Below are 72,089 nucleotides of genomic sequence, written 5' to 3' on the forward strand. Positions count from 1 at the left end.
CTCCCCCCCCCCTAAATGTTTTTTTTGTAAATCAATAAAAAAACATGAATATTCAATACCAGTTGTCAGAAGTCATGACATTTAAAGTTTCGTACGGTTTACAGAGATAATTACGTAGCTGTCGAGAGTAACACCGCTTGACGTGGTGACTCGGGCAATGTTTATGTTTATATTTTGAAAAAGTTACCATAATTATACAAACAAATGTACATTTACCGTATTATTTAATTAATACTAAATATTAAAATGGAAATACATACAATTGCTTACTCCGTTTTAAATCCAATGAATCAACCTAGACTTCACTGTTAATCCCATATTTTAGGTTCTATAAATATGGAACATTATGGAACATCAAGTGATCGCTCAAAACGTTTTTGCAAACTAGGCATGATATGCCAAAAATCGCTCGAGTGGTTAAGGTACAAAATTATTAATGAAATATTTTTAAGGTTTTTCTCTCTGCCAGTTTACCAAAGATTTAAAAAAATCATTTAAAATATCCGGATTCGCCTCATTCTTCATTATCTGGTGATTCTGTGGTTTTTTAAAGTCAATAAGATTGGTGTGAATTTTTCGTTTACTTAAAACTTATTCAAACGAAACTCAAAGATTTATTTAATTAGCAGTTCGTATGGTCGGTGTCGGTGGGAAAGCTAAGACCACAAGGAAGAGGTTATCATAACCATTTACATCAATGAGATTTTGGTGACAGCTTAGCTTTTGTTTGAATTCCAACCACCCTGTTTGAAGAGTCCCACGTGACCATTATCTGACGTGATTTGGTTTTAGTATGAATTACCGATTACTGAATGACTAATATGACCACGAACAACTATTTAAGTTGTGTTGAAGGAATCAAACTAACACTTAATCCTTTGGCAAAAAGCATTAATTTTTTTTAAATATGATATTATAATATTTAGTGCCTACCAATACCCACACTCGTAATGATATATTCAAACAAATTTAAAACATTTTCTTACTTATTTTATTTTTTGAGCCGGTTGAACCGGTTTCAGCTTATTATAACCATCTTCAGATTGGTACAATTATTCCTTAAGCTGTGGTTTATATACTGAAAATTTGGGGGAAGGAGCGAGAATTAACAGAAATGGTGTACAATAATTTTATTATAATTATGTTTGAGCTAAACGGAACTGGTCGGTCAGTAAATTAATAAATAACGTGATTTTAAACTAAATAAATGTTTTGTTTTTTTACATATTTTTTTTTAAATAACCCATTAGAGTCCTAGGAAGGCGGAATAAAAACCACCCACGTCCCCTATGCAAACCTCCCGTGCATCGTGTGTTTAAGCAGGAAAAATATAATTATTTAATACGGTCTATGCTGTGAGACTAAAAAGAGGTGAGAGGTAGTTTTTCATTAGGGCGATACTTATAGCATCTACCAACAATTTAAAATATTATTGTCGGGATAGATTTTATTCGTATGAAATCCAGACAATTTTGTTTAGTATATTATTAACTCGGCATTTGTTCATATCAGAATCATCATCTTTATGAAGTAAAAAAATGGGTTTGATAAAAAACATATTATATACATATAAAAATTTACTAACTGTTTTTAGAAGGAGTCTAGTTGAGACGTTTTTGAACATAATGACTTTTTTTTTTATATATTTACTCCACACAGGAGGCCCTGAAGAAAATAATTTCCCTCAGGGCCTATGTCATCTTTGGGGATGCTGTGTGGAGGGTCTTTTTGTGGAGAGGAAGGAGTGAACATGGGTCTTGAAGAGTCCCATGTTGTAGGAGGGAGGAAACACAGAGGCCGGCAGTTCGTTCCACAGCCGAGCTGTTGAACTTAAGAACGAATCGTAGAAGCGACCCGTTCTCATGTGACAAGTGTCAACTGTGTACAAATGTTGGGCGCGCGTTTGGCGTGTATCCCGACTACGCACCGGTGCCGAAGGGATCAATGACGCTAGTTCCTCAGAGCATCTTCCATTGTAATACCAATAGAACAAGGACAGCATACCTACCTGACGCCTGTGCTCTAAAGATTGCAGTCCGTTTGTTAAGATTGGGGAATCTATCAAACGGACATAAATACGAAAAGGCATAAAAATTTTAAAATATATATTTAAATATCAACCTTTTTATAAATAAATTTGACAATAAAATGGTCTAGTTTTATGAAGACTAATATGGTATCATGTTTGCATGTGTGGCAGAGAGTCACACAGTGGTGCTGTACATTTTCAATGTAACTGCAGCAGTGATACCAGTGTTGGGAATTCGCATTCTTTGCCATAGTGTTCCCTGCGGTGGCACAGGACGCTCAGCCTTCCAGGAACATTTCCGCAGCGCTGCAGTCTGCACTGTCTGCAGCACCAACCTCAAAAACCAAAATAACGGGTGTTATACGTTATTATAAATATCCTCCAACTTGCATCATCATAATCTTAGAATCATGTAAAAGCCCAGATGGGCCTAAAACCACATAAAATAAATAAAACAAAACTTAAATTGTTTGTATGGTGAAAATAATATTCCTGAATGGAAAAATATATTTGTATGGGAAAACGACGGAATATATAAAAAATAATTCTATAGGGTCCGAGTTACAGAGATATTTAATTATTGTTGTTATAGTTGTTATATTGGCTATGCCACTGTTTTATCAACTGTTACGGGATTATTGACATAAAATACTGAGTTTAGAATACTTCAGTTTATTGTTTAACTGAGTACAGAGTACAGAGATTACGTATTCGCGCTTTCTAGTTGCGATCTGAGATGTATGAAAGAGAGATTAAGCTAATACATGGGCCTTTATACTACTGTAATATATACGTCTCGCTCTACACCGATCTTTAGGAATCAAACAGTAATTTTTGAGATAATTACATTGGATAATATACTACTATACATACTAAGTGTACACAAAAACAAAAAACAAAAAGCAGTAGAACACAATTAAAAACAGTAATAATAAGTATCAAATTCGAACAGATTCAGCAAGTTTGATTTTATAAGTTTTCAAGGTACAGTTGAAAATGTCTACACCTCGCAGAGTGCTGAATGTTTTGCCATACATCCCACAATAAATTTTGCCCATAGTTTGACATATAATGTGGTTGGTACACGGAATAAATCGTTCGTTCTGGTTTGGCGTTCAGGTCAACGAAATGCAATCGTTTCTAATACATAGATATAATTAATCAATCATAACACAGCTCAGAATTTTACATAAGAATAATGCATCAGCGATTTTTTACAAATAGCACTGGGATTAAATTGATGATTACTAAAACGATATGAATAATGTTTATACAAACGATCAATATAAGTTTGATAACGGGGATTCCAATTTTCAAATTCAAATTTGTGCCACAATCATGCTGTGATATTACATATAATATGTACGTCATATATTTTAAAATAAGTGTGTGCGGTGAGTAGTAATAATGGCCGTTGTTCCCAATCCTACTGATCAACTGTTGAACTGAAATTTTGGCTCATCATTGATCAAACGTAAAACTGCGCTCTTTCCAACGGAAAGGTGACGACTGAGCAATTGACCAATTTAAGAAAGCCAAACTACTGGATTAAGTTGGCCTCAGTAAATGAATAGTTACAAAAAATGACGACACAGTGGAAAATATTTGCAACGCCAAGACACGGTGGCATGGAAGTCAAGGTAACACTTTGTTTTAAACATATTACGTACTTTTGTTTAAAAACATTTAAAATATCGGTTTATGTATTACAGTATTTAAAAAAAGATATGCGTTAATAGTAAATACAATAATTAATTCATCAATACTAATTAAAAATTTAAAGTTTTTACTTTGATGTCATTTTATTGTTTATGAAAGTGGGCGAGGCTATTTAAGATAATGAACGGTAAAAATGTTTGGAAACAGGCAAATGGAACGGTTGAACAAATCATTTGGCTGATCGGAACCTGAGATTGATGGTTCGAAAAGTTGGGAACAATGGCCGTAAGATGTGCATAATAATGATTTGCGCTATGTATGTTATTTTGCGATTTTCGTTTAAGAGATGAAAATGTCTTTATCATACTTAATACGAAACAATACCCTAAATTAACGTCGGAATGTTTCTCCGGAATCGATGTAGGCAAAGAAACCATGCGCAGAAATATGCAATGTGTATTGGACAGACTGACGGTTTAATTTGCACTACCTAACCTCTAAAATAAAGTGGTAATCTTAACGACAAAAGTGATGAAGTCGTGTAAAAACAATACTTGGTGCGTGGCCTCCAAACTGTGGCCGACGGACCTCTGCTCGAATTTGTCCTAGCAGGCCTAGAAAAGTGGTCTTTCCGTGAGGTTTATTTGAATTATTTCTGATAAACGTATCTTTAGTTAAAATCTCAGATGTTTGTATAGGAATCCCTAGAAAAGTTATTAATTCATAATCAATTTTAGAGTTTTTATTAATATTAAATATTAATAACCTACATCCGTATGGATTTGGCTAAAACATAATACATTATTGTTACGAATTCGTTGGAATCATAGAGGAAAGAAGCGAGAGGACATGGCACTAGGGCAACTGGGCACATCACTTCGAACTAACTCAACCGAGCTCAATTGGGCGTGCCTCAAATGTTCCTTCACAATTTATAAAGTGCTATTGTAATCTTTAAACGATGAAATTCAGTACGAAATTTTGTAAAAACCATAAGGAAGAAAGTTAAAAACTAGGGATGGCATTACTTTTCACATCAAAGTATTTTTATTGTTGTTTTTTGTAATAAATTGCTCGCGATTCTTCCACGTGATTTTGACGCGTTTTGTCGTAGCAGCCACCTTTGTACAGCAATGTTAAGCGATATATGGTTTTGAAGAAAGTTATTTTAGAGGTCACAATCGCATAGCTTTGTCTTATCAGATGGAGCATTGTTATTCCAATGGGTCGGTACGCGATGTTGATTTCGTTGTTTCTTTTATGAGATCACATTTACCTTTCGCCACATTTACATAAATACATCAAATAAATACTAAAACGCATTTTATTATCAAGTATACGTCGACTTGGATTGAAAATATTATTTTATAAATTAGATATTCGTGTATTTGGTTTAATGCATTTCACAACCAGTTTTATTCAAAGATCAAATAATATTCATATTTTAATAAGCGCCACCTATTGCTAATTTGACTAACACTTGGCAGGTGTACCGCGATGAATGGGCGTGTCAATTTGAAATTCCCCTCCTGCACCCCTGGCTTCTGTCTTAGAAGTTAGCGACAAAAATGTCGTAGAAAATGATCATATTACTACCTCTTCTCCCTTCTTTCTTCCGTGGTAAGAATAAATTAAAATACGAGCCTCGGGCAAATCCTCTTTGTTGGAGTCTTGTGTCATCTTAAAGCTTTATTATTTACATTATTAGAAACTATGTGACGAATAAATTTTTCGGGAAAGGGATTAAAACGGGAACCACTGTGAGTATTGACGCCTATCCGTTTGACTGGTACTTACCCGATTATCATCACCTTTTTGTCTCCTAAAACTATGCAAGTACCTAATTATATAGTTAACCGCAGTTTTTACAAGAATAAGAATAGTTTTCGCATAAAATTTAGTAATCAAATTTACTAATTTCGGTAAGCTATTCCTGCTTGAATTTATACTTTAAATCTGCTTTGAATTTAAGAGTTTTTCAAAATTGGAACTCATTGTTTTTTAAGGAGAAAATTATTTTATGGCCATTTTCGAAATTGGAACCGATTTCTTGAGAGTTTATACTACTTCTCATTTACACAATATAAAGGTGACCTATGCCTGTGTAAGAGTATACGTCTCAATAGGCTACGGTTCCATAATTAGTCATACTAGTTTATTTTTAGATTTAGTTATATTTCTTAAAAATGGTTACTATTATTTTTTTCAATATTTATACTAACTATATGGGACGTGTGGGATCGCACTAACTTCTCCACATTCTGGAATAAAGATGATTGTAATTTTTATTAATGATAAATTATTATGAGCGATATAAAATCCCTAATGAATATTATTCCCCGTAAGAACTAGTAAACTTAACAACTCAATTAAATAAAAATTTGTCTTATCTTCATAAATTCACAACACAAGTAAAAGAAATTAACACTTATATTAGAAACACTAGATCTCAGTGTCAAAAACATATCCAACAAGCAACTACAAATACAAAATTTGGCAAATAAGCTTTCTGCACCATGTTACTAATCTCAAATAGAAAGTTGGATACAAAACGGAGGGAGACCACAAATGTCAAATATGCTGACACTAAATACAGAATGAAACGAAAAAAAAAATATTCATATTATTTGTACTACAAAACTAAATAATATGTACATGAAATACTCAGCTTGGGAGAACCCAATGAGGATATCATTTTCTCTATTTGTTGCTAAAAAATAATATAATAAAACATTTATTTTGTTTTAATCATTATTTTATTATTATTTTTTATCTTAAAAATGCTTTGACTCTTTATTTTTTAATACATGAACGTATTCCCAGCCGATCTTAATTTCAGAGATGTTTTTTATTCCAAGAGCTTTCCTAAGACCCCGTGACGTAATGTTTTATTGCTGCGATATTAATAATTCAACGAGTAATTAACATGTTCCTTCAGACTGTTGGGTCCCTTTCGCGGAATATTTAAAACACGGTTAAAGTTTTTTTACATTTTTACACGAACGTAGCGTGAAAATTTGAGTGTGGAGAACGAAATTATGGCATAAATAAAATAACAAATGCCCAAATGCTTCCAAGAATTATTTTGTAATTGTAATTTGTTTTATTTATATAAACTTTAATATTTTTGTTATAATTATACTTTTATTATACTGACCAGAAAACCAAATTAATTTAATAGTTGGAAAACTTAACTAAGAATACCTACTTAAATGCTGTAATTCAAAGCACAGATAGGTACTTGATTATCTTCCCTGGACTAAACTCATTATGGTTTAACAGTTCCCGTTGTTTCGAAAACAACACTACAAGTTTAACTAAAAATATTAAAATTTCCTATTAATAAGGATAAGTTCTTTAAAGGAAACTTCTTACTCTCCTAACAGCGAGATATTACACTAGTCCCAGTTGGTAGTTTTTAAGCTTGGTAATTCTTAAACTAGGTAATTAACTTTCCATGAATGGGAGCCTGCGGACCGTTAACATGGAAGGAAATGGACCAAGTCTGCAAACTTATGCAGTTTTCCATACAATTTGGCGCAAAGAATATCGCCTTATGGTCCACTTTAGCCCTTTCAGATCGCGGAGCCGAGAAGGTATCGCCCGCTCACGTGGCCGAATAGCCAAATAGCCGAGTGGTGGCGTGGTCATGTCGTGTGGCTACGAGGCACAGTTCACCTTAACTGGTCAACTGTTTCAAAGACCATTCAGTAGCAGTAACAGTAGTTCCTGCGGTGTTTTGCAATTTCTCAGAGTTCCATCGGTATCAGTTCAAACAAAACAGACGATAGAATCAAAGGAAAATACGTTCGACATTTTGGAAGTTGGTTTACGAGTTTCATGATGTAAAGGCAATATTACTAGAATCTCTCAAGAGCAAAATTTGCATAAACCACATTGAATTCAAAATGCATAAATAATTTTCTACCAATGTTTTCAATCAATTACCTCCATGGGGCATTAAGTACATATGGTTATAATTTTCACATAAGAGTTATAAATAAAAAAATGATTTCATAGTATGGTTAACAATTGAATAAAATTTATTTATAAGAGTAGGTACTGATTCCACTGACTTTCTGTCTTTGTTTTGTTTTTATGTCTTCACTGGTTTTGTTCCCTAGATTCTAGATTCTTGAATTTATATTCTAAATTCTAGGCTGATATGGTCCATATAACGGAGTTAAGTTTTTGTAATTTTAAGTACTTAGTATAAATTTATATTTTCGATAGGGTTCATTGTATTGCGGTGCTGAATGGGTTTAAAATATAAAATAATAATTAACTAGATTGACGGTTAATTTCCATTGTGTCATCGTAATGATAAAATTGTAAGTAGCTTGGATTTGCAGGGTCATTTTGTATCTAAGATACAAACTAAACAAAATACAAACAAACAAAAAAACACTCAGAAAAGAACAGTGAAATCCTGCAATACCAAGAAAACGAATTTGTCTTTGCATTTTAAGATGTGAATAAGTAATACATTTAATGAAATTTAATATCCTCCACAAGCAGAACAGAAACCGCTGCGCTATTCAAAGTTCTTTAACCTAAAAGCTATACCGTGTTAAAGGAATTGTAGAAAGCGTCATCGAGGGTACCTACGGTCAACCTAAACACGAAGCAACCCTCTCATCTCTTACATCTCTATACTTTACTTTACAATCCGGCATTTGGAGAAGTTCCTAGTAGTTGTAAACATTAAATCCGTATTCCGTCGGGAAGTCTTGTTAAAGAGAACTCAGCAGGGATATTCATTAAGACCTGGAAAGGAGACAACTTCCTTTCAGGACGTCAATTTTCTTTTCAGGAAACGGGCAGTCAGAGAGGCTGGGACCAGATAGGTCGAAACTTTAACACTGAAATAAGACGTCTGCGCTTTTTATGGCGGAGAGAAAATTATTTTTAAAGGGATAAATGCAAGTGAGCTTCTAAATTAATTAATTTTACCCAAGGATCTACGTGAAAGAGGCTGTTGTTCTTTTTTCATATCCCCGGACCTTCCTCCTGGGAATGTTTCGTGGAACTTATTCATTAAAAATAATTTCTTTTACGATTAACTTAGGTAATTTTTATTTGTTAATTTAATTTTGCTTACGCGCAGACACATAATAAAAAAAAATGTTTATTTAGCCAGATTTTCAAGAAATCTCGATTGTTTTTAAATCAGAAAATTTTAATAAAATAAAATATTTTTTTGTTTTAAAACCACGATATTTATTAATTTAAGAACCGACCGGTTTCGCTTTACTTAAGCATCATCAGGGTACAAATTAATACGTATTAATTTGTACCCTGATGATGCTTAAGTAAAGCGAAACCGGTCGGTTCTTAAATTAATAAATATCGTGGTTTTAAAACAAAAAAGTATTTTATTTTATTAAATTTGTCAAACCACAAAGTGATTGCTTTCTACAATAATAGAAAATTTTAAGTTTATTAATCATTAGTTTAAAAAAAAAGTTAAAATTTTAAATGGAATTTGAAAAAAACGGACAAAGTTTTTCGTACCATCAGCGGATTTTTAAATAAATTGTTAAATTAAAAAAACGTCATGTTACAAACATAATCTAACGAAGAAAAAAGAAAACAACTTGCAGCAGGTAACAAATTTGACTCATTCGCATTACAAATGACAAGCGATAAAATATAAGCTCTGCGCATTTGTGTATAAATACTTTTGTGTTATTATTTATTGTCGAGTGTGGTGAACCATGTAAAAAAACCTGTCGTAAAATAATTATAGAAATGTTCTTTGATAACTCCTGTTTTATCCATCGCTATTTTTGTTTCGATCGAGGTGTCCAAAAAGTGTACCCCTTCAAGTAAGCTCATAAAAAGCGTTTATTTCCTTTTGTCCGTAAAGAAATGAGTTTCCGAGATCTAACACAAAGATCAACACCGTCCCACTGAGACGTTCCCGGCGATTGGAAAACTTATACGGGCTACAGTTTTATTGACGCGGTCAATGGAACTAAGTTTCTATTGAGTTTTATACATCCAAATACAACCACCACCAGCAGATATATACAGGCTGCAGGCTACAGAATACATGCTACAGGCTACAAGCAAGACCTCCCCGGAACTAACTTGCCCTACTTTACTTACTCGTATTTGTGATGCGGTACATATTTCTATTTAGGTGCTCTTTTCTTGGCACTTTCAATATTAACTTTCTCAAGCTTGGTTACTAAATGAACATTATAAAAATGTGCCTGAAGGCGAGACTTAGTACTAAATCATCATTTTCGATTGATTTCACCCCAATTCGGCTTGTTTTATGAATACCAAAAAATTAGCTTGGTTTAAATTGAACTTTCTCGGATTTTTTCTCTTAGGTAGAATTCAAATAAAATTGTTAATTACCTTATTAAAATATAAACCTTAACTACCCCAATACGATTTTATCCATTAGAAGTGTATGAAAGCATAAAAGAAAAATATATAATGTTATGGCTTAGATCATCTGCAACAGTTTCACTTGATTATTTTTTTTCTTTTTTATGAAATTATTCACAAAATAATAAAAAAACTACTTATGTCCTTGAGCGTTCATAAACTCCGTTTGCCGTGATTTTTATGCCGATCTCCTATATTCGTGGCGATATAAGGCAAACTGAGAATACCCACATTTTGGCTTGTGGCTTTACTTAAGAGAAAGAGGCTGCGCGGCCTTATTTATACAAAAACTCACTTAACTTAAGGACACGAGGCCAAAATACTCAACCAATCTAAATATTCTAAAAAAATTAAAATAGAAATAAAAAAGGTATGGCTGTGAACTTCTTGATTTATTTTTAGTTTAAATTACAATATAACACAAAGACCATCAAAGAATTTGATTTTTCATGATTTAAGAGTTACATTAGAAAATAATTGGTCAGTTATTGACAGTCATTTTGCCCTTTCTGCTATATAAATATGTTAAAATATACATAATTATAAAAAGGACTGAAAAAAGCACTTGGATAGGCTTAGATTTAAAATACAAAACAAACAATTATGATGGATCACAAATTTGCCGTAGATAAATTAAAATTTCTACCCGAAAAACGCTTTACTTACGATATTTTTATTTTACATATTAAAAAAAAAATTGTTTTCTAATAATAAGCACAAGATTGTGGCCAAGGACACCCTCCGTGGTCGGGAAGTAAGGTTTTCGACTAGCAAACTGAAGGTCGCGGTTTGTGAAAGTAATGAACGTACGCCTTAATCCATAAAAGAGGCGTTACACCTGATGACGATATTCGTGTATGAAAGAGATGGCACGATTAAGCCGATTAGTATAAATGGATAGGTCTTCTTTTGTTTCATGTCATTTGACCAGTAGCTTCCTTTAAAGTGTACCGGTAAAAATGTACCAGTTGTGCGACAATATAGGGTAAATAGAATACCAGTACTCCGTATTATCAAATCTATCCATGATTATATATAGCATGAGATCATCCAGTTTCAGGAATCAGTTCACCACAGTTTGGTGCACCAAGATCACTTCAAATTGGCGCTCAAAGAGTAAAATTTGGTTTTACGATTTTTTATTTTGAAATTTATTAATTTAAAATAATTTTATTTTATTAATACGTCACAAGAAGCCCAATTGCTCCCAACTGTCTGGAGCTAGTGAGAGCATCCCCAACTGGAGTATTTAGTGAGGCTGAAGGTTAAGGGAGGGGAATGAGAGTGGGAAGAGAAGGTGGCTATTACTATAAAAAAGTACCTGAATATTCAGATCTGGTCACCAAACACGGCAAAAGCCATTGCAAACAACGTTTCAATAAGGAAGTTGAGTCCATTTTTTTTATTTTTGTTTATCAATGTTCGCATTCAAACTTAAATACGAGTATTTTTTTTTTTAAGTTTGTTTTCACGGTTAAATTAATTCTCAAAGTTTGAATTTTATTAAGCCCGCCAAAACGAGCGGAATCCGAGCGGTAAGAGGCGGGGTGTGGGTGTGACGTCATTCGAACTGTGAAAACCACGTCGCTTAAGCATTTTGTATGGAAAAAAATTTAATTCTTCAACAAGGAATTCCAGTAATTTTTTTACCAATGTTAACCGTCTATTAGAATTGATGTTATTAAAAAAAAAAGAAAATTGATTAAGATTTCATAGTTAAATTAATATTTTAAGTTAGAATATTTGCTTTTCCCGCCCGGTACGGTACTTGTACGGTATTGCCGTCGCTATTTGTTGAGGTGTCCCGCGCGAATTCAGGACCACCGCGCAGAAAAGTAAAGACCAAAAGTAAAATAACGGTTTACAGCCCAGTTCACTGTGAGACTTTTCTGGGCGGCCGGCGGCCTGAAGTGTATCACATGTTATGTGACATGTATAATAATAAAAACTTCTAAGTTATGCAATAAACAACATATTATTATAAAGCACTATACGAATATGTATCTTTAGAAATCCATTTCATATAATAATAACTATAAATACGTACATATATTTGACAAACCCAAATAAACATTTGGTCTATACACCTCTCTCATCTAAACCGACCATCTCTCATGTAATAGAAAGAGATGCACCATAGGTGATCCGTTGTACGTACAAGTCACGACACATGTGACGTCAGAATTCTTTCGACCAATCGTGGAGCGTATACAGTCTATTGCTATAGAATGCTTTTTCAAGAACGTTTAACTAATTCTAAGAATAATAATATAGAAATATATTTATATATTTAGAATCGATATTTTTTGATCTATATGAACATATTTTTTATAAGTCAAAATATTTTTCACTCAACTTCCTTATTCTGAATGGTGGTCTTATACCAGGGGGATTCTGAGACCATCTTTCACTCTGGAATGTTCCGCAAGTATAATATATATTATTTTAAAGGAAATGGTAATGTAACAAAAATTAATCAATTTTTCTTGCGCCCGCCGGGATTTGAACCCGCGGCCTTCGGCTTGCTAGTCGAGAGCTTTACTCATCGACCACGGAGGCCGTCTAATAATACACTTTTTACGTAATAATAGTACACTTAATATACGGTACACTTATATAAGTAACAATTATTACATTTTAATTTAACCAGTTGCAGAGTGGAAGATACTCTCAGTATTGTCTTGGTGTAAGACCACCATTCAGAAATAAAACGTTTCTTGAAATGGCTTTAGCAGTGTTTGATAACCATATCTGAAAAGTCAAAATCTGCCCCACCTTCCTCTTAACCATTTCCTTCTCCTCTCAGCCATCTTCACCATCACAACATACCCCAATGGGGGATTCCATTGTCTCATTGGGAGCAGTTGGGACCCTTGTGCGTTATTCATATGAAAAGTAATAATAATAACAATTTTATTCCAGAATGTGGGGAGGTTAGTGCAATCCCACCCGTCCCATATAGATATACATTTTTTTTTGTATTAAAGATAATAATAAATTAACAAACATGGAAAAAAAATTAAATTAAAACTATTCAGGGTGTGGTCTTGAGTGCACTTGGGCCCAGCGCTCACCCGTGGGGCTCGGTGCTGGTAGGCTGCGGTCACCAACATGTTGGCGGAGGCCATTAGCCGCATCCTGGCTCCAGTGACCCGGTGTCTCATCAGGCCGGCAAATCCATTCAAATCTAGTTCCGTGAACATTGTCGATGCGCTGCTGTATCTTCGATATCCAAATATGATTCTACAGGCGTCATATTATTGAATTCGGAGTCGTACAATCGAGCAAGTTCGGTAGTGAGTGTCTCACACGTATACAGGCCAGTACAGAATGCGTTGAACAGTATTTTTTAACGTTATTGCTGCATTTGCAAAATCTGACACTATGCTTAGGCTTCTCCTTTGTCGTTCGATATCGCCATCGTCCGATAGGTCTTGATTAATAATGTTCCCCAAGAATTTCACGTTCGAACATGTATTTATTTATATAATAACATAATAATTTATATAATTATAACTGAAAATGTAGGTACTCCTAAAGTATCAATACGTTAGCACCCCCCATCCACGAAACGTAATAATTAAAGGGCACAGCGGTTTCCGTAATCCATCTCACGGAAAGGGTCTTAGGGGACAATTCTCTCTTACGATTAGAATAAATGATCCCTGGAAAGGCGCATAACAAATTTATATCATCTCGTGTGTTCTCGCCATGCGGTGAAAATTCCGCTGAAGCATTTACAGACAAGTTAATTGTTTTATAAACTATTCCAACTAACTACCATGTCATTTATTTGCAAGACGAAGGACGTGTTGTTCAATATTTCACAGTTTGTTTTTCACAGAAGCCGAAAATGAACGTTGAAATTTGATGAATTGTTCAAATTCTCCGATACAACACGTCCTAAGTAAAAAGGATCTGAGAACCTAACCTCACCTCGCCTCATATAACCAAACCTAATCTAATCACCTAATTTGACCACTCCACTATCCCGTAAGGTCAAGCGGAGAAGATAGACCTCCACATCACTACGTCTTAGAATACACACCTACCTTCATTGCCAATCTGTAATCGTCACAAATAAACTGAATTCTGTTATCATCAACAGGAGGACTAGCACGGACGATCGACAAAGCCCTATGTCAAAACAATATTGACTAAATCTGTCATCCATGGTCAGTTAGCGATATTTGGTTGACAAAAATTGCTACTTTTAGCGCGGCCTCCAATCGGATAAGCTATCAATATGTAGAACTGTTTGGATAAACCGTTCGTTATCCAAAATAACTCGCTTATTAATGAATGGCATGAACTAACGAAGCTCTATGAATAGAAAAAAATTGAATACACTATCCATCAACTAAGATGCGATCAATTGATTCCGTTCCAAAGAAGAGAAACAAAATTTGTGAGCTTGACTAATGATCGCATGAAATAATTAACTACCTTTTTTAGTATAAAAAAGTTCCTGAGGATTGCCAATGTACATTAAAGTTAATATTATAATTCAACATTGTCAATTTAAAAATTTTACTTGATTGTCCGACGTTTAGGAATGTCGATTCATAATAGAGATGTGCCAGTATTGCCAGAATATATATAATGTATAACAGAGTATTGCATTATCAAGATCTGTCATCAAAAGTGCGACCGTACTCGGGAAATAAGTATAAAATCATTGGTGCTAGACCCTCTGACTAAAGTATTTAGTTCACTTAATAGTGCCTTGCCTTTCTGGGGCACTCACGACTTGTTAGTTGATTAACTTTCCGATTTTTTTTGGTTTCACTTTTATGTATACTTTTTTTGAAATTTTGAGTCCCAACTGCTCCTAACCGTCTGAAGCCAGTGAGGCTATGGCATCCCCAATCGGGATATGCTATGAGTCTGAATATAGTGGGAAGAGGAAGGGGGAAAGTACCTGGCTATTCAGATCTGGTCACCAAACACGGCTAAAGCCATTTCAAGAATGTTTCAATTCTGAATGGTGATCTTTCACCAAGGCGATACTGAGAGTATCTTCCACTCTGAAACATGCCACGGATATACTGTATATATTTTTAAATGAGGAATATGTGAACTTACACAAATTAATCAAATAAAATTTACCACTTAGGCCGTGAAAACCGTCAAACTCAAAATTGTTTTTTGTAAATTTTAATAATATTTTAATATTTTAGAATAATATTTTAATATTTTATAGTCTGTAAGTGGCTTTAACCAATCTTTGATAATGCCTCCGGAGGGCGAAATAGCTGTCACTGTGTATCAACTCTTTTTTTTTTGTTAATTTAATAACAATATTATTGAACATTTAAAAGAAAAACCAAAAATTAAAATGGAGTTAATGTTCCAAATTAATGTTGAAAAAAAGTAATTTTCCTTAGTAATATTTGCTTTAAATGTGATTATCTATAAACCAAAAAAATGTGTATTTTGCCGACGAGAAATCGAGTTAATGATGTGTTACACTTCTTTCAAAATTTACAAAAATATTACATATTTCAACCTGCGGTGAGAGCTCATACCAAATTCATAAAACGTTTATGCGACGCGACGTTGCTTGCAGCTCGGCAGTGCTTTAAAATAGCGCGGTTGACAAAGCACATAAAGCCCTCGAGCAAAATACTCACCAATATACTAGAAATTTTCACGTGGTCTTGGAGAGTCTTTTGTACATTTTGAGGACCGCCTTACGTACGCAAATTCCCATTTTATTTTTTTATGAATAAAAGTGAGAACGCAATAATGGAGACCCGAAATAAAAGAGAGGAAAAAAAGAAGTATAAAAACAGAAGTTATGTAAGTGTGAAGTAAAGAATAAAGTGCTTCTTACACCGGATCATTTCCCTTTGGGTATGCCAAAAAAAGTGTTTCTCGCAGGTTAAACTTTTCGCTTTCGCCCAGGCTAGGGGCTGGTGGCTCACGCTCGCCCTTTGTACGGTGGAGATTGTTATTTTTCCCACCTCGTAAATAATAAATATTTGAAGGTTGTATTACCGTAAGCAATATTTCTCGGCAACGTAGACGTTAAATTCTTTTTCACGTTGCCTGGAAAGATTTAACACTATTTATTTTTATTCATGGGAGGGAGATATTCAAGATGTGCGCCCTGGAGCACAGGTGAGAGCCTGCACACTATCAACTAACTTTCTCTCGGACAATCACCTCTTCTTTTTTGATATCTTCAGTAAGTGCTTATATAATATTTGCTTAATTCATATCAGTGAGAATGCATAGGGAGGTGAATATCGGTCATCATTATGTTCTGTTAACATAATAGTTCAGTGGGTCATTAAATAAATTAAATTAATTAACCAATAAATTCACCAAGAAACATGTATTATATGTTTACCGTTAATTTAAAAATAATAAAATTATAAAAAAAAATTATTTGATAAATTAATAAAAATAAATGTTTAAATTTATTTTTATTAATCCCTACCTACAGCTCCGAAAATTGACAATAATTTCGAGGAATTTTTATAATAGTGTAATTAGATAGTCTAACCAAGTTAAACGTTTCAAATTTTCCAGAGTAAACCATTAAACGTCAGTTTGGTGACTGTTTTCCGATGAATTCGCTATTGAATTATTTTTCAAGTCTTGTATCTCGGAATGGCAATTCCAAATATTGTGGATATTCCAGCGATGAAGTGGAAGAGTGCTCTCGGCGGTGGCTGAGAGCGGAAAAACATCGGCGGAGAAAAGGACGAAGACAGATCAGGACAAATGCGAGGGAGACGGAACGGAATAACGATAAGACGAATTTATTGACTCTCAAGTGGCTTAAGATAATTGAAACATAAAGCATGCAGCGATGCAATTCAAAAAGTTTATGTTATTATTTTAGTAACGAGTTAACATACTCGTACACCAGGAGCTTGTAAAGTACCTATTTTCGTTTATATTCTATACTAACTAGACTCCCAAAACAATTTTTCCCAACTGTCCTTGAGCTAGTGGCATCCCCATAATGGGGTATGCTGATAAGAAAAGACATGGAAATGGATAAGCAGAAGGTTAGAGGTAGGTACCTGACTAAAGTCAAATGTATTATAAACATTTATTGACTAATTAACCATCATGCTATTAATTTTCTAGGGTAAGTTGATGGGATCTGAGAATCTAACCTCACCTAACATTATTAAATCAAACCCAATCTAACTTCACCTCACCACTTACCATTTTGTTTGTGTAAAGAGGGTGGAAAGCTACAAACTCTGTCTTGGCAAACACCCCTTCCTTGTTCCCACTCACCGATCACCTTAAACGTACCCACTCTTTAGTTATCCAGATTCTTGACACGACAAGAGTTTAGTGTTTTTATTCAAGTATTTTGTTTTTATTTTAGTTGACTAGATGGTGTCATGTCGTTGATTCATTTGCCATACCTAATAATATTCTCTTGGGTAAGTTATTCTGTTACTATAACATGTATATATTAAAATATGTTTTAAAACTTAAGTTCATGTTTAGAAGCAATTAACAAGAACAATAACAACAGCAAGAACACAAAACGAAAGAAAAAGATCGTTTTTTTCGTGATAACACAATTACGGGCACTCATCAAAAAAATGATTTCGTATGATTAAAATGATTCTTTTACCCAGAGTATCTACCACTCCGGGGAAAGGTTTAGAAATAACTTACCAATCGGTTATGATTATAGATTCAAAATTTGGCCATTTTCCGCAACTTTTCAATTTCGAATTGTGCCCTTTAAGTTAATTTTGTTCATGTGATCTTTGGGTCATTATATTTAATACTTGTCATTTTTAACTAGTTTATTTAGACTTGATATACAGGAGACATTTTAGAGATGCGAGCTTGCTGGCTGACAATACACACACCGGTATACAATATACGTCAATAATAATAGTGATGGCGTTAACATCATTAACATAGTGATATGAAAAATTCAATAATGGAAGTCATATTTGGATAGGGACTGAACAACAAACCATCAGTTGAAATATTTAATTTACGAGTACTAGCCATAATTTTTTATGCAGTACTTGGTTTAGGGGGAATAGAGACTGCATGGTAAATAGAGATGTTTTCGATAACTTTTGTTCAAAGTGGTATAGTTATAGCTAACACTGACCAACAACAAAACAGGACTTTGAAATACATGTCAATAAATATTGTCTTGTTTGATTTATGATTATTGGCTCTGCGAAAACTGAAAAAATCAAAAAAGTTAATAAAATATACAAGTATGGTTCAATTTAATTTTGGTTGTAAAGTTCATTTCTACCATCATAAGCATATTTTATGCTTTTTTGGCGCTTTGGTTGCATTTTTCGATGTTTCCGTTTTAGTCTCAATTTCTAAATATTTCGGGGTTAATGGAGACGGAAAGGAAGTGAATAGAGACGACAAGGGGGTCAATAGAGATAAGCAGCAGCGAATAGAGACAGTGATTATGCTACAATTAGATATAAATTTACTTACATAACGGTGATTGTTTATTAATTATTTGTATTGTTTTCTAGAACCTTTCACCTAATTGTACTTTTATAAAATACCTCATGCGTATAGGCCAGATCGTCGAGGCAAGACACACAAAGTACACAATGAAAAAATACGCAGCATAATAAATAAAGAAATTCCCTATTCACTCACCTTTTATTTCTTATGACCCCTTTCTCGTCTCCAATCATCCCCCCCCCCCCCACCTCTCCTCTTTAATTAACCACTCTCGCCTTTATGTACCCTAAATTTGGGTATTTAGGGACAAGATACAGACTTACCATATATTATATACCTTCCGTTAGATACATTTTTTCACAGAATCTAGTAGTAGAATATAAGAAACAAATATTCAAATGCTTCAAGTCTCAAACCAGTGTTTATTCCCTCCAAAACACGTGTACGGGACGTGTTTGCCTGCACAAGAAAAGACTGTAAATAATAAGCACCGGCACACATCAGTCCTCAACCTGGGTAATGATTTAAGTAAAACACCGTGAGGTGTTGTATCCAAAACATCATAAAAGAAAGACGATTCGAATCAAAATTCACATTTTAATTACAAGTATTGTTTTGGTATACAGAACGTACAAAGGGGTGTAGCTTATAGGTACTTCCTATTTTTTACAGCCAGCCCAATTCACAATAAATAGTTATATGTATTTCAATACAACTGGGATTTAAAACACAGATAGAAAACTGATACAACCGGAATCCTTTCAGCAATAATTTCAGATTGGAGCACATTGTGCATCATCGCGCGATACGATACAGTAAATGGCGTGGGCGACTGCTGCAGCAGTGGCCAGTTCAATAGGTAGCCAGCAGGAATCGGCCAGCTTCTAGGTTGTCAGCATCATTGGCTAATTTAGTCGGTAGCTAGGAAGAATTGGCCGGCTTCTAGGTTTTCAACATCAATGACCGATCTATTTGGTAGCCAGGAAGAATTGGTAAGCCTCTAGGTTATCAGCATCAATGGCTAATTCAGTTGGTAGCCAGGAAGAATTGGCCGGCTTCTAGGGTTTCAGCATCAATGGCTTATTCAGTTGGTAACCAGGAAGAATCGGCCGGCTTCTAGGTTTTCAGCATCAATGGCTAATTTAGTTGGTAGCCAGGAAGAATTGGCCGGCTTCTAGATTTTCAGCATCAATGGCTAATTTAGTTGGTAGCCAGGAAGAATTGGCCGGCTTCTAGGTTTTCAGCATCAATGGCTAATTTAGTTGGTAGCCAGGAAGAATTGGCCGGCTTCTAGGGTTTCAGCATCAATGGCTAATTCAGTTCAGTTCCAGGGGAAATTCATCAGAATCTAGGTTGTCAGCATCAATGCAGCGAGATTGGCCAGCCTCAAGGTGATCACCGGCAGTGGGCAGTTCAGTCGTTTGATTATAAGAGCCGGCACACGGAGACGCCCCATTCTTGTAATGATGAGTGATGCGTCTGACTCAGCTGATAAAGTGCCGGCCGTAAACAGCTTGTTAGAAATAGTTGTAATCTTTAAAATGATTGTGCCGTGATGGAGGAACAGAAGCGACTATAGATTTCAGTTAACACTCAGGAATTTATAATTATAATTAACAGATCGCGTTTTAAATGTTAAAGGTGTTCCGTCCACTCGTGTTAATTTTTGAAATTTGACTGCCGAATATTGTAGTGTTTTTAGCTATTTATAATTTCTCTAATAAGCCCTCTTGTGACGTCAATATCTTTACCACAACTTGTTTTCATTTCCGACGCAGGTGTTTTTAGGTGAGAATAATAATTTCGCACAGCGACTGGTTTGTCAATATTTTGATTTTTCTCCGGCCCGATTCGCTTAGTAACCGATGATTGTGGTGCATTTTTCAACTCGTAAACATTATTTCTTGGAAAAAGGGGTCATCAAACTTGCCAGGTGTTCAACCTTAGTCGCAATAGAGTCAAATGCAGTTAATCTTGTTTTCACGTTCAATACAACACGTGTTATATAAATTGCGCACTACACAATAAGTTCACTTGTAAAGTTGAGACGATGCTTAAGGTGGGATGTTTTCCACTCAAATATACAACCTATTGGTTTTATTCAATTGTCCATGTTCACTATCCATTAGATTGTAATGATTGTATTATTTGTATTCAACAAGTTTATTCTGGTATCAACTGTAAATTCGATAACAGAATAAATTAAAATCACTGAAAAACATTTTGACAGCCGCCATAGCAGCATTCATAAACACAGAGAAACTAATAGTAAATACTACGCTTATGGGATTCGCGAAAGGATTTAGTTTGACAGAGAGCTCCACAATTTATGTATCGTAAAATGAAAATTTCCAAAGCTACCTTTTACTTTGTGTACTGTGTGAAATCTCTAAAATATTTAGGCTCTTTCGAATGTAAAAATCATCTTTAGTTATTGCATCATTTTGAAGAAAGGCCCGCGCCGATGGCTTAAGCTTATTTGACACAATGGAAGGGTACAGGAGCAATGTAATTGGAAGGGAATTTGAATATTTTTTTTATCATTTAAATCTAAAAGAAAATAGAATCAAGTAGAAAAGAGTATCTTCGATTGAAAACTCAAACACAGAATTGGAGACATTTTTCTAACACTTGACTAGAAATAAGCGTAGGCTATTTCAATGGTAAGAAATACTTAAATTATCTAAAATCCAGTAGTCGTTATTCTTTTTGTCTTTTAAACAATTCCGTTTTCCGGAAAATAAAATATATTTTTTATATTCTATCCACACAGGAGGCCTTCATAAAAATAATTTCCCACAGAGCCTTTGTCATCTTTTGGGTAGCTGTGTGTAGGGTAAGGTCTTTTAAGGAAAGGAAGGCGAGGAAGTTCTGGAAAGGTAAAAGTATAAGGACTGGGTAGGAATCTAGGGATCAGAGTGTCAGGAGTGATGGTCATATGAACATATTATACAAAATCAGCATCTCCCGATACAGCCATGCAGCCAGTGAGCGCGCATTCTGAACACACCTTACCTGTTAAACCCGGGAACCCGTGCTAAATCACTAAACTTATCGAACCACTTAGGTGTTAACTATCCAATAAATGTTCAAACCCGCCTCCCAAATTGAAATTATTATCATTTATCATTATTCAATAAATTTATTCATGAAAATGTTTTTTAATGTCTTCTTGAGACAGTGCGTACATAAGTCGTAGCATCTCGCATCCGTCGGTAATGATAATTTTTTAAATGTCTTTTTTATACAGTGCATGTGTTTAAAGGGTGCATGGGTTTGCTGCCTTGATGCTCCACAGAGTAGCCGGGATGAGTCAGCGCTACCGGAGATCGGAAAACACTCTTGTCCAGGCCGTCGCCCAGTGGCACGGCGCGTCCGCATACCATAGATAGAGAATTTCCCTCAAACCGCCTAAGTATAGTGCTAAATATGTTTATTTTATTTTATTTTCAACTTAATATTTTGTGTTTTATTTAGATTTACGCTTTAATATTACAGACGGAGTATTGTACTCACCACTTTGTTCGGCTGAAATAAACAAACCAACAATTTTATAACTATGTTAGATTATGCGTTTCCACGGAATCGAACCGCGTATAGAAATGTTATATATATTTAAGGATACCTGGCTAGCTCAAGGAGGGTTCCGTGTTTTCAGTTCGTTGGTTTTAAGAGAGAACATACGCCTTCTAGAAGTGGGTAAAACAAAGGGATATCTTGGAAATAAAACACTATAATTGTGGTGCTTTTAAATGCCTTCAAAAAGACCTATATTAAAGCACTGGAATCTACGCGTAGGAAAAGCTTAAATCTCTTTGTGGACGGTTAAAAGAATGAAAGAATGATGTTAAATTAGTGGGAAGAAAGCAGAGACAGAAATTAATAAAAAATAAAGCAGGGAACGATACCGCAGGTAGATTTGTAGACGTCCAGGGGGCAGGCAGTAGAAAAAATGAATCGAAATATACTAGTAATTAATTGACAAACACTTTCAACACACTGTGTAACGGACGTAGTTGACCACATTATTTAATTTCATAAAAATTGTTTTACTTTTATAAAATGTGCCTACCCCACGCCACTAGCAAAATCACCACTCCCCGCCACTGGCCATTTTGTTCCCGGCCGCTTGAAAACTTTGTCTACGAACGGCATCGATACCGCGTCGCCGGCTTACCTGCCGCGTGGATCGATGTCCAGCATTTTTTTCTATGTAAAATTTACTAGGAAAAATCAATTTTTAAATATTGCAAATGTGTATATTTTACTTGTTCATCCCCTCGGCGGTAGTCAAATAAACACTATTTTCGATATACTACCGCTGAGGAGATATTAAAAAAGCTGTTTTTCACACATATGTACAACCAATTTTGAACAATATTTTTCACCTTTTTTGCGTGTACAAAAATCCAGGAACCTCGTAGCATAGTGAATCTTATCTCTTTCTGAGTGCTATGTTACGGAGGACCTGGGAAAAATGCTAACTTAACATGTTTTACAAATTTGATCGCTTTGAGATCATATTTACACATTTATTTACAAACATTTCTTATTTTTTGTCGTATCTTGGCAAACAAAAAATCTAGTTGTCAAGATACACATTCTCATAACTACTATGCATTTAAACTATGTAATTTTCATTCATGTAAGCGTTCAAAATCTTTTCTAACTCGCAAATTTAAGCGACTACTATCACCAGTGCTGCCGACAAAATGAATATGCAACATTTTGTCGGAGCCTATAAACTCATTGTTGGCGCGGGTACAACCCCCCACCACTTTTAGGCTCCTAGCCCAATGTCGGGCGCGAGTCAGGCTAATTAAATATAAGCAGCCACATAATTGAAAATAAATTAGTTCATCTTTACCACCGAAACCAAGCGTTTTATTTATCTACAAGTGACTCCTGCCCAACATCTGCCTCACCTCGCCGAGTCTTCTGCTCCAAGATCTTCTGGTGTTACCTCTTCAAGACCAGCCGGCCCTCCTCTGGAAAACCGCCAACACCAGAAGCGAGCAGAGACGACAGCACACCCAGTGCCCACTATTCACCAAGCCTGGGTGCGGGAGGCAGATTTCATCATAAATACTGCTACTATCATCAGCATCGGCCGTAAAGGAGCATTCTCATCGGTTGAAGACACGGTTTGGACCCGGCGCCTAAATCTACAGTCTTGTGCGGACTCCCGTCCAGTATACACTGTGTAGCAAAGAAAGTCTCGAATTCAAAGCGGGGAGCGTAACACCCTCTCGTTACAAGAGCTAAAGCCAAAGAGACCTGGTCTCTCTTCTGCTGGACTGAGGACCCCTTCGCTCCGCCCCCCCGATAATGGTCAACGCCCCCAAGGGGTTACCATATGAAAATATTTAAAAATACAAAGTACCTGATTTTAATAATATATTGCGGGGTTGAATGTTTTAATTTTAAGAAAGTTCATTTCATAACAACTAAATGAAACAATTTAACGTGGTTTGAACCATTATGTATATATTTATAGTGGTTCAAACCATGTTAAATTGATTAATTTATTCATAATGGATAACCATAAAGTTATAACTACTTTCAAAAGTATACAATAATATATATATATATATTTATATATTTTCCGACTCTATGTCCGGGTTAAATCTTCCCCACAGGAAAAACTAAACCCTTCTACACACTTTTCCACAAATTATCATCTAGTCAATCCACACTATGTAAGTGCATTATTAAGCATAATAAATACAAAATAATACAAAAACAACACGTCAAATCACCAGAGATCAAATGGGAAAATAATTCACCAACTCCAAATATTTTCATATCAGAGGTTTCGGCTCGGTAGAACTTTTAATTGGACCTATAAATCCTACTGATCCCCTTTATTTTATATTTTATCTGGTTTTTCATTATTTTTATTATTATAATTATAAGCGTTTCCAATACTTTCCAAGAGTCGTGGCGTCTGGCATCGGGCGTTATTGATATTTTTTTTTTCGTATTTATGTAGCTATGTGCGTGCATGTACAATTTGCAGCTCATAGATTTTCAACATTATTTCACATTAATGGCAGGCTCCATTAAAATACCTGTAGAACAGACTCAGAATTCCCACATTGCGTCTGTGCATAAGTCAGTATGTTAAAAATGGATTGTAAATCAGACGGACTGCCCTCCTTTGCAGCAGGTTAATCAAGTATTGTGGGGCTCCAGCTGAGAGGTGGCCCCCCTATTCATTTCCCTCAATTTCTTAGCCGTAATTCCGTTTGACCAAGTTCTGGTGCATTGTTTAAAATTACTATTTGGTATTTTATTAATGGCCGTCATTGTCAGCAATCCTCTCGCGGTATTAATTTCGCAAGGCGCCAACTTTGTCCCAGGCACACTAGTGCCAGAACTCGGAACTATTTGGCATGATTCTTATTCATATATTACATGTGGGGGCAGAATGAACAGTTGATCCCTAGAAGTGTTATTTTAAGGCTCTCCGATTCTTCGGCGATAGGAAAGGCAGTGACAAACATTATTCACGAAAAATTTATGATGTTTGAAAGTATTTCATCTTTTTTTTCGTAAAATGGAAAAAAAATATTGCTTCGACACACGGACATGTTCACAACCGGTTAAGAGAAAATTTTTAGACCTGTTATCTATACTGATACATACAAAAATACTATATTTTCGATTTACATACTACCTTGGTACCAGTGGCGGCTCGTGACTTTTGGGTGTACAAGAGTGCTAATATTACAAAAATGTCAGTATTGACGTTGTAGCTGAGAACGATTTTTTATTATTTTTTTTTTTTCATAAAATACGTTCGGCACAAGGCCAAACTGAAATTTCCTGAAAATTTACTTACAAAAAAATGAAGTTTTCGAAAAAAAAAAATCTTTCCAGCTACAAAAAATCAATAATGCCGTATTTTGTAATATAAGCACTCTAGTACACCAAAACGTCACGAACCGCCACAGGTTGCAACTACTATGCTCCAAGCCGACACATGAATTTAATTATCAATGACATCCGAAGTAAGGAAAAAGTGCACTTATTTCAGGCGCATTGACGCGATATGTAAAAAACAAATCTATATCATTTTTCTCCCAGTGGCGGGAAGTTTGTAAATTGCCAACATTTGTTCAAGAAATATATTTATGAAATCAGTAAGGTTCTAATAACAATAAACTTTCAAAGAATGTGTGTTTTCTTCGAAACTACGAATATTTTATGAATCTAATAATTCTTCTTACCTTCCTTTTTCCGATTCCTTTCTTTCCTTTTTCCCTTCCGCCTCAAAACATTACATTGAATTCGAGGTTTCATAATTTTTGGTCCCAACCCTTAGAAATTATTTTATGGTAATACATTTTTTTTAATAATTTTTAAAAGTTGTTTTTTTGTGAATCTCAGTGAAGACAAAATCAAATGTTAACCCGGTAAAAGCATTAATATCTAAGGACCTTACTAGTTTCACATCTACCACTTTGCGTCTTACGATAGTGCATATGATTGAGCATGACGCGAATGCGCACTTCTGATTATTTAGTTTGTTAGTTAGTAACTATATTGTATATGTAACTGTATTGTATATTGAAATTTTTACGGGTGTTGTAGAAAGTTCCTATTTTGCGTGTGCTTCGAGCTTTGTAAATATACAAATATGTATTCCAACTATGTCTGTAGTGTTAGCTGCATATTTAAATATTGGCGCTATAGTCGTTTGAATTGCTTTTTGCCGTCAGAGGTGCGCTCTGTCGGCCAACAGGAAAACTACTCCAGCAGCCGTTCGTATCGGCCGGTAAAGAAGGGATTGACTGGACCTGTTGGATACCCGGGAAGAGGCAGCCCCGTCCTAACTGCCAACAACCAACGGCTGGGATTTTTAACTGCGAAAGGGGCGATATAACCTGACTGAATATTGGATGTTATTATTGTCGCAGACCGTGAAGACAATATTATATTTCATAATTACCTCTTGCTTAGCGTTTTATTATTACTAAAAGTATTTAATATGTTTACATGAATTTATAACATAATCCAAAAAACTTTTTTTTTCCATATTAGCATTCCGATTTTTTTTAAATATATTTTTTTTCGGCAGCTAAATAGTTAAAGAAAATGTTTTTTTAAGATGTTAAAAAACTGATATAAACCTACTGGATGATTTTTTTTGAATTTGAAAATGAATTCTAACTTCGAATTCTAATTTACTCGAAAACGAAAGATAAAGAAATATAAAAAAAATACCACAAATTGGCTCCAAATGTGATGTAGATTCTCCAGTTTTCCATTTGTACCTTTAGTTTCCGGACACCACGAATATATACAATATAATATATCTATCTAATAAACACCAGTAATAAATATTATAAAATTTAAAAACATGATGAAACATAAATCAGTCATGAAAATCGTAATTGACTTTTTTGTGGAATTTTCAAAACAAAAAATTAAAGAATCATGAGCATTATTATTAATTCTCATGCCATTTTCTCGAAGTAGTGGGCAAATAGGAGTGAATCTACAATGTCAATATACTGTTTCTTAATCCGTATTCATAGAGCAACCCATAATCTTCTGCTGTTCCGCTCTTGACATGACCCAACTCAAGTATTTAATCAAGTTGATTCCGCTGTGTTCTTGTGACAGCCTTGACTTTGACTTATCCACTTGCCCATCATATATTCTCTTGGCACACTCTTTGACCATATGATTTACGTGTTCTAACTATGAAAAATGTCCAATTCTATCCTCCTCCTTCGTATTATCTCCTCGGTGAACTAACTTTTCCGTACTCAATCCAACTTTCATCCTTCTACACGTGCTTTTACGAAAACGAGGTTTTATCTAACATTTGACATGCACTACATACATTTGTCCTGATGATGGACTCTGTAACGCTGTCCAAAATATTGAATAAATAAAGAGGAAGCGCAAAGGCATAGTACCCCAAAATAAAACACGGTATTTTTTTTGGCGGTGAAAATCTCCAAATCATATCCTGTGATGTGATTAGAGTTGTCATAAAATTTATAATATAGTGAAATTTCTGGCAGCACTTAATTTTTAACTCGAACATTCTGCGTATTACTTTGGAAAAAAACTTTGTAAAAATCATCTGTCACATAATAGTGGCACGAAGTGATTTATTTGAGCGATGAAAACTAAAACCTTGTGAAATAATGGAAGCCTTTAGATAAAATGTTTTTCCACATTTCAGTTCTCCATTATAAGAATTTAATTGTTCACACGCGATTTCACTGTAATCTTGACCACTTATACAATGTTAATTGATGACTTAAAAGCTTTATCAAGGTGAATCAACGATTAAAGTTTCTTCAAAAGCATGGAATTAAATGACAAACTCATGGAATATTTAATTGTCCTGATTACTTATTACGAGTAGTTTTCTCCCCGTTTTTTGTTTCTCTCTTCCTTTTCTCGTTTTAAAAAATTCTATTTATAAAATAGAATAAGCAAAAAATTTGCACAACATGTCACGGGATAACAATACACTACTTGTGATATCAAATCGCTTTTCACGTAATACAGTGCTGGAGGTAATTGACAACTTCACTGTGAGATGGGGCGTAATTTGAAACTTATTGTGCGGATTCAAACCTAATTTTTGAATCCTCTCTCTGTGATCGGCGGAAAACAAACAAAGCCATAGGAAATGATATCAAAAACATAAAATAAATAACAACATAGAACATATTACATAGCCACTGGAGCGACAGAGAGAATAATGAAAAATAGCTTCACTTGCTCGCCAACTTTGAAAGTTAATTTGGAAAAATTTCCGACCACATTAAAAAAATCATTTTTCCATATTTGTATATGTAAGCATATAAAAAAATATACTGCTATGTAGCCAATAAACTCACCTATATTTGATTAATTATTTTGTATTTGTATAATTGATAGAAAAATTATAAAAAAATCGTAAACTTTGTACCTAAATGCGCGAATTTTGTGCGTGAGTATATTTGAAATTGCCGCCAGTGGATATTTTGAATATTCACATTGAATATTTTCTACGTTTTATGTTCTCTATGACCTGTTCTACAACCACAGATCCAAATATATACTAGAAAATCATTTTTTTATATGCTGACATCAAGATAAAAATAATGCGCGAAAATTATTTTGTGTTATTTGGTACGTGAACCTGTTAAATTTGAATGAACTAAATTATGATATTTTATACATTTACCACAAAGAAGTGGTACTACATTAGGAAGATACATTAACTGTTTACAATTACCAATAAGAATAACTGCCCTACTTGCTTTATTTAAATAATTTGATCGTTTTATACAGATAGCCTATTTCACGATGTCAAAATCAGAGTGCTGCTTTTTAAATAATTGTGACTGAGAACTGGAGATTTTTATCCATGTTTTTGTGTTTCGTGATAGAACAAACAAAAATTAAAAAAAAACCCATATCATAGCAATAAGCTTTGCCAATCTTTCAGGATATACTTTGTAATTTGATAAAATCCTGTGGAATTCTGCCATTTTGTTTGGGAAAAAACGAGATGACAGCTAGTTTAAGGTCGATACACACCGGATAAATTATAATAGCTAAAATGATGGTGATGTTTAAACCTTATATATCAAACCTGTTGTATCAGCGTCGATCGGCAAATAAAATCCTAGTGATATTTTTTTTATCTAAAAGTTGGAAATCTAAAGAAAAATAGCGGAGAGGAAAATAATTGAGGGAACAAATAATTGATTTATTTATTTATTTACGCCCTAATGGGCTTTTACATTCATTAAATTAAAATTACAGTTGTATAATTACAATGGTAGAGCAGCATATTGATTTAAAAATTGTTTACACACTTCGTCATAATAAAAATGTATTCAATTTATGTTGGTTTTTGTCAGTAAATCAATACATTTAGCCTCGCTCTAGAGTGATGCTCTCAGTATCGCTCTGGTGAGAGACCACCATTCAGATTTAAACATTGCTTGAAATGGCTTAGTTTTGTTAAGTGACTAGATCTAAAAAAGCCTCTTTACAGAAAAATTAACAAAATATATAATTAAGACATAAAAATAAAACCAGTGTGATTTGAGATTTTCATGGCCAAAAGTATTAACATGATTTGTTTTTGGGGTGTTATGCCGTGTCGCGCTACCTCCTTCTATAACTAACGCTGCCCAAAACGTTACAGATACAAAAGGTACAGCGAGACGGCATAACACCTCAAAAACAAATCATGTTGATAAAACAAGTTATTTAATGTGTACAATAGCAGGAAAGAATGAGAATACCTATGCATTTTTTAATATGTATATTTTAATGATCAGAATTGAAATATACATATTAAATGTCCACCAAACCTTATCAGATAGAACTCGTACCTTTGGGTCCTTTGTCGTTATAACATTTTTATGAGATGTAAAAAGAAATGACTTGGTCCTGTCATCCAGGCCATCGTTATTGATGTCCAAAGAAAGTTCATTAAATTTATAAATTATAATTTCACAACTAAAAACAAGAAAAGAAAAATAAAATAAAAAAACCCTCAGTTATTCAATATGGAGAGTGGGGTGGTGTGATATGGGACCATACAATCATTGCATAATCCCACATCACACACGTCACATTTTTTTGTAGTTCGTTTGGTAATTTTTTTAATTGAACACCACACACAATTCAACGTTCGCCCGCTATGGACCGAGAAGTGGTTGCCTTCCAGGACAGTACGCAGAATCTTTCCTTGAGCTATTTGGCCAATGATCACAGTCGGAGTCGGGTTAATTTCCCTGTGACAGAACAGCTGAAGGAGATTCCTCGCAACCTCACTCCTAAATTTTCGATACAAAATGCATTTATTTTCCTTGCGGAGCTTTGAACTGTACAATATATACGCATTCTGCACCGAAACACTTAGTAGTCTCCTGAAAAGCTTCTTGTACCAGACCAGGTTTCGCTGTCGTTCAACGGGGTAGCCTGCCAAAAGCTGATCCTTTCTGTCAACTCCCCCCATTACCTTGTTATAGTCTAGTACAATTTGGGGTTTGTATTTCCAAGCCCCAAACTTTTCAACTGCCCCGATTTCTGCTTTATGGTAGGTGGACAACATACTTACCAAGCTTTTGTCCAACCAAACCATAACATTGAGGTCCCCGCAGTTCGAGTATACGAGCTCACCTTCCCTCAATTTTGATTTGAGATTGGACTTTAATATACTGGGCACAAATTCTCTGTTCAATCGCAATGTGCCCATGCAATCCATCCCACTTCTTTTGAGGCATCGCGCTAATAATGGACTATTGTAAAAATTGTCCATTATTAGCGTTTTGCCCTGTGTTAAACAGAGGGCTGGCCAAATCGTATACTATCTTTGCAGTGGCCCCAACTGGGCAGATATTGTGAGCACCAGAAAAGTTGGCCTGTGTCATGTCTTCCGTTATGTCGTCTTCCGTCATGTCTTCCTGGTCTGGATTTGTCGATTCAGTCTGACTGGAAATGGTCTTCCCCGTATAAATTTGTAATTTCCTAAGATAGCCAGACGTGGACTCACAAAGCTCGTAAGACTTTATACCCGAGCCTGCCGCTTTAGATTTGATCATCTGGACGAATCCCAAACGGCCTTTATAGCGGAGTAAGGATTCATCTAGAGAGATGTCTTGCTCGGGCAGGTATAAACTCTCAAACTTATGGGAGAGGTGGTCCAAGACGGGCTGAATCTTTTGTAACCTTCGCACAGATAACGGTACATCAGAAGAAATAGTTTCATTGTTGGTGAAGTGAAGGAATTTTTTTATTAGAAGAAAACGATTATAGCCCATGGTTTTGCTGAAATAAGGCATGGCGGTGACGGCAATTGAAAAGAAGAAGTCTTTTTCAACGGGAAGGGGACAAATACCTTGATGCATTAGAAGTGCCAAGAATACGTACATTTCCTCTTTATTCGTGGGAGCCCATCTATTGATACGCGCATAGCGCTTGAATTGGGTTAGCGCAATGTTTTGTTCTTCATACCTGTTAGTCTCTCTTACGATCAGTTCAACGAAATCAGCATCGAAGATTTTAAGAAAGGCATCCACAGGTTTGCCCATTTCGTCGGTATTGAAAGTTGGTCCCGGCGTACCTGTGAATATCTCCCTTATCCCATTAAAATGTGAGATATCGCTGGACCAATCGAAAGAGTAACTATCAGATGGCAGAATCGAACGCATTGCCTCTCTATCTACCTGGTCTTGTCTTGGGTCTACGGCCATACCGGGCTTAAGTGCATTGTTCATACGATGATAAGGTTTTGGTGGCATGCATAAGTTATCCTCGTCAACGTCGCTCCCTTCGTCCAGATCCGCTTCTAAAACAACAGAAAACATAAATTAACTTAACATTTCTACTTACTACATTACACTAGTACTTACTCCCTTTGGTACAACGCTTTAAGATAATGAACTCTTGGCTCGATCAAATTAATCAAATACTTGAGGCGCGCAATGTCAGAATAACACAAGGGCAGGTATAAATGATTTTGAATGAAGAAAAGAGTGTGTGTGCCAAGACCGAGTTGTATGGCGGTCCATCCTCTTCCTACCCGTGTAGCAAAATGGCGTTGTTAGTTAGTTTTATAACTTGCGATCTTCAAATGCCGACTGATCATGATGAAGAGATCCAGCTTCAAATTCACCCGCTCTGTCCGTGCCTGGGTCTGAAATGTATATAACACAAATTGATTTAATGTGTCTTTATTTCAATTACGGAACGCCTCTGATATGAAATTTTAAAACAATAATCTCACTGTTTCCAAACGCAGACACTTCCCGGCAGAACGGCACTTCTACCCACAGCTCTCTATGGTAGCCATGCTCCAGAGAGAGATCGCCCCACTGGCGTTCCCCATCCCGCGATGTCCTAGGTAACGGCTCTGGAGAAGCCGCCCGCGTTGGCACAGCGGGAGCCGTTGCTTGGGTCGTTGTGACAGCTTGCTCGTTCGACAACCACGGTGGGGGAATAGGCGATGGCAGCGTTGAAGGCGTGCCCTGTGAAAAAGGACACGCTACTCTCTCCGGAGATGGTATTCTGAAAACATATACATAAATCATATGAATCGTTGTCATTCACACGTGAAACAGTAAATACAGTAAATAAAAAACAATAAAAATTGGAATAGCGCTGATTTTACTGCATGTGCATAATGCACAGAGCGCTGATCCAACCAACTCTCACGGTGGCGGAAAGCTCTCAGGGAAAAAAATAATATTGTGTAATGCATCTAAAGACGATAACTTACTTTCGTTTAGCTTTTCTTGCAGGCGCGGTGGGGAGCAAGATCCGCGCCGCCTGCTTCTTAAATTTACGGCTTTCCAGCTCCAGTTGGAAAGAAGCAGGCAGGGCCCTAACGTCCTTTAGGGCCCTGACGCGATCTTCCCGCACCATAACCAGAGCAGGGTCACTGTTAAAATAAATTAAAATATATGATGAGCTAAACACATAGCCACAGCAAAAAAAACCTTCTTTAAAAACATTAAAAAATACTAACACTCCAGAACGAGCTGCCAGTGCTGCTCCACGTTGGTTTCCACGTCCAGCTCGTACAGCCCCCCTCCCTCTGCCTCTTCTTCTGCCTTTCTGCATCGGTACACTTCTAATTAAAAATATTTCATGTAGATTTTATATTTTGAATCAAATCATAGATTTTTATATATCTTATCATATAAAAAATAGATATTTATACACGGATTGTGGAACACTTTCTTGTGGATTATTGGCTCTGTAGAAATTTGAAATAAGTAAATAAATTAATTAATTACAAAACGAAACGAAATAATCCCATATTCATTGTGTGATGGTAACTTTACATTAAATTTCATCTAATAAATTTCCGATTTTTTCGACATTTCTACTGAGTTATAAAATTACAAATATCTGGAGAAAAAATGACCACACCTAAATAAAATTTATAATTATCTCTTGGTAATGAATCATTCTAATAGAAAAACACTATTTCAAATAAACAAGTGGAGTAATTAGGAATTGAACTGCAAATTAATAACTTAAAAAACCTAACCCCGCCAGAAATCATAGTTTTGTATCGAAAATATGCTAAAAAAACCGTTTTTTTAATCAAAGGAGTTGAAAACACATTAATAATTGAATCACAATTACACTAATATATATTATGGCGTTAAAACGCAAAAAACACAATCACTTACGGCATTTCAAAAGATGTGTAAATATAACCGATTTCTCAAAACAGTTTCGCCTCGAAGGTAAAAATTTTGGAATAAACTGTCACATTTAAACCGCCAAATATTTCTTCCAGAAGCATCTATGGATAATCGGTGTTGCCATAGATGAAGCCAATTTTACCAGCTTTACAACAGAATAAATTATTGGCCAGGGACTGGTAAATAATATTATATTTAATTTTTACGAGTGGTACGTAATAAACGTCGAATAATTCGACATGCTCAATATTAGAAGAAAAAAAAACGTCGAATTATTCGACATGTTTGCTCCAGTGGATAGCAATTCAATGACAAGTGAAATCATCAATATTATTCATCCATCGAGAACCTCCTTTAAGATTTTATATTTTAAAATTAAAAGGTATCCTTGACTCTGCGAAGAATTATCAATTATATAAAGTTGGTGACACGGGCGTGCGGGCGGATGTCGTGGATTTGATTTGTATACAAATCTATATTTTTATTCCGAGGGTGATGAAAATTTGCACCTTTAACTTAACACAAAACAAGAGGAAGGTCTACACGAGATTTCGAAAAATCACCCCAATCCTCTTTCCTACCCCTAAAAGCAGTATTTTTATATTTTTTAATGAAATTTTGCACACTTGATCTTCAAAATCTAAGAAAAGTTTCTAAGAACTCCCCCTACCCCTTTAAACCGAATTTCTTTACTACTTAAGAAAATAAATTATGAGCAACGCCGGAGATATCAGCTATATATTAACTAGTATTATCTGAATATGTAAAGAAGTATCCGGTGTGCTTTGTTGTTTGTTTTATTTGAGATTGCTCAAATATCGCATACTAAGGTCACTGTTAATATGAAAAACCACACTCATTCCCCTTTCCCACCCTTAACAGCAGAATTTCGAAGTAATCCGATTATTTTTTTAACATTTGATGTTTAACATTAGAGAAATATCAACTTGATTTCGAAAAATTCTACTAAATCCAAACAAGAGAAAGGTCAATGTTTAAATTTTATTTCTTAAACCACCCCCACAGCCCTTTCCAACCCCTTAAAACAGTATTTTGATTCATCGTAATGAAATTTCGCACAAAATGACACTCAAAATAAAATGATCATTACAGTTGCACTATCTCCATTTGAACTCGAAAAACTCTATATGAAGACTGTGCTACAGCGGGGACCTAAAATTTTCTTAGACTTTCCTGATTTTTTAATTGAAATTTTTATTCAATTTGGTTCAATTTTTAATATAATCATTCAGTAACATTTTTTCACACGCATTCGCGTGTAATATGACAGAACGGGTTGCACCGTGCGTATAGCTTATTATGAAGTTGAAGTGGATGGTAGAAAAGTTCTGAACGCCCGAGGAAGATATGGCACGATCAAGTGAAACAAATAATTATGTGTCGTAAAACGAGGCATATATGATAAACTAAGAAATCTGTGTCAGCAGAATATATGTTGTGGAAGCGAATGGTGGAAGAAATCGAGGTCACCCGAAGGAGACATGAAACAAATAGGTACTTTATCTGTAGTAAAGCGAGGCCTAAGTATGCATAAGGCTGATGTAAGCAAATTGGATAAGATTATGAAAGGGATGGTTAGATTGTTTTGGTAAAAAAAGCGGAAGAACGAAGAAAAGAGTCTTGTGAGATTCCATGACATGGAAGTGAATGGTAGAAGATATCGAGAACGCTCGTAGAAGTCATCAAATATCTACAAAAAATTACTTTTAGAATAAATGAAAATATTATTACTTCGTCCTTAAAACTACACCCAGTTTATTAGAATTCACAACGTAAAAATCCTTCTTCAAACCACTAGCAACACCGGGTTCGCTTAAGCTATTTATGTAAATAATGTTGTCTGTGGCGGCCGTTGGCGTTTGATTAATTTGTATACAAATATGTAGTTATATTCCAAGATTGATGAAATTTTGCGCACTTGACCTTCAAAACAAGAAGAATTAAGAACAATTCTAAGCCTGTTTTTGAAAAACTCTGTGTAAATCCGTAGCAATGCCGGAGAGGGCAGCTAGTTTTCGCCTCTATTTAAATCTATATTTAAGTTAACTTTAGTTGTATTTACATCCACAGTTATAGCTCCTTTCCCAGTAAACAGTGTACGGTGGATAACTCGTCATAACTTTGTGCATAACAATGGAAATGCCTTAATATTTCATATTTGTTATCTTGGCCTTTCAACTAAATCAAAGCAACATTGTGAAATATTATTGAAAGCGAAAGTTGAGAGAATATTAATTAAGTGTTTTCAAAGCTAGTGTTCGAGGCGTCTGCTACGTAGGATTCAAATTATTCAAATAAGATGATTTGACGGCAAGTTAGGTTTGAAGTCAATTCAAGATGACTAGCAGTTTAAAACCCGCCCGCGGGTTTTTTGCTGCTAGGCTCTGCGGGCGGCACTTGGTAAGGCTTTGCCCAGTTTAAGTGATACTAACAACAGTTACATTTAATAGGTAGATATTAGGTCATTCACATAGATAGGGTGAGTATATATTGTTAAAACACGGAACAGGAAGGAGTTTAGTCATGATAAGGGTGACAGTTGTTCGGGTAAAAATTTACCTTTCCCGAATAATTGCCTAAATGGGTAAAGGTAAATTAATATAATTAATTAATTAATAATTAAATTAATTAATTACCATATTTAAATACCATTATATAAATATAAATAACTGGCAAAATTATTGTTTTATTATAAATATACATGTAGTACATGTCAGATTAGAGATTTGTTGGCTTATTTTCCAATCAACGAAGCGTTTCTATCTTCCGATTGTGTTTCATGTTATTTTATAGGGTTGTCAGTGCCTATACTTCCTACACACACGCGTATTATGCGTTTATTTCATATCGGTGTTCTCTCAAAATAGTGCGAAATTATTATTTACGTTAATAATAATAAATATCAATATTTTTCAAAATAGTAAATGCAAAGAGTTGTTGTTTATTGTCAAAAAGTTGAATCAAATGTTTGTTTCATTTGTAAATGCGATTTAAAACTGTAGTTTTACGTAAATAATTACCGTTGTTTGAATAAATGAAATTGAACGTATTTGTATGTCGCTCTTATGTGCTCTGTCGGCCAATACGGAAACTACTCCAGCGGCCAGTAAAGGAGGGATTGACATTTTTAAGGAACCTTAGAATGTTTGATTCTTGACAGACGTCAAATATATAAAGCGTAATTGTGGATAATTTTTACAGTAATGTAATTAATCCAATTGATTTAACTTTCTAAAACATATTTTCTTCGATATTATCCAAAAATTATATGAGCAGAAACGATGTTTTTGAAGAAATCTCGTATTAGGCGATCCTATTTTAGTATGAAATCGGGTCTTAATTTTCAAGTTAGCGTAATTTACCCGAAACACACGATTTGAATTCGACCAATCAGAGGGCCTTCACCATCCAGACGTTAGCGTAATAATATTAAAGACTAGCAGTTAAAAACCCGCTCCGCGGGTTTTTTTCTGCTAGGCCCTGTGGTCGGCTCTTCGTTAGGCATCTTCCATTTTAAGTAATATTAACAACCATTACATTAGGACATTCACAGAGAGAGGTTGAGTATATATATTGTTAAAACACGGAACAGGAAGGAGTTAATTAATAATAACATGCTAAATTTACGCATAATAAGAATGACAGTTGTTTGAATAAATAAAATTTGACGTATTTGTGATGGATTATTTCAAATAAAACACTTTTATTGACTACATGTCTACAACAGATATTAACTGTTATCGTACCTAATATAATTAGCTCATAGGAGACTTGCAGTGCTTAAATATGAGTTACAACCGTCCATGTCTATAAGTTAATATCGTTTAGTTTGTCACAATTAAAGATAGTTATAACAAAGTTGACTTAAATAATAGATTATTACATATTGTTTAATTGTACCCGTGTTTATGAATAAAAGGAGGGTAATTGTGCGATGAGATTAGCAGTCGGTTTAATTAAAAGGTGTTAATTTTACTACAACTGGTGGTAATTCTTTACCTACAACTGTTACTGTATCTAATAAAGTTTAAAGTTAGATTATATATACACCTTCATCAGGAGAGTAAAAATCTATATATAAAGGTAGATTATTGCCGTATAGCGCCCCTGAGGTGATATCTCACAAAAGCGGCGCTATGCAAATTGTCCAATAAATGAATAAATATAATGTTTACATTTTATTGTGTATACACCAAAGTCAAAAATTAAATATACATTGCAATTGTGAAAGAAGAAGTGGAAGGAGGGGAGAGGGGTAAGAGTAGGCTGGGTTTATAATAATTAGGAATTACAATATCGTTAGACGGGAAAAACCAGTTAAGTGGGAAAATATTTAAAAGAGAGTTTATAAAAAAATTCTTGTTAATTATATCTGCTTTTATATAAACATGTTTCCTCATTTCTAAAATTTCAAAATTATTTAAAGTGAAGTATTTTAAGACCTGAAAAAAAAGCATATAACCATAAAACAATATATTCATAAGACAAATAGCATTTCATAACGGTTATTCTAATAAATTGATAGTTGAAATACTAAATAAAAAAATTTAACATATTCTCTTCAAACGGTCTTAAAGATAGAAATAAACAATGGCGTAGAATTCTGTTTGTGGATAACGATACCTCTAAAATTATATATAAAAAAAATCCTGGTACTATTCAACTGGCGTTTTACACTAATAACAATGAAGAAATATATTCTTAATAATAAAGATAGCAAAATTCAAACAAAAAATCAGGAGTTCAAAAACTCAATCAATTTCTTTTACAAAGGTATAACCAATAGAAACTATGAAGTCAGAACTAAAGAATATCGTAGGGCTCTAAATGGAAATAGTGAATCTGAGTTTGCAAATCATCTTTTGAATAATGATCACACTTTCGATAAAAATTCAGGTCTTAAAATACTTCACTCAGGATTTAAAGCATCGCAAATAAATATTTTGAAATTTTAGAAATTAGAAAACATGTCAATATAAAATCAGATATAATTAATAAGCAAAAAAAATATAAATAATAATGAAAAATGCCATGAAGTGATAAGCTTCCAGAAGAAATCTTCTATGTAAACGCTTGTTATGGTAAGTATTCAAGTATTATGAGCTGCATATTTAAATATTCGCGCCAGTCATTTGGTTCGTTTTTATACCGCCAGAGGTGCGCTCTGTCGGCCATCTATAGCCGTGCGTATCGGCCATATTGAAGGAACGCGTGATTATTTATAAACGTCAAACATAATCACGTAACTGTGGATAGTTTTCATTGTAATGTAATTAATCCAATGGATTATGAACTTTCCAAAACATATTTTCTTCGATATTATCCAAAAATTATATGAGCAGAAACGACGCTTTTGAAGAAATCTCGTATTATTATGAGGCGATCCTATTTTAGTATGAAATCGTGTCTTCATTTTCAAGTTAGCGGAATTTACCCGAAACAGACAATTTTAATTTAATTTTACATCGTCCAGACGCTAGGACAATAATACTATCAGATTTCAAATAATTAATAAAATCACTAAGTTTTGTAATGTTTATTTTCACGATACCATTTGATGGAATCGATGAAATAGTATACATGAAAGCACACATTCGGACAATTTTACGGAAAACGATTTATATTACCATTTTTCATTCTTCATTTGTTTTGTTGTGCTTCAATTGCTTCCTTCAAAAGGTTCGTTACTGAGAAGGCGTGAAAACGATGTAGAATGTAAAGAAACAGTGTAAATGTTTATTATTTTTTCGTCCGCAATGCCGAGTAGTTTTAGACAGATAATTTATTCAATTTATTTGAATAACATTTGAAGGTTATGTAGACTTATGTAATAATCAATGATTTAAGAAGAAGATAATATTATTGAATTCAAAAGATACGTGAAACAGAATTTAAATAGAGAAAATAGGTTAAGATCGCAATTGGAGATCGAAACGACAAGAAGAAAAATTATTAAATTTTAGAAAATTTATTAGAAATTGATGAGTTCGTAATAAAGAAAAGCACCGCTTTTCATGACAAAGAAGCCTAAACAACCGGTAAGAATACATTGTCGGTCTGCAGCGTACATTGTAATGATAGCCTACCTCCGATTGGGATGGACAACATACATGCTTTAGACATTCGGGTTAAGAATACAGTTTTTTTATTGAATTATTAAGTTTGGATCCGCTAAAATATTTTACTTTAGAAAAACAAAAAATATTTAAAACCTAAATTGTTTCCATATTGTTTAGAAATCAAATTATTTTCAGAATTTGATGTCTTTACAGAAATCATGTTGAATTAACGAGATCGATTTTGACTCTCCCAGCTAGTACCGGCTTACTCCCTACTCAAAATAATACAGTGACTAGATATGTACAACAAAAATAAAGCTTATTGCTTTTTGAAGTGAAACTTCTTTACTCGCGTCATGCATTTTCGAGGACCGGAGTAAAACCGACTCATGACCGCCACGAAAAACCGTGATCATTTGGTGGTTGGGGTACGGGACCCCCACCACCGCTCACCGTTCACTGTCGCTCTCTCACCGTAGTCGCTTACTGAGGTGAGGGAGCCACTGATGAACTTCTCTCTTTCTCTTCTCTCTTTTCCTCTCTCTCTAGCCAACGACGCCACGCCAGGTATCAGTTGCTTTATTTTTTTTATTTTTTTATTTTATTCATTCATTTAAATTTACACACAGTACAATATGTTATATACAAGATATAATGAAAATATATTTTGTGATTATTGATTATTGTACCTTATCAGGTCGAAATTATTGGTTCCTAACTAGGCAAATTGCCCGTTCCAAGAAACCAAAAAATATGTGAAAGTAAGTGTGTGATTTGTCTATGTCTATAATATATCTCATTAATGTTTTAATTTGTGATGTTTAATCGTTACAATCTTATGATAGAGTCGAACTTGAGCTGTTGTGTATGTTTCGAATGTGTATGAGCAATAATTAGAATAATGGGAGATATATATAGTGTGTGATTAGTCTATTTATTACGTGACGTTTTTTAACATTTTTTCACATTCTCCTCTGCCCAGTCCAATCAACCATTTAGTTATTATTGGGCCTATGTATGAAATATTACAAGTTTTTATTTTTAATTCAGGGGGGATTTTGTTGTACAATTTAGGTCCCAAGTATGTGTGTGTCTTTTGGTACTTTGCCGTATTGCTCGTTGGGATCATAAGGTCATTTCTGGTGTGGCTTCTTGTGATGTGTTTATGGTCAATTTTATTAAAATTGTCTAGATTTTTATGTACATGGATAATAATCTTTTTTATATAGTTTTGACGAACATCAAGTACATTAAATTGTTTAAAGAGCTCATCGCTAGAGAACCTATATGGTTTGCGCATTATGACTTTAATTATTGATTTCTGGGCCTTCATAAGCGGATCTAGAATTGATCTTCCTGATGCTCCCCAGCCAATGCAACCATACATTAAGAATTTTTTTTTTCGAAGAAAACTTCTTTTAACTGCTTTTCACTTTGTGATGGCATTATTTATTTTTTATTAAAACACAAATAACATTGTTTACATCACTTTATTTCGATACAAAATCTCAACATGTTTCATGAACCAAGTTCACTTCATCAGGAGCACAAGTATACTAAAGTTATAATTAAAATTAGGTCTAGAAAGAAGAGGTAGAAGGAGCGGGGAGGGGTAAGAGTGGGGGAGGGTTATTCAAAGTAGGAATTAAAATGTCATTAGACGGGAAAGACCGGGTAATTGGGAAAATATTTAAAATGGGGTTTATAAAAATTTTTTGTTTATTAATAATATCTGCTTTCATATTCACGTGTTTTCTTATTTCTAGGATTTCAAAATTATTGATTTGAGATACCTTGTAACCAGAATGTAGTATTTTAAAACCTGAATTAATATCGAAAGTATGGTCGTTATTTAATAAATAATCCGCAAATTCTGATTCATAGTTTCCCTTTAAAGCTCTAAGATGTTCTTTAATTCTGATCTCAAAGTTTCTATCAGTTTTTCCTATATAAAAGGAATTACAATCATTACAGTTGAGTTTATAAACACCTGATTTTTTAGTTTGACTATCAATATCTTTATTATTAAGAATATATTTTTTTAATTTGTTATTCGTATAAAACGCCGGTTGAATAGTGAAGGGGATGTTTTTATTTATAATTTTGGAAGTATCATTATCTACAAATAGAATTCTACGCCATTGTTTGTTTGTATCTTTATAAATAGGATAAATATAAAGTTTAAAGAATTTATGTTTAATTTTTTTATTTAGAATTTCATCTATCAATTTATTAGGATAGCCGTTATTAGATGCTATTTGTTTTATGATATTTAATTCTGAGATATAATTAGGATCCGACAAAGGAATAGAAATTAATCTATTAAGCATAGAATGGAAAGCTGCGACTTTTTGAGAAAAGGGATGATTTGATGAATTATGAATGACAATATCAGTGTACGTATCTTTACGGAAAATATTAAAATCTATTTTATTACCTATTATTGTTAAATTTAAATCTAAGAAATTTAAACTCTTATCTATACCTATTTCTAATGTAAATTGAATATTTTTGTGTATTTTATTTAAAAAGTTTAAAAACATGTTCAATTGTCTTTCTGTTCCTAACCAAATGCAAAAAATGTCGTCCACATATCTCTTCCAACAATATACATTTTTAAGTAACAAGGCACCGCTATTAAAAATCTTATTTTCTAAATTATTAATAAAAATATCTGCAATCAAAGGACTCGTACTGTTACCCATGGCCAAGCCATCCTTTTGTTTAAAAATTGTATTGTTAAATTGAAAATAATTTTGTTTAAAAATAACTTCGAAAAATAAAATAAGGTCATGGATAAGGTCTTTCTGTAAGTTAGATGAATTTAACAAATTATTGATGATGGTTTTACTTTCTTCTATTGGAATACTAGGGAATAAATTTACTACGTCAAAAGAAACCAACATAGCATGATTAGGAATTTCCAAATCCTTTAGATAATTAACTAATTCTAACGAATTTTTAACTGTGTATGTTGGTTGAAATATATTAGCATTATTAATTACAGTATTGATAGCTGACGCTAATTTAAAAGTTGGGGCATTACAATTAGAGACTACTGGCCTAATAGGTTTGTTCAGTTTATGTATTTTTAATAGGCTGTAAAGTTTAGGAATTTTGGGTTAATTAAAATCAAATTTTTGTTATTTTTCATGTTTACAAAGATATCACTTTTACAACGTTTAACCGCTTCTTTCACCATTTCTTGACACTTATTAATAGGGTTATTTAGAATTATTTCAAAATTGTCCCCTTGTAGAAAATCCATTGTCTTGTTAATATAGTCAACTTTATCCATGATGATAACACTGTTACCTTTATCTGCCTTTGTAACAACCAGATTTTTTTCCCTCACCATTTTAGAAATATTCTTAGCAATTTTTATGTCAGTATTAGAAATTATATTCTTTTTGGGAAAAGAATATAATTTTCCCAAATATAAGAATTTCCCAATATAAGAATTTTCCCAATATAAGAATTTCCCAAATATAAGAATATAATTATTCTTTTTGGGCTGTCAATGACTTTTAAAACCTCTTCGTTTGTCGTAGGTGTGAGTTTAAATGAAAAAGGATTTTGTTTTGATTCTATTGACAATGCCAGTGAGTCTTCAGTTTCCTTGGTGACACTTAAGATGTTTTCTGCAAGCTTAGACCCAACCATCGTAAAGTATTGGTTTGTGTGGCACGCAATTATGTCCGAATCAATAATGATGGATGTATTCCCAATTTGTAATTCGTTAATATTGAGTTCAGTTTTATGTTTAGTGTATGTAATTTGTTTAACGATTTTCCACATATTTTTGCTAGATGTATCTCGGTCGAGTTGTTGCTTATAGTACCGTTCTTTAGCATTACGCATAACATTTTTACAAATGTTACGGTACCTACGGTAAATCTGTTGTTTGAGAGTATCCTGTGGGTCTTTTGTCGCCAGTCTGTGTAAGTGATTTCTTTTGTGTATGGCTTTTACAATACCCCTGCTGATCCAAGGAGTAAGTTGTTTTTTTTTATGTGCAGTGAGATTATCTGTTGAATTTTTAGTTATGTACTTGTCGATTTTGTTAATAAATAAATTGAGTGCACTGTTAATGCTTATTGCTGTTGTGTAGTGATCGGTTATTGTATTGTGGATAATAAATGCGGTGGAGTCCGTAATATTTCTGGTATTTATGTGGTCTAAACATGACCTGCTATTACCTTGAATCCTGGTAGGAGCTTTAATATTTAATGCGAAGTTGTTTTCTGCCATGGCGCATAGGTAATCGTGACATTGTCTGTGTATATTTCCGTAGGTGTTGATGTTTATATCCCCCATTACTATTTGTTGTTTGAATTTGCTACATTTTTTAAGTTCAGATACGAGATTATCCAGAAATTCCTGAATGTCAGTGAATGATGGTGATCTGTAAATGGCTAAAATACATAGATGTCCATTAATTACTATTTTTAGACAGTTTGATTGACTGATATGAATTTCTTGAACTTGAGAGTGAATATCATCGCTAATGTAGGCTACCACTCCACTGTTTTGATTCAAATGTTGTGTTGTGTGGTATTCATGATAACCTGTAATTTGTTTTGCGAGATATGAATCATTCAACCTGCATTCCGACAGTATTATTATATGAAATCTCACAGTCATCTTAGTACTATCTAAGAATAGAAGAAAATCGTCAAGATTTTCCATTGTGCGGATATTCTGATGTACAATATTAAATTTATTATTTCTCCAGTTAAATTCTTTGAGTTCATCAGTATCTTCTAGGATAGTTTCAGTATTTGGGTCCCCAATATTATCTAACTCCGAGTAGGCGTTTAAGATCATTTTAATTTAGATTTAGGAGGTGCTGTCATAAGATCACTGAGTATTAGGCCTGTATTTATACTTGCATGGCGGGAGTTTGAGCATATTATAAAACAAACATTAGTGTAAATACTTGAGAGATGAGAGAAGAATAAATTATATCTAGTGTACAATATCATGGTGGTGGTAAGACTCATAGAACAAAAAGAAGAAACAGTCGATCTAGATAATAATAATAATGATAAGTAGAGAGAGGGTACATTATTTTGAGTTTGTGTTATCTTGTCGAAATTAGCCAATAGGGAAAGTAAGAATACATATTGAGTGTTATAAAATAACGGATAAAAGCATATTATAAAGCAAACATTTCTGTAAATATTTGTTATTTGTTTTTGGGGTATTATGCCGTGTTGCGCTAACTCCTTCTTTAGCCAACGTTTCGGACAGCATTGCAGTGTCCATCATCAGGGCAGATGTCTTATTTGTCACAAATCTTAAATCATATTTCTGTAAATAGTTGATAGATGAGAGGAGAATAATTTATATCTCGTGTACAATATCATGGTGGTGTTATGACTCATAAAACAAAAGTAAAAAAACAGTCGATCTAGATAATAATAATAATGATAAGTAGAGAGAGAGTACATTATTTTGAGTATGTGTTTTCTTGTCGAATGTAGCTAATAGGGAAAGAAAGAAAACATGTGTAGTGTTATAAAATATTGGATAAAAGCATATTATAAAGCAAACATTAATGTATATACTTGATAGATAATAGAAGAATAATTTAAATCTCGTGTACAGTATCATGGTGGTGTTATGACTCATAAAACGAAAATTAAAAACTTTCGATCTAGATAGTAATAATATTAGGTAGAGAGCGAGTACATTATATTGAATATGTGTTTTTTTTTTGAAAGTAGCTAATAGGGAAAGTAAGAAAACATATGTAGTGTTATAAAATATTGGATAAAAGCATATTATAAAGCAAACATTAATGTATATACTTGATATATTATAGATGAATAATTTAAATCTCGTGTACAGTATCATGGTGGTGTTATGACTCATAAAACGAAAATTAAAAACTTTCGATCTAGATAATAATAATATTAGGTAGAGAGCGATTACATTATATTGAGTATGTTTTTTCTTGTCGAAAGTAGCCAATAGGGAAATTGAGAATACATATTGACTATTATTGAATAACGGATAAAAACATATTATAAAACAAACATTAATGTCTAATATAGTGGAGTTGTATAGCAGCACAGTAATTTGTATCATTAGTCACAGTAATTGACGTTTTTCACTGTCCAAATCAGCAATATTATTTACTGGAATTGTCTTGGATGTATCAGATTTCCTCAACAGAATGCGCCCTCCTCTGGACCAAGCATGTTTATAATTATGGTCTCTAGCAAATTTTTTTGTTTGTGATAGCAAAAATTTTCCTTTCTGAGTTAATTGGTCGGATATATAAATGTGATTGGCGGTTTGCGATAATCCTAGGTCCCTTGTATTTATTTTGTTTGTCACATTAGTAGTGGATTTCTTGTAAGATATGAATTTGGATAGGAACTCGTCCCGCGATGTTATGGTATTGAATGTCGCCACGATAGATCTTGGATTTTTGTCGGAGAACTTCGGTCCAATCCTGTTTATTTTTGTTATTACAGAATGCACGTCGGTATTTTCGTAGTTGATGATATTACAGATTTTTTTGAGAACTTCTGCATTATTTTCAATGTTAGACTCCGGGACCCCTCTTATCTCGATGTTACAGATTTGGCTTAAATACTCCAATTTATCAATTTTTTCCTCTTGCTTAGAAATAGTATTGAGTAGTATATTATTATGATTTTTTTGTGCAGTTAATTCATCATTGACTATTTCTTGTGCTTTTTCGATAACATTTATCCGTTTTTTTAAGTCTTCTTGTTGATCTGCCATAAATTGGATAGTTTTTATTAATTCGATATTTTGTGACATGAGAGCTTCATATTTATTTACATATGAATCAAATTTGTCTTCTACGAATTTCATTATGGTTGATTTGAATTCAGTGAGCTCATTTAAAAATAGTTGCGAGGTTAATGGACCATTAGCTCCATCTATATTTGAGGTTGGTAAGCTTTCTGTGTTTGTTTGAATTGCGAGTTCAGGTTTTGGCGCTTGAGAAAACTGTTTTGCTTATATGGCGATAGATGGCGGTTCTTTTTCGTTGTTCAATGTTATTTCATTATTCGCCTGCTTTGATTTGATATTTTTATTATTTTTAATACATTTTTTGCATTTCCACTGCAGACTCCTTGCACTACGGCGTGTCGTTTCAGTAATGTCAGCACAGCCAAGATGGTAGCTTTTTTCACAGACACTACAGCTTATGAAGTCCGATGGAGTGTCAATGTCTTTTTCACAAATAATGCACTTTGTATTCATGGTAATATTGTTTGACACAGTCTGTACGTAAAAGTGATTTTTAATGGCTAATAATATTTTAAGATAGTACTCGTTAATCACTATAGCGTCACAACCGATGATTTTTTCCAATAGGTAGAGATAACACTTCAGGGCAGTTTGACACTTCGAGGTAGTTTAGAAATGTGGGTAAAAAAGCACTAAAACAAGCCACTTCACGCGATAAAAATTTACTGGTTTGACGCGCGGTCTACAATTTAGAAGAATTGGGCACTTTAAACTCAGTTCACTAATGGTTTGTTTGGTGATTATTAATAAAATTATGTAGACATAAAAATACGTCACACTGGATGAATGGGTAGGTAGGTATATTGCTTGCTTCGTGTACTGCGCGGTGAGTGTAATACGAGTGAAATACGTAATTGATTGTAGTTTATTCGATTTGGAACACAGTTTTAGTGTCAAAAATGAGTAGTGACGAGATAGAAGTGAGAAAAACATAATTTTTAATTGTAATATTGTTGTGTATGTAATATTTTATAATTGTAAATAGTATTGCATAACTGTCAATAAATTGAAAATTTTTGGAACTGTACTTATATCGAAATTCATTCATGTATAAGAAAATATTAAAAAGAGAAAATCTATGCTTCGTCTTTGAATTATTTGACATATAATCTTCAAACTAACGTAAGACAGAAAAAAAAAGAGAGAGTGAAATGAAAAGAGAGAGGAGAATACTAAAAGTTTCACTTCCGTCGTGCGTAGGCTTGTCACACACTTTATTTTTTTTCATATAAATTGTTTATCTGAAATTTTTTCATTTCTAACAAATTTCGAGAAAAATATGAACTACTTTTGATAATCGAATTTTCGCGTTGATGATTTTTTTTATCTTTTCTAGCAGGTTGACGTCGTTGAAATTTAATATTTAAATAGTGAGTATGTATTTTTGTAGCGTGGAAACAAAAAAGTATATTGACAAAGTATTTTGAGCCAGGGATGAGTTGAAAGGGCGTAAAACCTTGTTGCTATTACGATCACGTAAAGGTAAGTATTCAACGTTCAAGAAAAATGCATAGTGTTATTGCGTTCCCGGTGCTTTTTATAATAAAACCTCGCCTTCTTGATGGTGGGGCGCGATATTGACAAATGCATCGCGGTTATGGGCATTGCATAAGAAATAGGATTTTTTCTTCCCTTTCGATTGATGTATTTTTTCCTATAGTCGTGAGTTGAATAAAAAAACAGAAAGTTTAAAAATTTTATTTTAATACTTTATTAAATGTGCATTACTTCATACCTATTTGTACAGATGTTTTATAAGCGAAAAAATAACCATTCTTCATTGTTTACATTATAAATTTGTTTAACATCTCATTATATATTTTTGAAGTGAAACTTCTTTAGGCGCGTAATTCGGGGACGGAGTAAAACCGAGTCAGGATCGACACGAAAATGCGGGTACCCCCACCACCGCTCACCGTTCACTGTCCCTCTCTCACCATATGCGCTTGTTGAGGTGGGGGAGCCGCTCACGAACGTTTTGCTTTGAGTTACGAGCGAGATACGAGTTCGGTTTAGCAGGTCGGCCGGTAGCGCACTTGCGCGGCCACGCCCACCACGGCCAGTGAATCAGTTAGCAGCGTGCTCCCGCTGTGATAAGTTGTGTTCGCGTTTTGTGTTGCGTTTACATTTACATTTATAGTTGTAGTTCATTTAATTAATTCATTTAATTTTTGATGAAATGAAAATAGAGAGAGAGGAATACTAGAAGTTTCACTTCTGTCTTGCGTAGGCTTGACACACCCACTTTTTTTTTACGAATAAGTCTGTTAATATTAAATTTCTTTTATAAATAAGTATCACAGAACTGCGTTTATGTATCTATTGCAATTTTACAAAAGGAGAATGGTCTGATTATAAATGCATAATTTTCATCCCCTGCGGGCTAGAGAAAACTTTGTTCACCACTGCGACAAGGGTGCAGTGCAGTTACTCCCAGCCTTTCCACCCCTCTCAGCCCACTATAACCAGCCTCTCCCTAACCTCCCAACCGACCATGCAACCCCCACCACGCAACCCTCTCCACCAACATCACCCCCGGCTACCGTCAAAGGCACCCCAGATACTGAATAAGTACATACAGTGGCTGCTGACTCGGGTGATGTAATCGTATTAAACGTACCTACCCGGGGAAAATAAACCAATTAGGAAGCAATTAAAGATCAAAATAAGAAATAAATAAATAAGTACCTTCAGTTTACGACCGCATAACAGCAGTACTAGCCCTTCTCGCTTCTCGTTTATGAAGTTATTGAGTTGATTGAAGTTAAGTGTGTTGGTAGTTTTATACGTTCACACTTAATAAACTGGGTTAACCGCAAGCAGTAATCTTATTGATTTCTAAGGAAAATGTCAAATAGGAACTACATTTAAAACGTAATAAATAGTTTATGATTGCTCCGAGCAACACGCGTCATTGATTCCTTCAGCACTGTGCATAGTTGCGAAACACGCCAAACGCGCGCCCAACAACTGTACATAGTTAATAATTGTCACATGTGGAACGATTTGCCCGCTCTGTGTTTTCTCCCTCCAACAACAAGGTTGTCTTCAAGACCCAGTTCACTCCTACCTTTTCACAAATAAGCCTTCCACACAGCATCCCTTAAGATGACATAGGCGTTGAGGATTTTTTTTCGGGAAGCGCTCTTGTGTAGAGTTATTATAAAAAATATATATATCTAGTAGGTATTATTTACTATTTTTTCGAGAATCCATTCGTTGATCAATTATCCTATAGTTATGGAAAAAAAATCTTTTTTTATCTAAAACAGTATTATCTTTTAAAACACTTTGATTTTTTTATCAAACTTGAAAATTAAAGCTTGTGTCCCTCATCCACCAACTACTATATTTCACAACCCTTTGAAGAACCATAAGTCATGAAAAGAATACGTTATCATACCAATGAACAAAAAAGTTCACAAAAGATGTCTTTTCTTGAGTTCTCATATTCAATTTAAATTGCTTTTAGTTGCCTCGTATTTTTCTTTTTGTATAGGTTAGCGCCCCGAGGGAAAGCCAGGATAAAAAATGCATATCAACAATTCACTTTTTATTCATCGTCCATGAACAAGAAATTCCTCTGAGCTGTGAGCATTTCCAGTCGGTGTATAATTTTATACTCTGTAAAAAACATTTTCCAAGGCATGGACGCGGCTTGGAAATAACTCCCAAGCACCGAGTACAGCGGGATCATGTACACTAAGCTAGCTAGAAAAGCTCCAGTTCGGAATTGCTTTATGAAATTATTTTACTTTAAAAAGAATTTAAAAGTTTTTAAATCATGTAAGTTCACGAATATTTTAAAAGCTATTGGATTAAGCATGTATTGTGATGATGCACGGAGAATAATGGGCACGGCATTTTTTATTACGATACTGTTATAAATAAATAATAAATGTGACTGCATGAACGTTTCCCAATAAAATATAAGTCACTAAGAATATATCTGAACACGTCACGAAGTTGGCCTTGTCCGAATATAACGGAGTAGATGCGGAAACTATTATTATTTTGAAGAACACGTGTTCCAACTTCTTTATAACATATTTGTGCTTTACTGTTTGTTATGACTTTTATCAGATCATTCGTTAAGCCCTATTTTTGACTGGAAAACGAATAATTTTTAATAAATTAACCATTATTTCATATCAGTAAGTTTTCTCCGTGCACATAACTTAGATTACTTTAAAAAAGCTGTTTGTCTCCGTAATCGATTGGTTACGATCCTCATCTACGAGTTCGGAGGAAGCAGGTTCGATTTCCGAGATGCGCAAGTAAATTTCAATTGATTTTTCATTTTCGTCACCATCTATAGTGGTAGTATTAACACCGCCATGGTTAAAACCGCCAATCAGAAATGAAACATTGCTCAAAATGGCTTAAGTCATGTTTGGTGGTCAGATCTGAATAGTCAGATACTTTCCACCTTCCTCTTCCCCTTCTCTTTTCCTTCCCTACTACCTTCAACCTCAAAATTGAGGTATTTTATTGATCAATCTTAAGTTGGCTCATATCGTGGTGTGTGCTAAAAATTTTAGAAACATAAACAAAAAAATTAACATTATTTGGCAAAATGATTTTCATTTTTTTTACTGACATGCCGTTGCCTCAGTGGCTCCAAATGGTTAGAAGTGGTTGGGGTCGGGATTTTGGTGCGGTACACACATAAAAAAAAACTGTTTGTAATTTGCTAAATTCTGTAGATTAGATATTGAATCAGATGGATACTCTCAGTAACGCCCCGGTGAAAGACCACCAATCTGAATAGAAACATGGCTTCAAATTAAATCAGTTTCGTTTTGTGATTGATTATGAAGAACCGTGCACTTCCCGAACATTCTCTTTTCGATCTTCTTTTCAACTCCTTTCATCGTCACAACATAATCTAATTGAAGGTGGTGATGACAAAGTTCTACTGACTTCTTTAAAAATCATCATCAACATCATCAGTCACTTTGGATTCAGTTTTAGGTAAGTTTGTTCAACCTCGAATGCTGACCTTATTTAGGTGATTCCAGGTCTTCGATTTGCTGAACTTTAATGATTTCTTCTAGTTCTAGATCATTGGCAATAATTCACTTGGACCAGCACTTTATTTCCACTTTCTATCCTATTACTTTTGCACAGTCCTCGGCTGTAGACATTTCAATAGAAAATAAATATCGTCAGTAAGGCGTCGACAAATAATTTAAGATTTTTCTCAAATTACTATGTGGTCGATATGGTCAGATGAGATGAAATTCAAACATGATTTCTATTTACAACTTTTTTTAATAAAATAAACACAATGAATTTTGAACGAGAAATGGTTCAAAAGCTATCTTAAACACCATAATATAATGTAGATGTACTTACTTGATTTGACTACCTACAGAAATCTTTGAATTAAGGTCGATAAAAAAATAATGACACTCGTAATGTATAATTTTACGTATTTCAGCCCAGCACCACTCCACTGTAATTAAGCCAACCCCGTTCTTTATAATAAGCGCAACATTTTGTGCATCGGTGCTTTCCACTATTTGCCGAGTTTCCGCTACAGGTAACAGGTTACACAGCCTTTCTCTTCCGGCCCGGTGAATTAACACATTTCTGCATAGTTTAAAGTCTTAGGTGTTTCCTTTCTTCCTGTTTTCAAACGGGTGGGTCTCGAATCAAATATTCAACAGCTCGGTGGGGAGCCTAGCCTAAAAATGACGGAGTCTACGGCCAACGAGCCTACGGCGTAGAACCAGCGTAGAATAGTAAACAGTGTATTTTTTATTTAGTTTCCTACTCCGATTTGCTGGTGAAAAGTGGTGTTTGACCTTATAAGTGCCACTTGATACCCTTTACTTTGGAAAACTTCTCTATCCAAGATAAATCGTTTTTAAAAGAGTATCGCAAACATTCTATTGTGTCTACAAATCAAATCTTTGGGTCGATGAATACTTTGTTCGTAACAGAGAAGCGAAATCAAACAATGGTTTCCACTTGTTTGTGTTTCCTGAAAAAACTTTTTTTTATTGAGATTCTTCAACCATATTGATCTTGGGCAGTATTGTTTTCGTGATATCTGCTTACTCCATCTGAACGAATGAATGAGTCAAACATATGTATTGAATAGGTTTTAAAGTATTTTCATCAACTCACTATTTAATTAACAACAAACTCGTTAGTGCTTGGATACTTATTACAGTCGCACTTTATTTTCCGAATTGGAAAAAAATACAATACTTTTGATGTATACAAAACGATTTATTTTTACATACCAAATCAAATAAAATGCATAGATTTACCCGAAAGTATATGGGAAATATTGTTGAAATTATTGATCAAACAGTAAAACTTTATATCGTTTCTTCATGTTTCCCTCGGTAATCTTCTATTTTAAAAATCTTTGTCAAATTTCTGATTTTTCTCTCCTTTTTTATAGAGCATTATTTTTTGTATTGATTACAAGGGTCTAAACGATTATTGTAAAAATTACCTGAACGTTTTTCTATAACGTGAGTAATTCATTAATATCTACGAAGAAAATATATTTTATTTGCCTTGCAAGTCGTAATTCTAAACACTGCCGAGATTCCCATGCAGACTCGCCAAAGAGACAGACTGTACGTCAGTGCAAAATTGTCTTATTTCAATACGTGCTAGTGATAAAACATTATCTTAGGTCTTTATGTTAATAATTAATAAAAATAAATAATTAATGTTTTCATCCTTAAGTCCCCCAAGCGATTGAACATTAGATAAAAAAACATTTTTTGTGAATTATTCTCAAAAAATATGTGAGAAAAGAGTTTTAATTACAATATTCGCAATAAAAATTTATTTACAGTCAAAAACATTAGAAATTCCGGAATGAAATAACTTTTTGTTTCAATTTTTGGCATTCTTTTCTAAGAGTTTATGATGGTTGTAATAAAACCTTCCCTGTTATTCTTGCCATACACTTTCTAAGATGTTTTACTCACAACCTTAACACAAGGTTCAATCGATTATGTATAACAAGGCAACCTGTCAAATTTGATGAAAATGGAACTGACTTCTGATGAAAGGCATTCCTATAGTTATTATTTTGTTACAATCACACAAAATGTAAAGATACTATCTTGCCAAAACATCATAAAAATGTAGGTTTGTGGGTCAAAAATCAATGACAGCACTTTAAATGCCCTCATTGGGATAACTAAGCCCGTCGTCTCGCGGGTTGGAAAGTAAAAACTGCGCTTCAGACCGCTACTATACCATAATGCACTTGATTTTTATTCGTTTAATCATAGGAATAATTATTATATGTTTTTTTCCATCTTTGAACCACTCGTGTATTTTCATACTAAACTACACGGGAACGTATTCTCTGATGACAAACGTGGTTAAGATGATCAAATTTTCTAATTTCATCACGCTTCCAATACAAAGCCGTATAATACGATTCGATGGAGTAAGCCACCGTGTTTGTGACTTCATTCCTGAACTCTTTGGTTTTTTATGTCAATGTTAAGATAAAAACGTTCGCTGGAAACTGTTGAAAATATCATGCAATTATTTTTGATCTATGCTTAAATTAGATTATAGGACATCGGTCGTGTAATCCACATATATTCAAAAAGTATTCTAATGGCAAAATATGACAACATTTATGAAGAGCCATTAAAAATGCAGTTACCCCCCATACACACAAGCCTTGCTTATTTATGGGGGTACATCAAATACTTATATAATATCATATTATATAATGATATAAAAAACTGTTTTATATTATGTAATGTAATTCGTGTATCTATTTTATTAAAAAAAAAAATTGTACCATCCAATTTAATAATCAAATAACGTGGAAATAGTTCATTGCAATGAAAAGACAAAATAGCCACTGAACTGAACTATTTACATGTTTCTTCACCGTTTGAATCACTCCACCAGTTATTCTTGTATTAACTGTCGCAACCAATTGCTTTTAAACGATCAAGTAAAATGGTTTGTGACCTAGCGGTAACATGCGTCAAGAAATGAGATCCTGGTCACACTATGAACGATTACCTACCTTCCTAATGGTTTTTTAAAAATTTAAAAGGCTTAGTACCAAAAAAATTTGTTTATTCTCAATTCAATAATAAGTTACATTAAAGAATTATAATTTTAATTAATCTGTAGCTGACTGTCGGTTCGCCAAGACGTTGAACTTAGTAACTATCTTATATAATTTTACAGACAATATTTAATTAAATAGGTTATTTTAATGATAAGTGTATCAAATATGAAGTTCTTTTTAAAATGATGAAACTTCGATTAATTTAGAAGGACCAACGAGCTTTCCTTCATTTTTAAATAAAACCCTGAAAAAGGGAGTTACTTTCAACGCCACCTTTCTCACTCGTTAGGCGACAACAGCATCTTATCACTTTTAATGAACGTGCAAGAACGTTTACAACTATTTTCAAGTCTATTTTTCTGAAGGACACGTCAAATAATCCTCTTTTCTTGTGTAGCGATTTTGAAAAAAATATCTTCATCAGAAGAACCTAAAATTTATTCTGATATTTTAAATTGTTGAGCTTTGACTTTTTCTCCGATTTGTGGCTTATAGCAGCGTATTGAGTTACCAAAAATCCAAGAAAAGAAACTAATGTTTGTTGGAATAGAATTTCAAAGGGAAACTTTGTCTCTTTAAAAAAACTTCCAGATTCATTTCATGTCTGAAAGCTTAAAGAGTTCATTACGAGGTGAAGGAAATAATTAGTTTTGTTTAAAATCGTCATTAAAGCAGAGATAATTTTCCTGGCTAACGAAGTTATTTACATTTTATGATTATGGCGCTCACCGAGAAACTTAGTTACCTACTTTAATTAGTATTGTTAGTTGTTACGTGTTTCTTTGATATTTTTGTTTGTGACAGGAAGAAGGGCCCCCCACTATTGTGTTTTCTGGTTGTTTTACAATGCGTATAATAAATTTATTTCAATATTCCTTTCGGCGTTAAATTTATAAGAATAATAAAATTATTTAAATTTTTTAATGTTAAATTTTATAAGCGGTAATTGCAGCGGTAATCAGTTTAAGGTAGGTTTAAGGAAAGAACTGTAGGAAGGTAATTTTAAAACAAGCTTTTTCAAGCAAAGTATATATATGCCGGGAGAAAGAAAACATTCTATTGATTTTTTATCGTTGGCTCTCTGTAAACGAATAACCGTTGCAGGTTTTGAGTTAAATAAACCATTAATTACAATTTAACCAGCACTAAGCAAAATATATGCTCTTACTAAATCGATAATGCACTTTTCAAAGCTAGTAACGATTCCAGCGGAATCACTTAATTTAACTAAGAAGAACGTTGCTGTCTCGGCAAGAAAATGGCGAACCAAACCTCACCATTAAATACATTAACTTTAAACCTACCATTTTTGCAACTCTTCCAAAAAACGACACAATAATAACCAACTGAAATGCTACTACCAAAACGTCAGAGGAATAAAAACAAAACTAAAGGGCTTCAAAATACACGCCCCGACTCTGCACCACGACATAATCATACTAAGAGAAACCTGGCTAGAACCATCAAGTCTACCGGGCTGACAGAAGTCAACATACCAGCTCTTAGTCTAGAGGCGGCGGCGTCATGATAGCCGTCAACAAGGTGCATTGCTCAAAACTTCTGAAAACCAAAAACTGTAATGTGGAACAAGTTTACATCTTATTAAACGGTAAAAACCAAAAAAATATCATTGGCAGTGTTTACATTCCGCCATCGTCGGATATAAGTGTATATAAAAGTCATTTTGAGGATATAGAACAATTGTCGTACAAATTTCCAAATAGTAAAATTACTATCATCGGCGATTACAATTTACCCAAAATCCACTGGGGCACCCGCGATAATTCTACTGATTCTCAAAACTCAACCTTATCCGAAACAGAAAAAGAAATTTTCAATTTATGTGATTTCCTTAACCTAATCAATTAAAAAATGTAAAAAATGTCAATAACAGATTACTAGATCTTGTTTTTTGTACCGACACGGCCACTAAGGTTGATGAGTCACTGGATTCGATTCTTGCACCTGACTCCCATCACCCACCTTTAGACATTGTTATATTATGTAGCTCTATGAAATACCAACTTGAAACTAAGACCCAGTATCCAAACTTTAATAAAGCCAATTATGCCACAATACGTGATTATCTATATAACGTTGACTGGTCTATACTAGAGGGAGGTGACCTCGATGGAAATATTAAAGCCTTTTATGACCACTTGTATAAAACCATTGAAACTTTTGTCCCAATCAGCTTTAAATCATCCTCTTATTTCCCTAGCTGGTTCAACAAGGACCTCATTAACCGAGTTATTCAAAAGAAGAAAGCACATAAAATTTACAAAGATACTAAAAACATTTCTGATTATTCAAATTTCAGCATGCTACGAAAAAATTGCAATAAACTATCGAACATTTGTTACAAGAATTATATTAATAATGTTGAACGTTCAATTGGAAATAATGTGAAACATTTTTTTAAGTATTATAAATCACTAAATAAAAATAATCTTGGAATACCTGAAACTATTCACCATAAACAGAAAACTTCCTGTAAAATTAATGAAATTGTCAATTTGTTTGCAGATTTTTTTTTAATTTGTATGAAGCAGATATACCTAACAAACCAATTCCAAACTTCGAGTCAGATATAAATTTAGAATAATCCCAGATTCATATTGAAATTAAAGACATAGCGGCTTGTATAAAACTACTGGAACCTAAATGTTGCTCAGAATCAGATAAAATTCCCCCCATATTCCTTAAAAACGGTGCAGGTTAACTAAACCAAACTTTCTCTAACCCACTATACCTACTCTTTAAACAATCACTTGCATCGGGTAAGTTCCCGCAAATATGGAAAAACAGCTTTCTTACTCCAATATTTAAAAGCGGAGACAAGTCTTTTGTTGAAAATTACAGACCGATATGCATACAATCGTCGATACCGAAAGTTTTTGAAAAGTTAATTCTTCATAAAATATGTTCTTGTGTAAAAATTAATATTTCTTCATTTCAACACGGTTTTGTCTCTGGCCGATCTACTCTAACTAATCTTACACTATACGAAAACTTTATGTCATGTTTTCTCGCTAACAGGCAACAAGTCGACTCAATTTAACATTTCTCACTGGATTAAGGATTACTTATCAAAACGTATGCTGACTGTATGTATCAAAAAACACTTGTCTTACGGATTCGAAGCCACTAGCGGTGTGCCTCAGGGTTCACACTTAGGTCCAATATTATTTATACTGTTTATAAACGATGTCACTTCTATTTTATCTGACGTTCAGATATTATCATTTGCTGATGATATTAAAATATTTAAAATCATTTAAAATATCAATGACTGTTTGTCCCTACAATCCAATTTCAAAAAAATTGCAGAGTGGTGTTCCATTAACAAACTTACACTCAATATTAAAAAATGTCAAATTATGAGTTTTTTCAGAATAAAAAAACCCCATCAAATATAGTTATACACTGAACAACCACATTTTATTATCTGTACCTGAAATTAGGAACCTCGGTATAATCTTTGATAGTAAATTATCATTTACTAATCACATTAATGTCATTACTAGTAAAGCGATGAAAATGTTGGGCTTCATTACTAGAATATCTAAAGATTTCAAAAATATCCATACATTAAAATTACTTTATACAACTCTAGACAAAAGTCAATTAGAATATAATTCGTCTATACGGAACCCTTCCTACAAAAAACATGCAAACTCCATTGAATGAATCCAACTTAAATTTCTCAGAACAATTAACTTCAAATTAGGAATTCCCTCTGACGACATTGATTACGATTCATTATTACAATTAATGCATCTCTTATCGTTAAAAGATAGAAGAATACTTAATGATCTAATTTTTTTATTTAAAATAATCAATCACCGGTTTAACTCCCCTCAATTAACCTCGTTGATAAACTACCACGTTCCCTGTAGACCAACTAGACTCAAGTCACCTTATTATTGCAACAATACTGGAACTAACGCAGAACAAAATTCAAAAATCCATCGCTTGCACAGATAACATTGCTTGTAACTACTGTCAAATTTTGCTCTTCCTTTGTTTTTCAATAATATAATAATAAAAAAAAAACAATTTTCATATAAAATAACAATGACTACACGTTCAAACTCCAAGTCCACCAGTAACTTTAGTCCGGAACTACTACAAATTCTGGATAAAAAGTTCGACGACTTTAAAGTTGAATTCCTAGAAAAATCGTTTGCAGACTTTAAAAAAACTATAGTTGAAGTGATAAAAAAGGAGTACAAGGAGAAAATTGAAGAACTTAAGAAGAAAGTAACACAGTTGGAAAGACAAATTGAAAACAGTGATCAATATAATCGCTCAAACAACGTTATAATAAGTGGTATTCCGGAAAACAAAAATGAAAATGTTTATGACATTCTATCTAAAATCGGTGCTACAGCTGGATGCAAAATCACCCGAAATGAAGTAGACTTCGCCAGCAGAATTTCCCCCAAAATAAGTTGTACCGTAACAAATGGAAAACCGAGGAACATTGTTGTAAAATTCACGCGCAGATATCTTAAAGATGAACTATTAGCTGCAATAAGGAAGAGAAAAGGGATGTTTGTTTCAGAATTGCAGCTTCCTGGAGTCAGTAGAATTTACATTAATGACCACTTAACCTCTAAAAACCAACATCTTCTAAAACAATGTCGAGATATAAAAATGGAAAAAAAAATTCGCTACTGCTGGGTAAAAAACTCCAAAATATTCGTTCGTGTAAGTGATTCAACCCCTATAATGTTAATTTTTGATCAAGATGATGTCAACAGACTCTCCAAATTGAAGACACTTCAACCTGCCTTACAAACGCAGGCCCCTTTAGAAAATTAACCTTACATGTCAAATATAATCTCTGGCAAGGATGGAAATATCTGAATATTGTACACAATTTGTCATTCGTTGCAAAACACGAATTATCACCATGTGTTAAGTACAAAATACTACCAAATACTTATGAAATAATGTTAAGTCATAGTAATATTGTTATTTTTAGGGCTTGTTTACAATTCATTAATCATGTGAATATGTCCATAAATATACCTATCAATCTGTCAAAACTAAAGTCTCTTGGAATCATAGACAATATAATTTACCAGAAACAAACACATAATTCGGATGTTCAAAATTACCCCCAGTCACAAAATATTTATTTTATATTTATAAAATATTTTCCAGCCAATTTCACAAACATAATATATAAAATGCTTAACTTATATTTTAAAAATGTGCGAGGTCTTCCCACAAAAACTCATAACTTCTTAAATCAGGTCCTTTTGAACAATTTTGATATTTATCTTATATGCGAAACTTGGCTAAAGGAATTTATCCATGAAAATAATTTTTTTGAAAATATGTACGAGTATTTAGAAAAGATTGTGATTACTCTTATTTTTCTCACTCTTAGTATACTGACAGATCTTTTAGTTTATAGCAAGTACTTAACCGGTTTTTTATCATTGTATCAGTCTATTGCAATCGCTACAAATGTGTATTATTATTGTAACCATGAAAATGTAATGTTTTGGATTTCTATACTTAGGATCCCTTTAGAATTTTTAATTTTTTTAATACTATTATACATTTTTCAATACCAACATTTCAATTATATCTCTACATATTCAATTAATCTCTTCTATGTTTTCGAAATTCAACATATTCCATTATTATTGCTTACACATATGTTTGACCTATATACTCCATTCAAATGCATGTTCTCGGTGAATTGAATATATATTATCAAAATGTTAGAGGTCTGCGAACTAAGACTCATGTATTTCTTTCCAGCGTTCTTAATGCCAATTATGACGTAATATGCTTGACTGAGACTTGGCTTCTGCCAAGTATATTTGACTCGGAATTATTTGATAACCGTTATGTAGTGTATCGTTGTGATCGCGACTATGTGCGGTTGGGACAGGCGCTCGGCGGTGGATCACTGATTGCAGTGCGCCGCGAACTGCCGACGTGCCCCTCAACCTCTCTCCCTCCTGTCCAACGCGCAGAAATAGCGACAGCAACTCTTGCACTAGGCCCTAGTGGGCATGTTTCTAAACTACGTATATACTGTTCATACTTCGTGCAGGGCGCGGAGCAGATTAAATCTTTAAGTGACTTTTTTGAATTTATATCTGCGTTGTATATAAATTTCCCCAATGATGAATTCCTTCTATTAGGAGACTTCAACATATCACATGCCCCATGTCTTCTGCCTTTGACCGCAGACGGTGCTCTATTACTTAACGGATCCTCAATCGATGCACTTACTTCAACTCTCTCTGATTTCTTAGACTTTACTGGCTTCCGTCAATTCAACAACCAACTTAATATAAACGAACGTATTCTCGACCTGGTAATCTCGAGTAACGTGTGCACGGTAAGTGGTTGCAACACTCCACTAGTGCCAGAAGATGCACATCACCGCTCCTTAGAGTTGGCGCTGCGCATATCCCGCGAGCCTTCCCTCCAAACCCCGCGATCGCGCACGGTCCGCTCCTATCACCGCGCTGACTATGTATTGATTAATAGCGCCTTGGCAACCGTTGACTGGACAACGACCTTAAACAGCAGTAATGTAGACTCACTCACAGCGCGTTTCTATTCTGAATTAAATAAGGTAATTGACGCACACGTACCATCCAGAACAGTTAACATAGACTCTAGATATCCTCCGTGGTACAGCTCTGCCTTAAAAAAAGTAATTAAAGAAAAACTTAAATTTCATAAAAAATACAAAATTTATAACCGTTACTCAGACTATCATACTTTCTCTCTTCTTCGAGAACGACAAAAGTGCATGCAGAAAGTATGCTATGACAATTTCATTAATATGGCCGAATCTAATATTAATACCGATCCCAAACATTTCTGGACATTTGTTAAATCTAAGCAAAAAAGCTCTGAACTACCTAACAATATGTATCTTAACTCTCAGCATGTATCGGGTGGGGAAGCTATAAGTAACTTATTCAATATACATTTCCAATCCTCCTTCGAATCCCACACCCCGTGCACCTCGTCTACCACTCGAGTATATAATCCAAACACCTCAGTACTCAATCTAAGTAATGTTAATATGGACGCTGAATTAGTTTGTAAATATCTTAAATCATTAGACCCTACCAAAGGCAGTGGGCCTGATGGTATACACCCAGTGTTTTTAAAGAATTGCGCTGGTGTTTTATGTTATCCGCTAAGTCAAATATTTAAAACCTCACTGTCTTCTGGCATTTTTCCGCAGCAATGGAAAAGCTCATATGTTGTACCTATATTAAAAAAAGGAGACAAGCACAATATTGAAAATTACAGACCAATCTCTAAACTAAATGTAATGGGTAAGCTTTTTGAAAAAATTGTTTATGATAATATTTTTCCTTGTATACGGCCACACATTATTCCGAATCAACACGGCTTTATGACCAAAAAATCAACAGAAACTAACCTTTGTGAGTTTGTTGACACAGTCCTTGTTGCTATGGATAACGGATATCAAATAGATGTAGTCTACACAGACTATTCCAAAGCCTTTGATAAAATCCCACACAGCATTTTAATTGAGAAAGTCGAAGCAATGGGTATACACGGTGACCTCCTTCGTTGGTTAGCCTCTTACCTTTACAATCGTACACAAGCTGTAACTGTTCAAGGGTTTTGCTCTAGTTTCGTGCCCGTAACCTCAGGAGTACCCCAGGGATCTCACCTTGGCCCCCTTTTATTTAATATCTTTATGAATGACGTTAGCATAATTATCCGTAATTCTCAGCTATACTTATATGCTGATGACAAAAAGATAGTCAAAATCATAAAGTCTGAGATGGATTGCATAGAACTCCAGCATGACCTTGACTCTCTGGTGAATGAATATTGTTTAAAAAATCACCTTCTTTTGAATGCAGACAAATGCAGCGTCATATCTTACTCTCGAAAGAAACACACAATATTATATCCCTACAATATTAAAAACAAACCCTTAAACAGGGTAAATGTGATTAGAGATCTTGGAATCCTAATGGACAGTAAGCTTCTTTTTCAATCTCATATCGAGCATATTACGTCGAAGGCTTTGAAAATGCTGGGACTTATACTTAGAGTATGTTCAGTTTTCAAAAATCCACAAACATTTAAGATTCTCTACATATCTTACGTCCGAAGCCACCTAGAGTATGCATCAACAGTGTGGAACCCTCATAATTCTACATATAAATCAAACATAGAAAGAGTTCAGAAAAAGTTTTTGAAATATGTCTCTTATCGCATGCGAAATGATGAAAACAATGTGTCCATGGACTTTAAAACTCTTGATCAACGCCGAGATATCAGAGACCTAGTAATGCTATATAAGATAATCCACTATTTTATTGATAGCCCATACCTTTTACAAAATATTCATTTCAGATGTCCATTAAGAGTAACTCGATCTCCGGACACATTTTATATTCCTAAGAGCAATACTAATTATGTTGAAAATGTATTTATAAGAAGAAGCTGTAGCACCTTTAATAGATTATGCACAAATATCGATGTGTTTAACACGAGCCTCGCAGGATTCATAGCATTCCTAAGAGAGTAGCGTTCGATCGTTGCGGGAAACTTAGTAGTGTTAGTGTGTGTATTGTTTTTGTATGGGTTGAATCTGTAGTCTTTCTATTTTTTTGGAGATTTTCCTTTTCTACTAGTTAGTATTTATATTGTATTGTATTATTTATATTCATATGTTTTTCTACCAATGAATCTTCTGTGGAAACTTTACTGGTTTATGCAATTTGGTAAAAATGATTTGTATTAAAATATATTTGTATAACTGTTTGTTTCCCAAATAAAATAAAATAAAAAATAAAATAAAAATAAAAATAAAAATTAGGCAATGAATATTCCAACATCGATCACGCTGATTGCCTATTATCATATAAAAGATGCATAAAACAAAAATTGTCGAGTAATACCATACCATCATAATGTTTATGTACTTCAGATTAAAAACTACTAGTACTCGATAGGTAGAAGCTGATATCAGTGCATTATATATCATAGTCATCATAGTTACTTTGTAAAACTTTATCGGACTGTCAAGCAGTGTCGCACATTATTATTATACACGCGATTCTCCCGGTAGATTTACGTAATTTATTACTTTTGTTTCGTTTTCATATTATAATAGTATATATTTTATTCCTTTCATTTTCTAATATTATATACCTTTCTAATATCTTTTATTTTATTTTTTACAAACTCTTAATGCCTTTTAGAAATTTTATAAGCACTTCATTCTTCCTTATACTACTTTATTGTATATTATTGCATATAATTTCTTACTTTGACTTAATACTGTACTACAGATTACTACTTATATTATATTTATATCTCTTTTTTTTCATACTTTTAACCTTACTACTATCTACTGATTATACCATTATACTGACATTTATATTGTTGCACTCCTTATGTTGCTGAACTATTCTCTGTAATTTAGTATGTGAATGGCACATGTTGTTCCGTATATGTAAAAATAAATAAATAAATAATTTATTAAGAATGTTATTTTTAATTTGCGTTCCATACGACAATTTCTTTTATCATTTAATGTAGACATTTACAAGAAAATGTAAAAACACTCCATAATTTATTAGATAAAAATGCTTTAACTTCAACTAAATTCATTAATTTTAATTTTCGTTCTATAAATTAATATCTTCTTATTTTTGTTGAAAAGAACCTTTCAAGCAAGCAAGCAAAACAAAAATCGTTTTTCCTTTTAATATTAATTGTATGGATCAAACCGTGGGAAACATATTGCAATATTATTTTATTAAAAAATTAAAAAGTAACAATTTTTTTCTTGTTTAGTGTAGTGTATCGTATAGGCGATCGTGCACGGCCGGAGACAGCCGAGGTTTAACGAACGCTTCCGACACTGCTCGGGGAACGCGGGCAGTGGGACGGACGGGAGGCGCTGGAATTCGATTCCATCCATGCAGCTGGACTGGATTGTACTTTTAACAACTGAGTTAACAATAAACAATACTTCTTATAATAGAACCTTTTTTATTAAAACAGCAAGATTTACATTAAATTAAGTGAGAAATAATTCTTTGATCCAGGTAAAAACTGGGTCTATAAGACTTATTGCTATTTTAACCTCCGCTTGCTAACTAACTAACTAACCATCACACTATTTCCCCGCAGGGGTAGGTATAAAGGACGGACCGCCAAACAACTCGGTCTTGGCACACATTTCTTGCCTCATTCACATTCATACATCGTCTCATACATACTCTTCTATTATTCTGGCTCTTGACATGGCCCGACTCGAGTATCTGATTCACTTGATCGTGCCATGTCTTTCTCGGGCGTCCCCGAATTCTGCTACCATTTGCATTTGCATCATATATCCTCCTTACACTCCTATCTTCGCTCATTCACTCTACATGCCCAAACCATCTAAGCGTCCCTTTCTTAATCTTACTCATTACGCTTACATCAGCCTCGCACTCTTTGCGGATCTCCACATTCCTCACATGATCAAACATGGTTTTACCACACATACGCCTCAGGGATCTCATTTCAACAGCAATTAATCTGCTTTCAACCTTTCATTGCCAGTTCCATGCCTCACTTCCAAACATCAAGGTAGGTACCAGCAATCCGTTGTGGACTGCTTACTTCGCTTCTTTGGACAATTTTTTGTTGGCGCCAACGGCGTTCAGTCCTCCATTAACGGAATTACCTGCATTTACCCTTCTTTCAATATCTCTGTCAGCCTTCCCATCTCTCGTAAACATACTTCCTAAATACACAAACTCATCTACCTGCTCCAAGTATTCCTCATTCACAATTATATTGCACACTGTTTTCATACTCTCTCTTTCAAACACCATTACTTAAGACTTACTTACATTCATCATTAACTCATTCTTCATACATATTTCGTTCATCCTAGACACGAGAGACTGTAGATCATCTATACTAAAGGACCAGACAATTTTTTAAAATTATCTGCAAATAATACTTTTATTTTCAAAAGAGTTGTAAAAAACCGAAATATAAAATACCTAGAAGAAAAAAAATAATCTCGAATAACTAATATGGATTTAGAGAAAAAATAGGCACAAAAGAAGCTTTGGCATGTATAATAGATTATATACATAGCAACTTAGATCAAGGGTACAAATGCAAAGCTAGATTTAGCTAAAGCTTTTGACTCAATCTGCCACAATTCACTTTTTAAAAAATTAGAAAACATGGGTATCAAAGGCAAGGAACTCCAACTATTAAAAAGTTATATGAGTAACAGAACACAACAAGTCAAAATTTACAACAATACTAGTAAACCACTGCCGATTACATATGGAGTTCCACAAGGAAGCATACTACGGCCCGTTCTTTTTACTATTTACATAAATTAACTTAGCAGCATGCAAAAGACGGTGAAATAGTTAGTTATGCTGACAACACAGTTTAAATCTTCAAATCTAAGGATTGGAATAATGTATATAACATAGCGAATTTGGGAATCTCGCAAGTGAAAACATGGTTAGACTCAAACATACTTACACTTAACATATCAATGACAAAATTCACAACATACAATATAAATAGCACGGGACAGCCAAAAAACAACACAAAAAACATAAAAATACACGAATATTTAAACACTAACATCTGCGATTGCCCTCCTCTTGAAAAAAACAAAACAAATAAAGTTTCTAGGAATCGTAATTGACCATAACCTTAGATGGACACCTCACACCAAACAAATCACAAATAAACTTCTCAAAACATTACAAATTTTTTGAAACGTATATAAAATAAAACAATTGAAAACAATATATTTTGCACTTTGCCAATCATTAATAGAATATGGAATTATTGCTTGGGAGGAGCAACAAACTCGGCTATCAATTACATAGAAACCCCACAGAAAACGATCTTAAACAAAACAAGAAAACAATTAATTACCATCACGAATTAAATGGCGCAGAATAATTTTTCTTATATAGATAATGATAATGAAATAGAAAGTAGTACAGTAAATAATTTAGAAGATTGGATAAAAAAACAAAACATAAATTCGTCTGATAATCTTGTTTGTATTCAATTAAATATTAGATCTATACAAAAATATTGGGATGTATTGCATATATATTTAATTAATTGTTTGAAGCATATTGACATTCTGATGCTATGTGAAACATCTGTACAAAATGAAAGTATGTGTATTTACAATATTCCTGGATATAATGCATATAACTACTGCAGGACTGATAAGTCAGGAGGAGGAATTATATTGTATATAAGAAACAAATTTGAATTTAGACTAAAAACATTAAAATCAATACATTTTGAAAATATATCAGGAAAGCTCATACTCCAGGACAAAACTAAAGTCAATATAATAGCTATCTATAGACCTCCTAATTTCAGTAAATCTTCATTTCTGACGGAATTATCATCATATCTTGAGACAATTAAGAGTAAGGAAAATATTATCTTACTTGGAGATATAAATCTTAATTTGCTTGATGAACAAGATAATATTGTAACTTCGTATGAAAACTTACTTACTAACCATTATTTAACTAAATGCATCAATGTAGTAACCAGAGAAGCTGTATCAAATGGACAAATTACTCGCACGTGTATTGACCATATATTTGCCAAATTTAGAGGCAAGAAAATAACAGCTTGCGTTTGTGAAAATAATATTGCCGATCATTTTATCACTGCTATTAATATAAAATGTCATAAACGTCAGGTAGACTTTGCAAATAAGTATATTCAAATCATCTCACAAAAGGATATTGATAGACATATCAGAGATTATAACTGGAGTAAACTTATAGAGGATAAGGATTGTATTTCATATATGAAAAAATAAAATCTTTATTTAATAAATTTTACAAGAGTAGTTCTAAAACGATAGTGCAAAACCCGAAAACACGACCTTATGCAATAAATGAATGGGTAAGCAGTGAATTATTATGTCAAATAAATAAAAGGGATAAACAATATAAAAAATGGAAAAGTACACCAACAAACAAAACATATGAAACAGAATACAAAAAATCACGAAACCTTGTCAATAAAATTATAAATAAAGATAAAACTAACTACTATAATAATAAATTTAAAAACTGTTTTAATGATACAAAAAAAACCTGGGATGTGATAAATAATATTTTAGGACGTAAACCCAAAAACGATTGTGATGAAACAATAACACGATATATGTTAAAAGATAGAACTGAGGATTCTGTGTCAAATGATTTTGTGAATTACTTCTCGGATAGCATCAGCAACATGTTACATAAATGCAATCACAAAGCTACTAATATTGTACTGGAAGAACTGCCTCACAGTTTATTTATACCAAGAGCTACTATAACTGATATTGAAAACATTGTTAAAAAAATGAAAAACTCTAAAAGCACAGGTATTGACAATATAAGAATGTTTGATTTAAAAAGAAATATAAAAACTCTTGGGCCAATAATTACTCATTTAATCAATACGATAATAAATCAAGCAAAAATTCCACAAGAATTTAAATGTAGAATTACTAGACCAATATTTAAAGGTGGAAAACACATTGAACTGGGAAATTATAGGCCTATTAGTATACTACCTGCGTTAGAAAAAATTCTCGAAAAATTTTTATCAAATAAATTAAATAATTACATTGAAAAATTCGCTATCATAGATCCAAATCAATATGGCTTTCAAAGAAAAAAAAATACTGAAAAATTACTGCAAGATTTTTCCAATTACATAAATAATCAATTAAATAATAAATTACATGTTATTGTGTTATTTATCGATAACTCTAAAGCTTTAGACACAATTAACTCTAAAAAACTGCTAGAAACCTTAGAAAAAATTGGAATAAGAGGAAATATGTTAAATTTATTTAAAGATTATCTTAGAAATAGAAAAATATGTACCAAAATAAATAATACTTTTAGTAAAACAAAGAATGTATCTGCAGGACTTCCACAAGGTTTCATATTGGGACCTACACTATATATAATTTATGTAACTATAATGAAAAAACTTTTCTCTTTTGTTAAACATTTTGTATTTGCAGATGATACGGCATAGGTCATATCACATAAAGATCTAAAAATTGCAATTGAACTCATGCAAATTGACTTTAATCAACTTTGTAAATGGTCACATGATGCAGGACTATTAATAAATGCTAAAAAAACCAAAGTTATGCATATAAGATCACCTAATGCCAGATTTCAATTTAATCCTAATATTATTTCTCATAGTTTTAATTGCATCCATAAAAATATCCCGACTAATTGTAAATGTGAAAGCTTAGAATTAGTTACAGAATATGTCTATCTTGGTGTTACAGTAGATTGCTTTTTCAAATTTTTGCAAACCCAGTTTGCCACCTCTTACCAGACCTGACGGCTCACTAGCAAACACCGCCACCGAAAAGGCAAACCTTTTAGGGAAAATGTTTTCGGAAAACTCGACCCTCGACGACGGGGGTGCTGTTCCGCCGTCGGTTCCTCACTGCGGCTTCTATATGAAAAAGCTGAGGATCCGGCATCGGGATGTACTCCACGTCATACGGGGGCTCGATGTTAACAAAGCTAGTGGACCTGATGGAATACCTGCCCTGGTATTGCAGAGGTGTGCTGCGGAAATAGTTCCAGTTTTGACAAAGCTCTTCAAAATGTCCCTGAAGTGTGGCACTGTGCCCTCTGGTTGGAAAAAAGCGGTAATTCACCCTATTCCCAAGAAAGGTGACCGCTCCAACCCGGCCAACTACCGCCCCATAGCGATCACATCAGTTCTGTCCAAAGTGATGGAACGTGTGATCAACGACAAACTGCTCACATACCTCGAGAAGAACAAAATTATCAACGACCGTCAATACGGATTCCGGCGGAACCGCTCGTGCGGTGATCTTCTCGCTTATGTGACGCATGTTTGGGGGCGGTGCCTGGAACGTCACGGTGAGACCCAAACGGTCGCACTAGACATATCCAAGGCCTTTGACCGGGTCTGGCACCGAGGACTTGTCAACAAATTGCATTCTTACGGACTTCCCGCATCCCTGTGTACGTGGATTGCTGACTTTTTAAGGGATAGGTCGATTCAGGCGGTTGCTGACGGTTTCACCTCTTCCTCGCACTCCATAAATGCTGGCGTCCCACAGGGATCGGTTCTGTCTCCGACTTTGTTTTTGTTGCACATCAATGACCTTTTGACATGTGCACCGATTCACTGTTACGCGGATGACAGTACAGTTCATGATAGCTTTTTGTTTGACAAGCCCCCAAAGGGCACACAAACTCCAACGGCTCGGAGGGCTTTGAAGCAGAGAATGGACGGTTATCTCGAGAGTATTTCCTCCTGGGGTAAAAATAATCTCGTCGAATTTAATGTTTCAAAGACCCAATCCTGTCTGATTACGTCTAAAAGGGATCCAAATGATAATCTAGTCTCCTTCAACGGAAGCAATCTTCCGAACAGGCCTTCCATTGATATGCTTGGTGTAACTATAAGTGACCAGCTCAGGTACGGGGGCTCCATCGAAGCTAGAGTAAAGTTCGCCTCTCAGAAGCTGGGCGTACTGTACAGGGCCCGCAGATACTTTAATAGTACACAACTGCTCACCCTGTACAAATCGCAAGTGCGCCCTACTGTCGAATTTGGCAGCCATCTCTGGTCTGGAGCCCCAAAATACCTGAAAAAAACCCTTGACTCTGTGCAGAAACGGGCGGTCCGTTTGATAGATTCCCCAATCTTAACAAACGGACTGCAATCTTTAGAGCACAGGCGTCAGGTAGGTATGCTGTCCTTGTTCTATCGGTATTACAATGGAAGATGCTCTGAGGAACTAGCGTCATTGATCCCTTCGGCACCGGTGCGTAGTCGGGATACACGCCAAACGCGCGCCCAACATTTGTACACAGTTGACACTTGTCACATGAGAACGGGTCGCTTCTACGATTCGTTCTTAAGTTCAACAGCTCGGCTGTGGAACGAACTGCCGGCCTCTGTGTTTCCTCCCTCCTACAACATGGGACTATTCAAGACCCATGTTCACTCCTTCCTCTCCACAAAAAGACCCTCCACACAGCATCCCCAAAGATGACATAGGCCCTGAGGGAAATTATTTTCTTCAGGGCCTCCTGTGTGGAGTAAATATAAAAAAAAAAAAAAAAAAAAAAAAATGGGACAAACATATTAAAAAAAGCTGTAAAAGACTCAGATCAATTGCTGGCAGAATGTACACATTAAATCTTTTCCTATCAATTGAAACACTTAAAATAATTTATATGTCAATGGCAGAATCTATTATAAGATATGGATTAACCATATGGGGAAATACTAGTATAACCAATCTGAAACAAGTCCAAGTTGTACAAAACGCAATTGTAAAATTACTAGTCGTCCCTAATATTTTTAAACAGAGACATAATACACCGTTGCTGTTTCAGAGTGCCAAAATTTTACCTGTTAAGGCTATACTATGGCAAAAAATCATAATTCAGTATATATTTACCCCGCAGCATAAAGAAAAATTAGAACATAAATACAGTACTAGATTCAAGCGCAATGACGGGTTAATAGTTCCGAAATTTAATAATAAATACGGACAGAGAACGTTTGAATACAACATACCGAAGATATTTAATTTATTACCTGACACTATAAAGCAATGTAAATCTATGAATAAGGTTAAATATATGGTGAAAAATTGGCTATCGGAAAAAAAATATTTATTTTAATATGTATGAAATATTGTATGAAAAAATTGTTAATTCTGTAGATATAAGATGTAAATTATAACTTTAAAAAATGTATTTGAAACTATCTTTAAGCACCTGTTGACAAGCCAATTCAATCGGCTTAGCAGGACTTGTTTTTTGATATTATGTATTAACTATTTATTCAATAAAAAAAAAAAAGGTAATATTAAAAAACATAGACTGACTGATACAGACCAAATATTCAACAGCTGTGACGTACTAGATATACGCCAATTATACGTTAAAATACTAGTAAACTACATTTTTGACAAAAAAAATAAAATTCAACATACACAAAATAACACTAACATACCAGTTAGACAAGCGTACAAAGAAAACATAAAAACTCCGACAGTAAACTCAAGCTTTGGATAAAGACACTACCAATACCATCCTATAAAAGCTTTCAACAGTGTAAAACTTGAAATTAAAATTGAGCAAAATAAAAATAAATTCACTTACAAAATTACAAAATGGATTAAAGAACAAAAAAACAATATTTCGAAAATGTCATAACATATAATAAAAATAAAACCTACACTTAACACAAAAAACCAATATAAACATACATCACTCACAAACACACAAGATCATATTTTAAATGAATTATTTTCTCTTTAAATGTATTATGTAGATTATATTTTCATTTTATAAAATGAA

This window comes from Hesperophylax consimilis, chromosome 13 (genome assembly GCF_061612785.1).
Source record: "Hesperophylax consimilis isolate HC1 chromosome 13, BYU_Hcon_1.0, whole genome shotgun sequence".
Classification (NCBI taxonomy): domain Eukaryota; kingdom Metazoa; phylum Arthropoda; class Insecta; order Trichoptera; family Limnephilidae; genus Hesperophylax; species Hesperophylax consimilis.